A 70842-nucleotide genomic window follows, 5' to 3' on the forward strand; every position below is an offset into this window, starting at 1 on the left:
GAGTTGTGATGGTGGCTGCAATGTAAAACTATGATTTATACCTGAAATATGCACATTTTTCTAACAAAACATATGCTATACAATAAATCTGTTATAGGACTGTCATCTGATGAAGTTGTTTCTTGGTTAGTGACTATTTATATCTTTATTTGGTCGAATTTGTGATAGCTCATGATATTTAGATGCTAGTATTTACTTGTGGCGCTATGCTAGGCTATGCTAGTCAGCTTTTTTACTGATGAGGGTGCTCCCGGATCCGGGATTGTGACCAAGTAGAAGTTTTAACCAACAATGCAGTTAAGAAAAATAAGTGTTAAGAAAAATGTTTTAAATAAAATAACAAATAATTAAAGAGCAGTCATGACAAAAAAATTGTGTTTTCTATCACAAAAAGAGACACCCACAAACACACATGCGCCATGGCTGGTACAATGGCTGAACCGGTCTGTTATTTTGGGGAAGCTGCTCCATCTCTTGGTTAGAAGACTGCATAACTTTCAGTGGCAGCTCATATTTTTCTGAGTCTCTTGCCCCCTCCACTGGATATGCGGCAGTACCTGATTTACTTTTAAAGGCTCAAATCTATGAGCTGAATGCTACAGTAACTTGAGGTCTCCGTACATCAGAGGGGGCTGGTGGGAGGAGCTATAAGAGGATGTTCTCATTGTAATGGCTGGAATGGAAAGGTATCAAATACATCAACCACACATTTGACTCTGTTCCTTTTCTAACCATTCCAGCCATTACAATGAGCCGGTCCTCCTATAGGTCCTCCCACCTGCCTCCTCTGGCACACATCACTAGGACTTGGAATCAAATGATGAATCTCTTGAGTCAGATTGTGAGAAGCAGAGTGTGGGTTTACATGTGTAATACTTTTGTAAGACCATGTCTGATTGTCAGTCTCCAATGTTGTGACCTACACTGAGTGTACAAAACATTAGGAACACCGGTTCTTTCCATGACATAGACTGACCAGGTGAATCCAGGTAAAACCTATGATCCCTTATTGATGTCACTTGTTAATTCCACTTCAATTAGTGTGGATGAAGGGGAGGAGACAGGTTAAAGAAGGATTTTTAAGCCTTGAGGCAATTAAGACATGGATTGTGTATGTGTGCCATTCAGAGGGTGAATGGACAAGACAAAAGATTAAAGTGCTTTTGAACGGGGTATGGCAGTAGGTGCCAGGCGCACCAGTTTGAGTGTGTCAAGAACTGCAACGCTCCAGGGTGTCCAGTGTGTATGAAGAATGGTCCACCACCCAAAGGACATCCAGCCAACTTGACACAACTGTGGGAAGCATTGGAGTAAACATGGGCCAGCATCCCTGTGGAACGCTTTCGACACCTTGTGGAGTCCAAGCCCTGACTAATTGAGGGTGTTCTGAGAGCAAAAAGAGGTGAAATTCAATATTAGGAAGGTGTTCCTAATGTTTTGTGCACTTTGTGCATTCAGTGGTGTCCGAAATACATCCTTGATTTAGATGAACAAAAATTACTCTTTAAAATAAATAATTCAAAATGCTGAGGTATCTTGTATGCTAAAATAATTTGGAAATTATATAATTATATACTAATATAATTAATCAGAAAAATAGATTTTGTTTAAAACTTCTTATGGCTGCAGGGGCAGTATTGAGTAGCTTGGATGAAAGGTGCCCAGAGGTGCCCAGAGTAAACGGCCTGCTCCTTAGTCCCAGTTGCTAATATATGCATATTATTATTAGTATTGGATAGAAAACACTCTGAAGTTTCTAAAACTGTTTGAATTATGTCTGTGAGTATAACAGAACTCATATTGCAGGCAAAAACCTGAGAAGAAATCCAAAGTGGGAAGTGGGAAATCTGAGGTTGGTCGATTTTCAACTCATCGCCTATCGAATACACAGTGGGATATGGATCAGTTTGCACTTCCTACGCCTTCCACTAGATGTCAACAGTCTGTAGAACCTTGTCTGATGCCTCTACTGTGAAGTGGGGCCAAAGGAGACAGGAATGAGTCAGGTCTACCATGACCTGCCCATGCTCTGACCATGTGCGTTCACATGAGAGGGAGCTCTGTTCCATCGCACATCTGAAGTCAATGGAATTCTCCGGTTGGAACGTTATTAAAGATTTATGTTAAAAACATCCTAAAGATTGATTCAATACATTGTTTGACATGTTTCTACTGACTGTTACGCGACATTTCGTCTGCTTTTAGTGAACGCGCTTCCTGACTTTGGATTTGTTTATCAAACACGCTAGCAAAAATAGCTATTTGGACATAAATAATGGACATTACCGAACAAAACTAACATTTCTTGTGGAAGTGGGAGTCCTGGGAGTTTATTCCGACAAAGATCAGCAAAGGTAAGTGAAGATTTATAATGCTTTTTATGAGTTTTGTTGACTGCACAATTTGGCGGGTAACTGTATGGCTTCCTTTTGTTGCTGAACGCTGTTCTCAGATTATTAAATATTGTGCTTTTGCTGTGAAGCTTTTTGAAATCTGACACAGCGGTTGCATTAACCTGTTAGAGCGCATTGGAGCTAAAAAAAATGACGACACACATAAAGTCCCGAAGCACCTCACGTAGTGAGAACATGAACTCGTTAATCTTTCCCAAGCAATTTTCTCTCGGTGTCACACGATGCTAGGCTAACCTCAAGGCTGTCAAATATCTCCATGATGAGACGGTAGAGTCAGTCTTTACTAAGTCTTTCTTAAAAAAATTATAACAGCTCTTATAAAATAAAATCTGTATTTCCCTTAAACTCGATAGGTATGGGTTTTGTTCTATTTTTAGTCTTTTATAATTTTTCTTCAACAGTCGTAATGTCCATCCTTTTCTCAACTTCTCTCCCTCCCTTTTTTCCCCAGGCCTCCTGACAACCAGGTCAATTCCCATTGGCCACAGCTTAACAAGCGACCTTATTGGTCAAAACTTAATCTTAAAAGTAAACCAAACGATTCACTTATACATAAAATAAATGCATTAACAGCATTACAATTCGGGAGCAATTCAATCACCTTTGTTATAAATAATAGGTATTATATTTAAAACTCAATACTTGGTTCTAACAAGGGTATTACACATAGATAATAAACAGAGTAGCTGCAGCGTAAAAGAGGGGTCTGGGTAACCCTTTGATTAGCTGTTCAGGAGTCTTATGGCTTGGGGTAGAAGCCTTTTGGACCTAGACTTGGCACTCCGGTACCACTTGTCGTGCGGTAGCAGAGAGAACAGTCTATGACTAGGGTGGCTGGAGTCTGACAATTTTGACCATTGTTAGGGCCTTCCTCTGACACCGCCTGGCATAGAGGTCCTGGATAGAAGGACGCCTGGCTTCAGTGATGTACTGGGCCGTACACACTACCCTCTGTAGTGCCTTGCGTTGGAAGCTGAGCAGTTGCCATACCAGGCAGCAACGCAACCAGTCAAGTTGATCTCGATGGTGCAGCTGTAAAACCATTTGAGGATCTGAGGACACATGCCAAATCTTTTCAGTCTCCTGAGGAGAAATATGTTTTGTCGTGCCCTCTTCACAACTGTCTTGGTGTGCTTGGACCATGTTAGTTTGTTGGTGATGTGGACACCAAGGAACTTGAAGCTCTCAACCTGCTCCACTACAGCCCTGTCGATAAGAATGGGGGCATGCTCGGTCCTCCTCTTCCTGTAGTCCACAATCATCTCCTTTGTCTTGATCAGGTTGAGGGAGAGGTTGTTGTCCTGGCACCACACGGCCAGGTCTCTGACCTCCTCTCTATAGGCTGTCTCATCGTTGTCGGTGATCAGGCCTAACACTGTTGTGTCATGGGCAAACTTGATGATGGTGTTGGAGTTGTGCCTGGCCATGCTGTCATGAGTGAACAGGGTGTACAGAAGGTGACTGAGCACGCACCCCCTGAGGGGCCCCTGTGTTGAGGATCAGTATGGCGGATGTGTTGATACCTACCCTTACCCACATGGTGTGGCCCGTCAGGAAGTCCAGGATCCAGTTGCAGAGGGAGGTGTTTAGTCCCAGGGTCCTTAGCTTAGTGATGAGCTGTGAGGGCACTATGGTGTTGAACTCTGAGATGTAGTCAATGAATAGCATTCTCACATAGGTGTTCCTTTTGTCCAGGTGGGAAAGGGCAGTGTGGAATGCAATAGACTGCATCTGTGGATCTCTTGGTGCGGTATGCGAATTGGAGTGGGTCTAGGATTTCTGGGATAATGGTGTTGATGTGAGCCATTACCAGCCTTTCAAAGCACTTCATGGCTACAGATGTGAGTGCTATGGGTCAGTAGTCATTTAGGCAGGTTACCTTAGTGTTCTTGGGCACAGGGACTATGGTGGTCTGCTAGAAGCATGTTGGTATTACAGACTCAGTCAGGGACATGTTAAAAATGTCAGTAAGACACTTGCCAGTTGTTCAGCGCATGCTCGCTGTACACGTCCTCGTAATACGTTTGGCCCTGCGGCCTTGTGGATGTTAACCTGTTTAGCTCGTCTGGTAGGCTCGTATCACTGTGCAGCTCGTGGCTGTGCTTCTCTTTGTAGTTTGCAAGCCCTGCCACATCCGACCAGCGTCGTGGGCCGGTGTAGTATGATTCAATCTTAGTCCTGTACGCTTTGCCTGCTTGATGGTTCGTCTGAGGGTATAGCGGGATTTCTTATAAGCTTCCGGGTTAGAGTCCCGCTCCTTGAAAGCGGCAGCTCTACCCTCCGTTAGGTTTGTTCAAATCCGGTGCAGTAGTCATGTATGAAAACCTTTTGAAGATGTGTATAATATCATGTAGCTTATTGCAGAATCAACTGTATAGTCATGTGCTACCCTGAAGAGCAAAGCTGTGCAGCAGATCCCTCTCCCTAAGACCAGGACATCAAGGCCAAATCCTTCTGTACTGTGGCAAGGTGAATGCCACCAAAATAGGGGGCACTGCAAACCCACACCTTCTGGAGGTGAATGTCACTGTTGTAGACAGAAGTTCGTGCCAGAAATCTTAGGGGAAAACTGGCACCATAATCGCATCTATGATATGTGCCAGGTGGTACCCCTGCTGATTACAAAGGCGTTTGCAAGGTATGGTCATAGAATATCTTTAATTCTAATGACTTTCTTTGCAAATGTAGAGTAATTTAGTTGTTTAATTACCTTATTTCAACTATCATTGCAGGGAGATTCAGGAGGTCCTCTGGTGTGTAAAGAGACAGCAGTAGGAGTTGTGTCATTCAACCAGCAAGGAAACTGCAATGAGCCACAGAAGCCCAACGTCTACACCAAAATATCCAAGTATCTTTCCTGGATCATTAAGTAGGAATGAAACAACATAAATTAAAAGTTTTTTTTTTCAAAACACTTATGGGTACCTTCGTGTGTGTAAAATATTACTGTTCTCAGATTTTTAATTCATAGATTTCAGATGTGTATGACATTTTTGTTGTTGCATAATGCTATATATACATTGTTTAGTTGGAATGGAATGTTTATCCTGTATATTTGACTGTGATATGTGCTTGTTTCACCTAGCTATTTTAAGATTAATTAACTTGCTATTATCCAGAGCGACTTACAGTATCTGCTTAATGACTAAAATGTCAAATGTAAATGTTTTACATACAGATCTCATATTACTGTATTAAATTATATATATATAATACAGAAAACATGTATGTTGTCACAAATCTAATGTTTGTATATTTCTTTAATTGTTTTTATTTCTTACATTTGACTGCGTAAAACCTAGCAGTACTACTTATTTCTGAGAGTGAAGCAGATGTATAGCATTTAAATCAAAGTTTATTTGTCACGTGCGTCGAATACAACAGGTGTAGACGTTACAATGAATTGCTTACTTACAGGCTCTAACCAATAGTGCAAAAAAGGTATTAGGTAAGTAAAGAAATAAAATAACAGTAGTGAGGCCACATACAGACAGCGGTTAGTTAGGCTAATTTAAGGTAGTATGTAGATGTGACTATGCATATATGATGGACAGAGTAGCAGTAGCGTAAAAGAGGGGTTGGTGGGTGGCGGGACACAATGCAGATAGCCCGGTTAGCCAATGTGCGGGAGCACTGGTGTATGTCAGGCGGTGGGTGTAACTGGTGTATGTCAGGCGGTGGGTGTAACTGGTGTATGTCAGGCGGTGGGTGTAACTGGTGCAAGTCAGGCGGTGGGTGTAACTGGTGTATGTCAGGCGGTGGGTGTAACTGGTGCAAGTCAGGCGGTGGGTGTAACTGGTGTATGTCAGGCGGTGGGTGTAACTGGTGTATGTCAGGCGGTGGGTGTAACTGGTGTATGTCAGGCGGTGGGTGTAACTGGTGTATGTCAGGCGGTGGGTGTAACTGGTGTATGTCAGGTGGTGGGTGTAACTGGTGTATGTCAGGCGGTGGGTGTAACTGGTGTATGTCAGGCGGTGGGTGTAACTGGTGTATGTCAGGCGGTGGGTGTAACTGGTGTATGTCAGGCGGTGGGTGTAACTGGTGTATGTCAGGCGGTGGGTATAACTGGTGTATGTCAGGCGGTGGGTGTAACTGGTGTATGTCAGGCGGTGGGTGTAACTGGTGTATGTCAGGCGGTGGGTGTAACTGGTGTATGTCAGGCGGTGGGTGTAACTGGTGTATGTCAGGCGGTGGGTGTAACTGGTGTATGTCAGGTGGTGGGTGTAACTGGTGTATGTCAGGCGGTGGGTGTAACTGGTGTATGTCAGGCGGTGGGTGTAACTGGTGTATGTCAGGCGGTGGGTGTAACTGGTGTATGTCAGGCGGTGGGTATAACTGGTGTATGTCAGGCGGTGGGTGTAACTGGTGTATGTCAGGCGGTGGGTGTAACTGGTGCATGAAGTCAGGTGCAGGAGAGCAGAGATAAGTGAACAATGCACTTTATTACAGGCAATAGCACAAAGTAACAAACCCAATGTGCGAACAAAATAACGGTTGCCACTAAACACGGGTAAAACAGCCCCCGGGAATAAACCAGCCGGAAACGTACCGACCTAACAATAAACAATCACAAAGACACGGGGGAAACAGAGGGCTAAATACACAACACATAATGAGGGAAATGAAACCAGGTGTGTGGGAAAACAAGACAACACAATTGAAAAATTGATCAGCGATGGCTAGAAGACCGGCAACGTCGACCGCCCGAACAAGGAGAGGCATCTACTTTGTGACAGTAACCCCCCCCCCCCCCCCCCCCCCCCACGACGCGCGGCTCCAGCCGCGCGCCGACACCGGCCTCGGGACGACCTGGAGGGTGAGGCGCAGGGCGATCCGGACGGAGACGGTGGAACTCCCGCAGCATTGAAGGGTCCAACACGTCCTCCACCGGAACCCAGCATCTCTTCTCCGGACCATACCCCTCCCAGTCCACGAGGTATTGAAGGCCCCTCGCCAGACGTCTCGAATTCAGTAAGGAACGAACGGAGTACGCTGGGGCCCCCTCGATGGTCAGAGGGGGCGGAGGAACCTCCCGCACCTCAGACTCCTGGAGCGGGCCAGCCACCACCGCCCTGAGGAGAGACACATGAAATGAGGGGTTAACGCAGTAATCGGGGGGGAAGCTGCAACCTATAACATACCTCTTTCACTCTCCTCAGGACTTTAAATGGCCCCACAAACTGCGGACCCAGCTTCGGCAGGGCAAGCGGAGGGGCAGGTTTCGGGTTGAGAGCCAGACCCGGTCCCCCGGTGAAAACATCGGGGCCTCACTGCGGTGACGGTCTGCGCCAACTTTCTAGCGCAGCACGGCGCGCTGAAGGTGAACATGGGCGGCGTCCCATGTTTCCTCCGCACGCCTGAACCAGTCGTCCACCGCAGGAGCCTCGATCTCACTCCGATGCCAAGGAGCCAGGACCGGCTGTTACCCCAATACACCCTGGCAGGGGGAGAGGTTAGTGGCGGAGCGAGTTCTGGGCCATCTCTGCCCAGGGCACGAACGCTGCCCACTCCCCCGGCCGGTCCTGGCAATAGGACCTCAGAAACCTACCCACATCCTGGTTCACTCTCTACACCTGCCTGGTACTGTCGGGGTGAAAACCCGAGGTAAGGTTGACCGAGACCCCCAGACATTTCATGAACGCCCTCCAGACCCTCGACGTGGACTGGGGACCCCAATCAGACACTATATCCTCAGGCACCCTGTAGTGCCGGAAGACGTGTGTAAACAAGGCCTCCGCAGTCTGTAGGGCCGTAGGGAGACCAGGCAAAGGGAGGAAACGACAGGACTTAGAAAAATGACCAGGATCGTGGTGTTACCCTGTGAGGGAGGAAGATCGGTCAGGAAATCTACCGACAAGTGGATAGCCAACGGACCCCGGCTTCCCGGTATCGTCTCGGGCAGAAGGTATGGCTGTTCACCCGGGATCTGCCCCTCCGGGTGGAGTCTCGCAAACTGTCCCCCTGGTTTATTGACCCTTTCCCCATCTCCAAGATCATTAGCCTATCTGCTGTCCGCCTTCTGTTTCCCCTTACCCTTCGTATTCATCCTACATTCCATGTGTCTAGAATTAAGCCTGTGTCTCACAACCCTTTGTCTTCTATTTCCAGGCCCAGCCCTCCTCCCCGTGTTGTGGATGGCCATCCGGCATACACGGTGAGACGCCTCCTGAGTGCAGGGGTTTCTAGGACCTGGTTGACTGGGAGGGTCATGGCCCGGAGGAGAGGTGCTGGGTCCCCGCTAGAGACATCCTGTACCCAGCCCTCATCGCCGACTTCCACCTCATCGCCGACTTCAACCAGGTATGCTCCCAGGTAGGATGCCAGGCGGCGCTTCTACGGGGTGGGGGGGGGGGGGGGGGGGGGGGGTACTGTCACACCCTGATCTGTTTCACCTGTCTTTGGGATTGTCTCCACCCCTTTTCCCTATTCTTTCTTTTCTCTCTTTTCTCCTCCTAGTTTTTGATCCTTGCCTGTCCTGACCTTGTACCCACCCGCCTGACCACTCTGCCTGTCCTTGACCCTGAGCCTGCCTGCCGTCCTGTACCTTTGCCCCACCTCTGGATAACCGACCTCTGCCTGACCTGACCCAGAGCTTGCCTGCCGTCCTGTACCATTGCCCTTGTTGCTGAAATAAACATTGTTACTTCGACACTGTCTGCATCATGGGTCTTACCTTGATACATGGTATGCATGAGGAATTGCTTCGTGGCCTTGTGGAGGTCGTCCAAACGTTGGCTGAACGCCATGCCCGGGCGTTGGACAGTTGCTGGAGCAATTCCACGGGTTGTCTGGGAGTCCGCCTACCATGGTGGTAACCCCACAGCTCCTCAGCTGCTAGCAGCGCCTCTCACCTGACACTGACAGATTCTTTTGATTTAGATAGATTGGTTCCTATTTTGCCCATTTCTCTTCCCTGCCGGGAAAAGACATAGATGACGGACAATCTATTAATAGTATTAACTAAATGTCTCTCTTACCAACTGAATCCTGTTGTGAATGGAGTTCGGCCGTTTTAAATTGTGTACATTGTGAAATAAAATAAGCATATTTTTTTAGGTATCTGGAGTGGTGTGGCCACACAATGTTAACGTCTAGTTGTTCATGGTTGGCACGTAGGCACACAATGGGGTCAAAGAAAGGAGGGCATCGACCATGTAAGACAAATAGCTCTTGTCTTGAATGAGGGAGAAAGCATAGACTTTATAAATAGGTAATAACAGGGGATAAGCTGGTGGAATTCTCTGATGTTATGTAAAATACGCTCGGTTAATTTTGCACAATGCATAGTAGGAGGGGAGAATCACTGAATGTGGGACACCAGCACCATGTTGATTCTTTCCACTGGGGATGCTGCATAATCTCTTGGATGTAAGACTGGATAACTTTCAGAAATATTTCTGACTCTCTTGTCCCCTCTGCTGGATATACTACAGTAGCTGAGACACATGGCTGACAAAATGAGTCTACAAGCATTTCTTAACTAAATACAAGCATTACAGTGATATTAAACCATGAATACTATCTGGAATTACAATTACTTTAAGACATTTTTTCAAGTGAAAAAGTAGTGATTAAAACAGTCCATCTGTTTGATCAAATAAAGTTAACTAATAGTACAATTAGGTAGGAAAAGATATTATAATCCTCGGGCTGTTTTCCAGGAAATATTAAGTCACAATGTGGTAGATGATCTAGGCCTATAAGAGGTGTCAATTGATAGTACGTAAGGAAAGTTCACACTCTGATAGGTGAGATCCTGTGAAGCTAGCAGGTGGTACATCCTGTGAAGAAGTTCATAGAGACACTCAGCACTTCTAAACCCACCAGTCTGAGAAGACAAAGACCCCATCATAATCTCTCTTACACTCTCTCAAACACGTTCTCAGACACGCTCTTTGACAACATGGCTGCCACATCTCTCCTGCTCCTGTTCATCACTCTCCTGCCTGCTCCAGGGCTCACAGGTAAGACCAAACTTCACCTTTGACGTCTACACACTCTTGGGTCAGAGGGCAGCAGAGTGGGACATTTGACCTTCTATTCTCTAGAACAGCAAAAGGACTCTAGGGACATAGACACACAGAAGGTCTCCTTTCTGGTTTTACAATGTAACCTGACAATTATGGTACAATTAATAATTTAGTTGTATAGTAAACGCACAAATATGGAAAACCTTGTGCCGAAATACATTTGAAAATATTTTTATTTCCAGCGAGACAGTCTTTAAACAAATATGAATTGAACTGAAAAGGAGAAGAACCAAAGAAACTAAACGTGAGGGGGGTGAACGATGGGAAGTTCTTGACTTTTGATTCCCTTAAAATCATTCTCAATTTTTCTTTATTATGAAATGTAAATGTGATGTAATGTATGGAATTGATTTTGAATGAGAAAAAAAATTTAAGCAAGAAAAATACAAATAACAATAAAGTAATAAAAACACAATTTTTAAAAGTAAAGAGCAGAATCCAGGCTGTATCACAACAGGCCGTGATTGAGTCCCATAGGGCGGTGCACAATTGGCCCAGCATCGTCCGGGTTTGTTCCAGTGTTGGCCGTCATTGTAAATACGAATTTGTTCTTAACTGACTTGCCTAGTTAAATAAAGTTTAAGTTGAAAAAAGATATACTCTACCGTTCAAAAGTTTAGGGTCACTTAGAAATATCCTTGTTTTTGAAAGAAAAGCGATTTAAAAAAATATATATATATATTTTTTTTTTAATCATTTAAAATAACATTAAATTGATCAGAAATAGTGTAGACATTAAATGTTGTAAATGACTTTTAATTTCCTTAAAATCATTCTCAATCTCTTTATCAAATGTAAATGTGATAATCTATTGTATTGATGTTGAATGAGAAATATTTTTAAAGCAATAAAAATGAAAAAATAATAAAGTAATAAAAACACAATTTTAAAAAGTAAAGCGCAGAATCCAGGCTGTATCACAACCGGCCATGATTGGGAGTCCCATAGGGCGGCGCACAATTGGCCCAGCGTCGTCCAGGTTTGACCGTTCTAGGCCGTCATTGTAAATAAGAATTTGTTCTTAACTGACTTGCCTAGTTAAATAGAGCTTAAATTTAAAAAATATATACTCTACCGTTCAAAAGATTGGGGTCACTTAGAACTGTCCTTGTTTTTGAAAGAAAAGCGTTTTTTTTTGTCCTTTTAAAATAACATAAAATTTATCAGAAATACAGTGTAGACATTGTTAATGTTGTAAATGACTATTTTCGCTGGAAACGGCCTATCTACATAGGCGTACAGAGGCCCATTATCAGCAACCATCACTCCTGTGTTCCAAAGGCACGTTGTGTTAGCTAATCCAAGTTTATCATTTTAAAAGGCTAATTGCTCATTAGAAAACCCTTTTGCAATTATGTTAGCACAGCTGAAAACTGTTGTCCTGATTAAAGAAGCAATAAAACTGGCCTTCTTTAGACTAGTATCTAGAGTATCTAGAGCATCAGCATTTGTGGGTTCGATTACAGGCTAAAATGGCCAGAAACAAAGCACTTTCTTATGAAACTCATCAGTCTATTCTTGTTCTGCGAAAGGAAGGCTATTCCATGCAAGAAATTGCCAAGAAACTGAAGATCTCGTACAATGCTGTGTACTACTCCCTTCACAGAACAGCGCAAACTGTCTCTAACCAGAATAGAAAGAGGAGTGGGAGGCCCTGGTGCACAAATGAGCAAGAGGACAAGTACATTACTGTCCAGTTTGAGAAAGAAACGCCCCAAGTCCTCAACTGGCAGCTTCATTAAATAGTACCTGCAAAACACCAGTCTCAATGTCAACAGAGAAGAGGCGACTCCGGAGTGCTGGCTTTCTAGGCAGAGTTGCAAAGAAAAAGCCATATCTCAGACTGGCCAATAAAAAGAAAATATTAAGATGGGCAAAAGAACACAGACACTGTACAGAGGAAGATTGGGATTTTTTTTTTTATGGACATCAGTTTCCAGTTTCCTTGCTGGTTGAATGACACAACTCCTACTGCTGTCCCCTTACACACCAGAGGACCTCCTGAATCTCCCTGCAATGATAGTTGAATCTAAGTTTGAGGTGTTTGGATCACAAAGAAGAACATTCGTTAGACGCAGAAAAAATGAAAAGATGCTGGAGGAGTGCATGACTCCATCTGTCAAGCATGGTGGAGGCAATGTGATGGTCTGGGGGTGCTTTGGTGGTGGTAAAGTGTGATATTTGTACAGGGTAAAAGGGATCTTAAAGAAGGAGGGCTGTCACTCCATTTTGCAACGCTTAATTGGAGCCAATTTCCTCCTACAACAGGACAATGACCCAAAGCACAGCTCCAAACTATGCAAGAACTATTTAGGGAACAAGCAGTCAGCTGGTATTCTGTCTATAATGGAGTGGCCGGCACAGTCACCGGATCTCAACCCTATTGAGCTGTTGTGGGAGCAGCTTGACCGTATGGTACGCAAGACGTGCCTATCAAGCCAATCCAACTTGTGGGAGGTGCTTCAGGAAGCATGGGGTGAAATCTCTTCAGATTACCTCAACAAATTGACAACTAGAATGCCAAAGGTCTGCAAGGCTGTAATTGCTGCAAATGGAGGATTCTTTGACGAAAGCAAAGTTTGAAAGACACAATTATTATTTCAATTAAAAATGATTATTTATAACCTTGTCAACGTCTTGACTATATTTTCCTATTCATTTTGCAACTAATTTCATGGATGCTTAAATGGAAAACAAGGACATTTCTAAGTGACCCCAAACTTTTGAATGGTAGTGTAAATATATTTTTTAAATGTCATGAAAAATAATTAAATATCTTGTATCGAAGTGATAGCCTACCACTACCTACGTTTCATTTAGACAAATCTCTCTGTCCCAGCCTACCAGGACTCTGGGATAGTGAATGGAGCAGAAGCCAGACGCCACTCCAAACCCTACATGGTCTCTGTACAAGCAAAGAAGTCACACATCTGTGGAGGGTTCCTCGTGTCTGAGAGCTTTGTCATGACAGCCGCCCACTGCTACAAATGGTAATTGTGTTTTACTCTTATCCTATTGAACTATTTATGTAAGAATATGAAATCTTCAACTACTCACACCTAAAAGTCATAAATAATTCTGTGGTATCTGTTAAAAATTGCAGATTTGTTTTATGCTGTAGAATGTTCTGTTTGCTTAGCTGCTCAGTAAGTATACTGTGGTTTCCTCTTCGTAGGGCTGTGAATCTGACGGTTGTGGTTGGTGCTCATGACATTACAAGACAGGAAAGTTCTTCTTACAGGATTGATGTGAAATATTACCACATACATCCTGGTTACAATGCTAAGAGATTGGAGAACGACATCATGCTATTGCAGGTACATTACAGAGGAAGTATGCACAATGTGAGAATGTCTCTTAGCTTAGCACCCCATTCCCCAAATAATAAATGCCAAATGTACTGTTATAAATAACATATCTACATATATTAACATTTCATTTTTTTTCAAACGAGGTGTGATTTACATCTACATTTTAGTCATTTAGCAGATGCTCTTATGCAGACTAACTTACAATATTGAATGCAAACATCTTCATTTTTTGCACTGGTCCTCCCTGGGAATCGAACCCACAACTTTGGCAACTTACAAGCGCCATGCTCAACCAACTGAGCCACACAAGACCCATAGTCATGTATGAAAACCTTTGACCATGTGCGTACATAGTGGCCTATTGATGTTGCATAATATATCCTCTAGCTTATTAGAAAACTAACTACAGTCATGTGCTCTAACTGTAGCTTGTCAAAACGACCCCGAAGAGCAAAGCTGTGCAGCAGATCCCTCTCCCTAAGAAAGACCAGGACATCAAGGCCAAATCTTTCTGTACCGTGGCAGGTTGGGGTGCCACAGAAACAGGGGGCACTGTAAACCCACGCCTCCTGGAGGTGAATGTCACCGTTGTAGACAGAAGTTCCTGCCAGAGATCTTGGGGGAACACTGCCACCATAACCCCGTCTCTGATATGTGCCGGTGGTACCCCTGCTGATTATAAGGGTTTTTGCCAGGTATGGTCATAGAATGTAGTTAAATGTAGTTAAACCTCACCACTTTTAAACCTCATTTTCATTATCACCAGCACAATACCAGTTTGAACATGGCGCATTTCAACACTTTGTAGAAAAAAGTTTAAAAGTTCTACCCAATGACAACATCAAAAATTAAAACATTTTCAGTCACTATGTGATTTGTGGCGACATGGGGAGGAAGGAAATACCCTCCCTTGGCCTAGAAACTCGTTGCAGGTCTTGAAAATAATTTTAACCACAGATCCTACAAATGCGTTTTCACAGATGAACAGATTATTTCCAAAACGCTACATCCACAAATGTTTTCACATTTGTGTTTTTTTCCATCAGAAATGATTGCTTATGGGTACCTTCATGTGTGTGTAAAATATTTATATTCACGTTCACAGAGTCCACCTGTGGTAAATTCAATTGATTGGACATTATTTAGAAAGGCACACACACCTGTCTATATAAGGTCCCACACTTGACAGTGCATGTCAGGGCAAAAACCAAGCCATGAGGATGAGTTAATTGTCCGTAGAGCTGCGAGACAGGATTATGTCAAGGCACAGATCTGGGGAAGGGTGCCAAAAAATGTATGCATTACAGTGGCCTCTATCATTCTTAAATGGAAGAAGTTTGAAACCCCCAAGACTCTTCCTAGAGCTGGCCGCCGAGCCAAACTGAGCAATCGGGGGAGTAGGGCCTTGGTCATGGAGGAGACCAAGAACCCGATGGTCACTCTGACAGAGCTCTAGAGTTCCGCTGTTGAGATGGGAGAACCTTCCAGAAAGCCAACCATCTCTGCAGCACTTCACCAATCAGGCTTTTATGGAAGTGACCACTTCTCAGCAAAAGGCGCATGACAGCCTGCTTGGAGTTTGCCAAAAGGCACCTAAAGGACTCTCAGATTATGAGAAACAAGATTATATTGTCTGATGAAACCAAAATTGAACTCTTTGGCCTGAATGCCAAGAGTCACTTTTAGAGGAGACCTGGCACCATCCCTACGATGTAGCATGGTGTTGGCAGCATAATGCTGTGGGGATGTTTTTCAGCGACAGGGACTGGGAGACTAGTCAGGATCGAGGCAAAGATGAACGGAGCAAAGTACAGAGAGATCCTTGATGAAAACCTGCTCCAGAATGCTCAGGAACTCAGACTGGGGGCGAAGGTTCATGATCAAACATCTCTGGAGACCTGAAAATAGCTGTGCAAATCAAAAACTTTATTTGCCATATGCTCCGAATACAACAAGTGTAGACTTTAACGTGAAATGCTTACTAACAAGCCCTTAACCAACAGTGCAGTTCAAGAAGAAGAAAATATTTACCAAGTAGGCTAAAATAAAAAGTAGTAATAAAAAGTAACACAATAACGAGGTTATATACAGGGGGCACCGGTACCGAGTCAGTGTGCAGGGGTACAGGCTAGTTGAGGTAATCTGTACATGTAGGTGGGGGCGAAGTAACTACCGTAACTGCTGGACTATTAAGCGCACCTGATGTCACGTTCCTGACCTGTTTTCTTTGTTTTTGTATGTGTTTAGTTGGTCAGGGCGTGAGTTGGGGTGGGCATTCTATGTTATGTGTTTCTATGTTGGGTTAAACGTGTTGCCTGATATGGTTCTCAATTAGAGGCAGGTGTTTGACGTTTCCTCTGATTGAGAACCATATTAAGGTAGGCTGTTCTCACTGTTTGTTTGTGGGTGATTGTTGCTGTGTCTGTGTTTGTTGCACCACACGGTACTGTCTCGTCTCGTTCGTTCGTTCTTTCCTGTTCGTGCGTTCATTGTTTTTTATGTTCACAAGTTCAGGTCTTTAACGTCGTTTGTTGTTTTGTAGTATATTCAAGTGTTCTTCGTGTTTCGTCTTCATTTAATAAATCATTATGTCTCCATACCTCGCTGCGTGTTGGTCCGATCCATGCTCCTCCTCGTCTGAGGAGGAGAACGAATATGACAGCCGTGACAGAATCACCCACCAACAAAGGATCAAGCACCGGGGAAAAGGACAGCGACAGCAGCAGCAGAAATCCCAGGACTCCTGGACATGGGAGGAGATTTTGAACGGAGAAGGACCCTTTGCACAGGCTGGGGAGTATCGCCGCCCCAAAGCTGAGCTGGAGGAAGCGAAAGCTGAGCGGCGGCGATATGAGGAGGCAGCACAGCAGCGCGACAGGTACGAGAGGCAACCCCAGAATTGTTTTTGGGGGGGGGGGGGGGGGGGGGGGGGCTAGAGAGGAGTGTGGCTAAGCCAGGTAGCAGACCTGAGCGCACTCCTCGTGCTTATTATAAGCAACACGTCACTGGTCAGGCACCGTGTTATGCGATTAAGCGCACGGTGTCGCCAGTGCGTGCCCATAGCCCGGTGCGCTATAGGGCAGCCCCCCGAAAGTGTCGTGTGAGTGTGGGCATCCAGCCGGGGCGTATTGTGCCTGCTCAGCGCGTCTGGTCTCCGGTACGCAGTTTCGGTCCAGGGTATCCTGCGCCGGCTCGGCGTGCTGTGTCTCCGGGGCGCTGGGAGGGTGCAGTGCGTCCTATGCCTACGCTCCGCTCGTACCGGGCAAATGTGAGAGTGGAGCCTAAGGGAGAGGTGCGCGTAGTAGGCACTAGATCTCCAGTGCTCATCCACAGCCCGGTTCAACCTGTGCCTGCACTCTGGAGGGTACGGGCTGGAATAGTATTCCAGCCTGGGGGAGTGGTGCCAAGGCTGCGCACTAGAGCTCCAGTGCTCCCCTACAGCCCGGTCCTTCAGGTGCCTCTTTTTAACATCAAGCCTCCTGTAGGTCTCTCCAGCCTGGTGGGTCCTGTGGCAGCCCCACGCACCAGGCTGTCTCTCCGTCTCCTCCCTACAGGTGTGCCCGTCTGCCCAGAGCCGCCTGCACTGCCAGTCTGCCCAGAACCGCCCGCCTGCCCAGCGCCGTCAGAGCCGCCCGTCTGTCCCGAGCCGCCGGTGCCGCCCGTCTGTCCCGAGCCGCCGGTGCCGCCCGTCTGTCCCGAGCCGCCGGAGCCGCCCGCCAGCCAGGAGCAGCCGGAGCCGCCCGCCAGCCAGGAGCAGCCGGAGCCGCCCGCCAGCCAGGAGCAGCCGGAGCCGCCCGCCAGACAGGAGCAGCCGGAGCCGCCCGCCAGACAGGATCAGCCGGAGCCGCCAGCCAGCCAGGGTCCGCCGGAGCCGCCCGCCAGCCAGGGTCCGCCGGAGCCGCCCGCCAGCCAGGGTCCGCCGGAGCCGCCCGCCAGCCAGGGTCCGCCCCTCAGTCCGGAGCCGCCCCTCAGTCCGGAGCCGCCCCTTAATCCAGTGGGGTTAATTTGGAGGATGACCATTTGGAGGAGGCTACGGAAGCGGGGTTTGACTATGGTGGGGTGGAGACCACGTCCGGAGCCGGAGCCGCCACCGTGGACAGATGCCCACCCAGACCCTCCCCTAGACTTTAGGTGGTGCGCCCGGAGTTCGCACCTTGAGGGGGGGGTTCTGTCACATTCCTGACCTGTTTTCCTTGTTTTTGTATGTGTTTAGTTGGTCAGGGCGGGAGTTGGGGTGGGCATTCTATGTTATGTGTTTCTATGTTGGGTTAAATGTGTTGCCTGATATGGTTCTAAATTAGAGGCAGGTGTTTGACGTTTCCTCTGATTGAGAACCATATTAAGGTATGCTGTTCTCACTGTTTGTTTGTGGGTGATTGTTGCTGTGTCTGTGTTTGTTGCACCACACGGTACTGTCTCGTCTCGTTCGTTCGTTCTTTCCTGTTCGTGCGTTCATTGTTTTTTATGTTCACAAGTTCAGGTCTGTTTAACGTTGTTTGTTGTTTTGTAGTTTATTCAAGTGTTCTTCATGTTTCGTCTTCATTTAATAAATCATTATGTCTACATACCTCGCTGCGTGTTGGTCCGATCCATGCTCCTCCTCGTCTGAGGAGGAGAACGAATATGACAGCCGTGACACCTGAATATGAGCCGTACCCACTGAATTTTTTAAAAATATGTATTTTGTACATAAATAAACCGCACATGTCTATAAGCCGCAAGTGCCTACCGGTACATTGAAACAAATGAACTTTACACAGCCTTTAAACGAAACACGGCTTGTAACAAAAATAAAAAAATAGCAGTAAACAGTAGCCTACCAAGAAAGTCAAACTTCATTGCGGTGGTAATTTGAGTTGGCTTTCAGTCGGATCTGCACAGTTGAAACACCTCGGCCGTCTGCTCTCTGTGTGTTGACCCAGTCTTCAAGCACATTTTCTAGTTCAAGCCATCTGCTTTTCTTCTCTGAAAGCTTTTGTTGTCTTTTTGCACTGAGTCAGTTCCTCACGCTGCTGTTTCCAACGTCTTATCGACTCATTAAGGCCAAGCTCCCGTGCAGCAGCTCTATTTCCTTTTCCAACAGCCAGATCGATCGCCTTCAACTTGAAAGCTGCATCATATGCATTTCTCCGTGTCTTTGCCATGATGAGGGTGACAAAATGACTACCGTAATCAGAATGTGTAAGGGCTGTCTCTCTCCTCATCCTCGGACGAGGAGAGGAGAGAAGGATCATCAGACCAAAATGCAGCATTCGGGAAATAAGCCATCTTTTTATTTAACACGACGGCACACGAAAACAAAACACTTTCAAATATACAAAACAAGAAAACGACGTTGACGAAACCTGAACATAAACTTACATAACTAAACGTAAACTCACGGACAGGAAACAGACGACATCAAAATAAACGAACAGCCAAACAGTCCCGTATGGTACATACATTCGACGACACAGGAGACAATCACCCACAAACAAACAGTGAGAACACCCTACCTAAATATGACTCTTAATTAGAGGAGAACGCAAAACACCTGCCTCTAATTAAGAGCCATACCAGGCAACCACAACCAACATAGAAACAGATAACATAGACTGCCCACCCAAAACACATGCCCTGACCTAAACACATAAAAAACAACATAAAACAGGTCAGGACCGTTACAGAATGATGGGAAGTTTGAGCGCGCTCGATTTACGTCACATTATGTGACGGTGCTCAGTTTTTTGGCGGCGTGAATCTTGTAAAAAAAAAAACATAAATTAGCCGCGTCATTGTATAAACCGCGAGGTTCATAGCGTGGGAAAAAAGTAGCGGCTTATAGTCCGGAAATTACGGTATGCATAGGTAACAAACAAACAGGGAGTAGCAGCAGTGTACAAGAGAGGGGGGGGGGGGGTTCATTTGTATTAATTGTTCAGCAGTCTAATGGCTTAGGGTAGAAGCTGTTGATGAGCCTTTTGGTCCTAGACTTGCGGTAGCAGAGAAAACAGTCTATAACTTTGATGACAGGAGTCTGACAATTTTATGGGCTTTTCTCTGACACCGCCTATTATATAGGTCCTGTATGGCAGGAAGCTTGGCCCCAGTGATGTATTGGGCCGTTTGCACTACCCTCTGTAGTGCCTTGCGGTCGGAGGCCGAGCAGTTGCCATACCAGGCAGTGATGCAACCAGTCAGGATGATCTCGATGGTGCAGCTGTAGAACCCCTTGAGGATCTGAGGACCCATGCCAAATATTTTCAGTCTCCTGATGGGGAATAGGTTTTGTCGTGTCCTCTTCATGACTGTCTTGGTGTGCTTGGACCATGATAGATCGTTGGTGATGTGGACACAAAGGAACTTGAAACTCTCGACCCGCTCCACTACAGCCCCATCGATGTTAATAGGGGCCTGTACGGCCTGCCTTTCATGTAGTCCAAGATCAGCTCCTTTGTCTTGCTCACATTGAGGGAGAGGTTGTTGTCCTAGCACCACACTGTCAGTTCTCTGACCTCCTCTCTATAGGCTGTCTCATCGTTGTCGGTGATCAGGCCTACCACTGGTGTGTCGTCAGCAAACTTAATGATGGTGTTGTAGTTGTGTTTGGCCATGCAGTCCTGGGTGAACAGGGAGTACAGGAGGTGACTGAGCACGCACCCCTGAGGGGCCCCTGTGTTGAGGATCAGTATGGCGGATGTGTTGATACCTACCCTTACCCACATGGGGCGGCCCGTCAGGAATTCCAGGATCCAGTTCCAGAGGGAGGTGTTTAGTCCCAGGGTCCTTAGCTTAGTGATGAGCTTTGTGGGCACTATGGTGTTGAACGCTGAGCTGTATTCGATGAACAGCATTCTCAGATACAGTTGAAGTCGGAAGTTTACATACACCTTAGCCAAATACATTTAAACTCAGTTTTTCACAATTCCTGACGTTTAATCCTGGGTTTCTGTAATAGTTTAAGCTATGATAGCTAATTTACTCTTAAAATATTTACAGCAACGCTCCCCATCCAACCTGACAGAGCTTGAGAGGATTTGCCAAGAAGAATGAGAGAAACTCCCCAAATAGAGGTGTGCCAAGCTTGTAGTGTTATACCCAAGAAGAATCGATGCTGTAATTGCTGCCAAAGGTGCTTCAAGAAAGTACTGAGTAAAGGGTCTGAATACTTATGTAAATGTGATATTTAATTTGATATAAATTATTAAAAATGTCAAAAAAACTGTTTTTGCTTTGTCATTATGGAATATTGTATGTGGATTGATGAGGGAAAAAACTATTTTAAATCAGTTTTATAATAAGGTTGTAACGTAACAAAATGTGTAAAAAGTCAAGGGGTCTGAATACTTTTCCGAAGGCACTGTATGTCTGTCATTGAACAACCCCATGCATTGATTAGATAGTGAAACAACACAACAATCTCTTTGATAATTTCTTTAAACAATAAAAGCTAATTTACCAACATTTCTGAAATTGGATATACAGTGTTTTGGAATGAAACTCTTCATATTTAAACACTGGTTTGGTGCTGGAGATAATGAATGAGGTTGAAAAGTGTTGGAATTGCCCTTTAATTCTGATAATGCATTAATAATAAAAATGTGATTTGCTTTGCAAATGTAGAGTAAGTTTGTTTTTTCCCTCCATTGTTTCAACTATCATTGCAGGGAGATTCAGGAGGTCCTCTGGTGTGTAAGGGGACAGCAGTAGGAGTTGTGTCATTCAACCAGCAAGGAAACTGCAATGAGCCACAGAAGCCCAACGTCTACACCAAAATATCCAAGTATCTTTCCTGGATCAAGTCTATCATTAAGTATTAAGGAATGAGACATTAACTGAGTGACAAATATATATCATTGTATCAAACAATAAAGGCTGTCCGTTCTTCAATGAGCTCTGTACCGTGTCTGTGTGCTTGTGTGTGTGTGTGTGTGTGTGTATGCTCGAGTAGGATAGAGTGTATATGCATGCACGTGTGTTACGGATACAAATGTTCTGTGTGTATCCTGTGTGTATTTCTTTTCTCTCCTTCTCCCCTACTCACAGGTGACAATAATCATTCCCCAATCAGTCATCAATCAGTCGCTAATCGGAAGACACCTGCTCCTTTCCCCTACCCAATCACAGTCCCTTTCCCTTGGTTTAAAACCCCTGTCAGTTGTTTTCTCCAGAGCTCAATCTCTTTTGTAAATGCCTTCTGTCTGTAGATCGCTTGTGTGTTTTGCATCTACATGTCACCTTGTCCCCACCTGTGAGTATTGTTTTGGTTATGGTGTTTGAGTGTTTGTTTGATGGCGGGAAAGGGGATAACCAGACAAGTTGCCCTTGGGCTACACTACCCGTAGTTAAACATTGTTAAAAACACTAGTTAGAACTGGGCGGACCACCCCCTGTATTTTTGGTTAGTTAGTTAGCTGTTTGTGAAGTAGGCTAGTCTAGCTTAGGGGTGTTTTTGAATTAGTATTCTTTCATTCCTTGGGTCCCGCTCAGCCCCTTTTTCCTGCTCCCCCCATTACCGTGTGTTTTGTAAATAAACCTTGAGTGTTTGACGGTAGTAATTTAGTTGTCTGTGGTTATTTTTGTTCTCACTGTTACGTTGTCACTATAATAATTTGCATGAGTTGTGTTACGGGTCCCATTACCATCCCCCCTAGACTGTCGGGCCAGAGGGATTCGTAACATAAGTGGGGGCTCGTCCGGGATCTTTGTCTTTATTGACACCCATACCGCTTATGCAAATTGTTGTAGTGGTATAGTTCAGTGTTGAGCGCTGTAGCTGAAGTAGCATTAGTGTTTGCTATTTTTGTTGACTCTTGTGTGGTAGTTCAAGATGGCTACTTTTGATTTGAAGTCCTTTTTGGATAACCCTTCGTGGGAGGTTTTTGATAGGTGTCGTAGAGTGGATTTAGTGACCTTGGCTGACCATTATTCAGTATTGATTCCACAGAATGTAGTTAAAGCGGAGGTTAAACAATTAGTGTTGAATGTTTTGTTGGAAGAACAGGTGCTTGTATTTCCGCTACCTGAGCCTACTACCCCTGTAGGGGATGTTGCTGCTCCTCTAAGCCCAGTGGTGTCTGAGGGTGAGGCTAAAGCTCCAGCCACATTGCCCCGTTTTGATCCACTCTCCCCACAGTCAACCGGTGATACCAGGAGGGATGTCCGGTCAATACAGTTCCAACTGGAGGCGGAAGAGAGAGCCCAAATTAGGCGAGAAACTCTCCAGTTGGAGATGTGTAAAATTGAGGCAGAAAAAGAGGAAAGGCGAGAACAGCGGCAGATGGAGTTAAAAATGCGCCAGATGGAACTGGAGGCAGAGACAGCGAGGCTAGCCTTCGTGCCTGCAGTGACTGTTAGTGAGCCGTCCTCACCAACTAAAGATTCCAACACTTTTGACATTAGTAGGCAGATTGCCTTAGTACCTTTGTTCAGAGAGTCAGAGGTTGACTCCTATTTTTGTGTATTTGAACGAATAGCCGTAGCATTGAAGTGGCCTAAAGAGGTATGGTGCCTATTACTTCAGTGTAAATTAACTGGTAAAGCCCAAGAGATTTTGTCAGCGCTACCTCTTGAAGACAGTTTAAATTATGAAGTGGTCAAAGCTACTGTTCTTCGCGCATATGAGCTTGTGCCTGAGGCATACCGACAGAGATTTAGGTCTCATAAGAAGTCTTCTAGTAAGACTTATGTGGAATTTGCTAGAGAGAAGGGAAATCTGTTTGATAAATGGCATGCTGCTAGTAAGGTAACTGATTTCAACTCTCTCCGGGAGTTAATTTTGTTGGAAGAGTTTAAAAATTGCTTACCTGAACGCATTGTAGTGTACCTAAACGAACAGAAAGTATCCTCCCTGTCAGAAGCGTCTGTGTTGGCAGACGAGTTTGTGTTGACGCACAAGAGTGTGTTTTCGGCTCATACTGAGAGTAGAGTTACGAAATTGCCTACTTATAGCCCTAGTCGGCCAGCAGTATATCAAGCACGCCAGAAAAATGAGCGTCCCTGTTTCTATTGTCATAAGGTGGGACATATGATTAATGATTGCTTCCTGCTAAAACGTAAACAAGGGATGCCTCTTCGTGCCAAGCCACCAACAGGTGTTGGTCTAATTCGTACGGTTGTGAGGTCTGAAATGAAACAGGTGCCTAAGGGTAAATGTATTTTGAAAGACCCAGTTCCCGACCGTAGTTATGAACCGTTCATTTTCGAGGGGTTTGTGTCCCTAGCGAATGACGAAGCGTCTCAGCGTCCGGTTAAAATCCTTAGAGATACTGGTGCGGCGCAGTCGTTTATATTGTCTGATGTGTTGCCCTTATCCAACGATACATACTGTGGTTCCAGTGTGTTAGTTCAGGGTATAGAAATGGGTCTTGTTCCAGTGCCATTGCACTTTGTGAAAGTACACTCTGAGTTAATCAGTGGAATATTCAGAGTGGGAGTACGTCCTATGTTGCCAGTAAAAGGTGTGACCTTTATAATGGGAAACGATATTGCCGGAGGAAAGGTAGTACCCGTATTGGAAGTATTGGATAAAAGTGACCACTCTCTCTCCAAGGAGCTGGCACAGAGTTATCCACATGTGTTCCCTGCTTGTGCTGTCACTCGTGCTCAGGCACGACAAGAGAGTGACGTGATAGATTTGTCTAACACAGTTCTGTTCAAAGAGGATGATCAAGAGGATGGGTTGTGCGCTACCTCTGAGGAGCTGATCACCTCTGACAAACAGCCCAGGAAAGAAGCGAAGAATGTTGAACTTATTGCTGATGCAATACAGTTACCAGTCACTCGTGAGCAGCTGGTTGCTAACCAAAAGGTTGACACCAAGCTTGCTAAATGTTTTTCTAGTGTTGTCTCATTGGAAGAGGTAAAGAAGAAAAATGTGGCTTACTTCATTGATGGTAATCTCCTCATGCGTAAATGGACATCCCATGATGACGCGGGCGGAGATTGGAATGCTGTTTACCAAATAGTGATTCCTAAAGCCTTTCGACAAAATGTGTTATCCCTTGCTCATGATCATCAGTGGTCTGGTCATTTAGGAATCACAAAAACTTATGATCGGATTCTTCGCCATTTCTTTTGGCCAGGTTTAAAACAAGATGTGTCTCAGTACTGTCGTACATGCCACACATGTCAGATAACAGGAAAACCAAATCAGGTTATTCCTCCCGCTCCTCTTTGTCCAATACCTGTCATAGGTGAACCATTCGAACATGTGGTGGTTGATTGTGTTGGACCGTTACCGAAGACAAAATCGGGTAACCAGTTTCTGTTGACAATTATGTGTATGGCAACAAGATACCCCGAGGCCATTCCTCTGCGAAGGATTACAGCCCCGGTAGTGAGTAAAGCCTTAATTAAATTCTTCACGACATTCGGATTACCTAAGGTGGTACAAAGTGATCAAGGTACCAATTTCCTGTCCAAGCTTTTCAAGCAGGTGTTAAAATCCTTGTCAATTACGCACCGTGTGTCAAGCGCCTATCACCCAGAGTCTCAGGGTGCGCTTGAACGTTGGCATCAGACATTGAAGTCTATGCTACGTAAATATTGTTTGGAATCTGAGAAAGATTGGGATGAGGGAGTTCCTCTAGTTTTGTTTGCTGCTCGTGACACTGTACAGGAGTCCCTAGGTTTCAGCCCGGCTGAACTAGTGTTTGGTCACACAGTGAGAGGACCAATGAAAGTTCTTAAAGAACAATTTTTGTCCCAAGAGTTGTGTACAGGAGATGAAAATGTGTTGGACTACGTTAGTCGCTTTCGGGAGCGCCTACACCAAGCCTGTGCTCTTGCAAAGGAAGCTCTGTCTTCCTCCCAAAGGATCATGAAAAGACACTATGATAAAGAGGCTGTTTCTCGTCCACTACAGCCAGGTGACCAAGTACTGGTGTTATTGCCTGTTCCAGGATCTTCACTGTCAGCTCGTTTCTCTGGTCCTTACTTCATTGAGAAGAAATTAAGTGAAACTGATTATGTGCTTCAAACGCCTGATAGAAAACGCCAATCTCGTGTGTGCCACATTAACATGTTAAAAGCCTACCACATCCGACCCGTCACCCAAGTGGATAGTTCAAAAATAGAGGAAGGTACTGCTGTCTCCTCTGCTTCTACTGCTATGATAGTGGACTGTCATATTGATGATGGTGAGGGAGATGGATTAGAGTTGCGCAATACTCAGCAGCAGTGCGTTAGATTGCCCAACTCAGAAATGCTGTTGTCTATCCAGTCAGGTCTGGTTCATTTAACGGACGGACAGGCCGACGATGTTGTGAGGCTACTACACAGTTTTCCATGTCTCTTTAATGACGTTCCTACTCGCACAAATGTGTTGGAACATGACATTAATGTTGGAAATGCTACACCTATCAAGCAGCACCCCTATCGTATCAACGCTTACAAAAAGAAGATAATGAGGGATGAAGTGACATATTTGTTGGAGAATGACCTGGCTACGCCAAGTTCAAGCCCTTGGAGTTCTCCTTGCATTCTGGTTCCTAAACCTGATGGTACGTCCAGGTTATGTACGGATTATCGAAAGGTTAATTCTGTCACAATGCCAGATTCGTTCCCGTTACCCAGACTGGACGACTGTATCGACACTATTGGAGCTGCTAAGTATGTTACTAAGTTGGACCTCTTAAAAGGTTACTGGCAGGTTCCGTTAACTTCACGTGCTTCGGAGATTTCAGCTTTTGTAACCCCCGACAACTTCCTACAGTACTCAGTCATGGCTTTTGGGATGCGAAATGCACCAGCCACTTTCCAACGACTGGTTAACTCCGTATTAGCTGGAGTACCCAACTGTAGTGCTTATCTTGATGATCTGGTGATTTATTCGTCTGAGTGGTCAGATCATGTTGACTCTCTCAGGGTAGTATGTGAACGGTTGGCAGCTGCTTCGCTAACCCTGAACTTGGCAAAGTGCGAGTTTGGAAAAGCTACTGTTACTTATCTTGGCAAAGAGGTCGGCCATGGACAGGTGCGCCCTGTTGATGCCAAGGTGTTGGCTATAACTGCATTTCCCGCACCTACCACCAGACGACAGCTACGCCGCTTTTTAGGGATGGTTGGCTACTACCGTAGTTTCTGTCAAAATTTCTCTGCGGTAGTTGCGCCATTGACCGATTTACTTAGTCCGGCTAAATCATTTGTGTGGTCTCCGGATTGTAAAATAGCTTTTGAATCTGCAAAAGCCCTCTTGTGTAATACCCCTGTACTTGCTGCTCCGGATTTTGAAAAACCGTTTCAACTTGAGGTAGATGCTAGTGCCAGAGGTGCTGGTGCTGTTCTACTGCAGCAGGACAAGAGTGGAGTGGATCATCCTGTTTGTTATTTTTCTCGGAAGTTTAACAAATGTCAGACAAAATATGCCACAATAGAACAGGAAGCTCTTGCTTTGTTGTTGGCTCTGCAGTACTTTGAGGTGTACATTGGTTCCAGTGCCCTACCAGTAATTGTATATACGGACCACAACCCCTTAGTGTTTCTCCACCGCATGTACAACCAGAACCAGCGCCTAATGCGTTGGGCCCTTATTGTACAGAATTATAATTTGGAGATAAAGCATAAAAAAGGTTCTGAGAATGTGTTGGCAGATGCTTTGTCTCGTGTGTGAGAATTATGATGTTTGTATGTTTTGTAAATGTGTTCGCAATCCCTAGGGTTGCTCTTTTAAGGGTGGGAGTGTTACGGATACAAATGTTCTGTGTGTATTTCTTTTCTCTCCTTCTCCCCTACTCACAGGTGACAATAATCATTCCCCAATCAGTCATCAATCAGTCGCTAATCGGAAGACACCTGCTCCTTTCCCCTACCCAATCACAGTCCCTTTCCCTTGGTTTAAAACCCCTGTCAGTTGTTTTCTCCAGAGCTCAATCTCTTTTGTAAATGCCTTCTGTCTGTAGATCGCTTGTGTGTTTTGCATCTACATGTCACCTTGTCCCCACCTGTGAGTATTGTTTTGGTTATGGTGTTTGAGTGTTTGTTTGATGGCGGGAAAGGGGATAACCAGACAAGTTGCCCTTGGGCTACACTACCCGTAGTTAAACATTGTTAAAAACACTAGTTAGAACTGGGCGGACCACCCCCTGTATTTTTGGTTAGTTAGTTAGCTGTTTGTGAAGTAGGCTAGTCTAGCTTAGGGGTGTTTTTGAATTATTATTCTTTCATTCCTTGGGTCCCGCTCAGCCCCTTTTTCCTGCTCCCCCCATTACCGTGTGTTTGTAAATAAACCTTGAGTGTTTGACGGTAGTAATTTAGTTGTCTGTGGTTATTTTTGTTCTCACTGTTACGTTGTCACTATAATAATTTGCATGAGTTGTGTTACGGGTCCCATTACCATCCCCCCTAGACTGTCGGGCCAGAGGGATTCGTAACAACGTGTATGTTTGTATTTTAGTTCATTTCCAGTAACAGCCTCAAGTCATTTGCATTTGGATTACTGTTACAGTGCTATTTGGGGTGTTAATTGGATTAATTCCGACATTTATTGATTTGTTGTGTTTTTATTTTATTCAATTTGTGTACTTGTTTGACATTTTATTGCATTGTTAGGAGCTAGTAACATAAGCTTTTTGCTGCATGCGCTATAACATCTGCTAAACTGCGTACATAACCAATAAACATTTGATTTGAGTATACATCTTCAGACAGCTAGCTCTTCTCACATCTTCAGCGGTCATCACCAAACACCACCCCCCCCCCCCACATGGAAACTTGTGGTCAAGACAACAGAGTAGCTCGTTTCATAAAGCTGTCATAATGCTTTGAAACCACAACACAGCTTCTGTTTTCAGACCAGAGGACGTGGTGATCACTGTGGTGTCTGTCTGTCTTCAGAAAGTATTCATACCCATTGTTTTATTTCACATTTTGTTGTTGCAGCCTGAATTCAAAAGGGATTGAATATATTTGTTTTCCTCACCCATCTACACACAATATCCCATAATCCCAAAGGGAAAACATGTTTTAGAAATGTGTACAAATGTATTGAAAATGATATACAGAAATATCTAATTTACATAAGTATTCACACCCCTGAGTCAATAGAAGCACCTTTGGCAACGATTACAGCTGTGAGTTTTTCTGGGTCTCTAAGAGTTTACCACACTTGGATTGTGCAACATTTGCCCATAATATTTTTAAAAATTCTTCAAGCTCTGTCAAATTGGTTGTTGAACATTGTTAGACAACCATTTTCAGGTCTTGCTAAGATTTTAAAGTAGATTTAAGTCAAAACTGTAACTCGGCAACATTCACTGTCTTCTTGGTAACTCCAGTGTAGATTTGGCCTTGTGTTTTAGGTTATATTCCTCCTGAAGGGTGAATTAATTTCCCAGTGTCTGGTGGAAAGCTGACTGAACCAGGTTTTCGTCTAGGATTTAGTATTCAGGACAAAAAGTGAATTGCTTTGCCACATTCTTTGCAGTATTACTTTAGTGCCAAACGAAGCATTGTGTTTAGTGCCAGATCAGAGGCAGTAGGGAAGACCAGGGATGTTCTCTTGATACGTGTGTGAATTGGACCATTTTCCTGTCCTGCTAAGCATTCGAAATGTTACAAGTACTTGGGGGAGTCAGGGAAAATGTATGGAGTAAAAAGTACATTATTTTCTTTAGGAATGTAGTGAAGTAAAACTTGTCAAATATAAATAGTAAAGTACAGATACACTCAAAAAAAGGTTCAATTTCAATGAGCACAACACAACTTCCCCTTACACTAACATTACATTTTAAAATGTGATTTACTGTTGTTTCTACAGTGACTAGAAAGGTATGGCCCTTTCGTAGTTTACATGTCGTTCTGAATAGGTGCACTGTGTAGGCCTATCTCAACTAGTTTTACATTGTAAGAAGATATGCCCCCCCCCCCCCCCCCCCCCTATTCCTCTAGTGCAGGACCACTGAGAGTGGCAAGGTCTTATGACCGTCACTGTGTCTTTCAAAGCATCAAGAATGTCGTCAGCCTTTGTAAACCACCGGTTGTTCATAGTTGGCATGGTAACACAGGAGAGCATCAACCAGGAGAAGACAAGGCTCTTGCATGAGGGAGAGGGAGTTGACCTATATGAGGTAAATGCAGCACTGCATGCAACTATGAGTATTTATACACTCTAAATTACCACCAGCCAATCATATACAAACAGTATAAGGTCATCAACACGACAACAAGGAGGATTGGCAACATTAAAGTGAAACTAATAATCAGTGTGTCACATATAAGGTCCCCATTATAAACCTCCACCTATTCATATGCAGAAGGGCCGACAGAGTTATGGTAAATGCAGAAAACACGTACCTTGGCTTTACAGGAAAACCATACAAGGATCGATAGAAACATCATAGATAGTCATCATAGAAGTGAAACCACAGCTGTCCTCAGATCGACCATCTTGTGTATACAAAGGGGCCAAGGGTGAATCAGGTATTCCTGACAAGCCCTCCAAGCAAGATGCACACCACAAACAAACTACTTACTGTTCCCCTGACCTATCTGGGTAATTCTCGCTCCTGAACTTGATGGGAACACATCAATGAGATCTGAACAAATGCCTATTACCTTACCGTTTAGTTCATTGTGGCCACTTTTACTATCTCATCAATGGGAAAAAAGCACAGAAGAATACCCTGCAGTACCATCTCTGTCAGATACAATGTGGAACACAAATGCAACCAACTATGAAGATGTTGACAATGGTAATGACATCATGATTCGGAAGGTAGGCCTATAGTGACATATTTGTATCAATAGAATTTGTCTTTATATTGTTATTTACACTATTACTAAGTGTACATCCTAACAGGTCATACGCATTCATCAGTAATTGCTAATACTACAGATTCCCACGTTTTGGCCTACACATGTGTTTCAAGCTGTCTAAGAAGGCAAAATCAAGCAAAGCTGTGAAAACAGGGAAAATTCTAGGACCAAGTCATCAAACCCAACACCAAGTGCCTTGTTGATGACCTTCAAGTGGTGGACATGACTACCATTGTCCTGAATGTCTGCCAGAAGGAGTGGCGTAAACTTCCTCTCAAGGTCATCTGTACAGGTGAATACCTGACCAAGAACGGCTTTCGTTAGTTTTGTTTAACTGCTAAAAAATATAATATTGACTTAGAAAATTGTAGGGAGACAATGTGATGTTCATACATGTGTAGCCTACATCATACATGCACCTAAATGGGACAATTTTGACTGGTATGTAACCTGTAAGGTGATCATCCTCTCTCCCACAGGGGGATTCTAGTGGTCCTTTGGTGTTCAATGGAAAGGCTGTGGGTGTCATCTCCTTCAACTCGGATGGAAACTGTGACTATCTGTACATGCCCAATGTCTATAGTCAGATTTCCAAGTTCTTACTCTGGATAAAGAAGGTAATCAACAAGAAAACATGGTAGGATTTATCCTGCAAAATGAATGTGCTAATATGCTAGTTTTGATTGCAGTCCAATGATTTTTATATTAATACCTACTGGTATTCCTGATGTTTTTCTTACATTGGGTGTCTATCTTTATTGTCTATGTTTAATGCATAACAATTACCATGTATGTACTGTCGTGTAAGGGAAATAAATGCCTAACAGATCAGAGTGAAATGGCTCTTGTGATCAATATAAAGAATTACACACACATCAGATAGAATGTAATGTTTGTTATACCTAAACCGTTTTGCAGGCTATTCAAACCAGCGAATGCTGGTAAAGGTTTACATGAGAAAATCCTGGTAAACAGCACAATGTCCCAACAATGCCAACAACGGCAAGTGGTAGCTTCTCATTGCACAAGTGCCCACAGCAATACCACAGCATGGAGCCTTTGCAATTTGCTTTCTAACATAATGTTTCTGCATGTTTGAGTATCATTTCAAATATATATATATATATATATATATGTATGTGTTTCACCTTTATTTAAACAGGTAGGCCAGTTGAGAACAAGTACTCATTTACAACTGCGACCTGGCCAAGATAAAGCAAAGCAGTGGGACAAAAACAATAACACAGAGTTACACATGGGATAAACAAACGTACAGTCAATAACACAAAATAAAAACCTATGTACGGTGTGTGCAAATGTAGTAAGATTAGGGACGTAAGGCAATAAATAGGCCATAGTGGCGAAATAATTACAATTTACAATAATACAAATTTTGATGTGCAAGTAGAGATACTGGGGTGCAAAAGAGCAAAAAAAAAAAAATAACAAGATGGGGATGAGGTAGTTGGGTGTGCTATTTACAGATTGGCTGTGTACAGGTACAGTGATCGGTAAGATACTCTGACAGCTGATGCTTAAAGATAGAGAGGAAAATATAAGTCTCCAGCTTCAGTGATTTTTGCAATTCGTTCCAGTCATTGGCAGCAGAGAACTGTAAGGAAAGGCGGCCAAAGGAGGGTTTGGCTTTGGGGATGACCAGTGAAATATACCTGCTGGAAAGTGTGTTACGGGGGTGTTGCTATGGTGACCAGTGAGCTGAGATAAGGCGGAGCTTTACCTAGCAGAAACTTATAGATGACCTGGAGCCAGTGGGTTAGGCGACGAATATGTAGCGAGGGACAGCCAACGAGAGCATACAGGTCGCAGTGGTGGGTAGTATATGGGGCTTTGGTGACAAAACGGATGGCACTGTGATAGCAAATTGGTAGTCTGAGTAGAGTGTTGGAGGCTATTTTGTAAATGACATCGCCGAAGTCAAGGATCGGTAGGATAGTCAGTTTTACGACAGTATGTTTGGCAGCATGAGTGAAGGAGGCTTTGTTGAGAAATAGGAAGCCGATTCTAGATGTCATTTTGGATTCGAGATGCTTAATGTGAGTCTGGAAGGAGAGGTTACAGTCTAACCAGACACCTAGGTATTTGTTGTTGTACACATATTCTAAGTCAGAACCGTCCAGAGTAGTGATGCTAGTCGGGCGGGCGGGTGCGGGCAGCAATTGTTTGAAGAGCATGCATTTAGTTTTACTAGCATTTAAGAGCAGTTGGAGGCCACAGAAGGAGTGTAGTATGGCATTGAAGTGCGTTTGGAGATTTGTTAACACATTGTCCAAAGAAGGGCCAAATGTATACAGAATGGTGTCGTCTGCGTAGAGGTGGATCAGAGAATTACCAGCAGCAAGAGCGACATCATTGATATATACAGATAAAAGAGTCGGCCTGAGAATTGAACCCTGTGGCACCCCCATAGAGACTGCCAGAGGTCTGGACAAGAGGCCCTCTGATTTGACACACTGAACTCTATCTGAGAAGTAGTTGGTGAACAGTATGTTTTTGTGCTGGTCAAGGGCAGTCAAGTCTAGGGTGAACCAAGGGCTATATCTGTTCATAGTTCTACATTTTTTGAATGGGGAATGCTTATTTAAGATGGTGAGGAAAGCACTTTTAAAGAGCAACCAGGCATCCTCTACTGACGGGATGAGGTCAATATCCTTCCAGGATACCTGGGCCAGGTTGATTAGAAAGGCCTGCTCGCTGAAGTGTTTTAGGGAGCATTTGACAGTGATGAGGGGTGGTCGTTTGACCGCGGACCCATTATGGACGCAGGCAATGAGGCAGTGATCGCTGAGATCCTGGTTGAAGACAGCAGAGGTGTATTTAGAGGGAAAGTTGGTCAGGATGATATCTATGAGGGTGCCCATGCTTACGGATTTAGGGTTGTACCTGGTAGGTTCCTTGATAATTTGTGTGAGATTGAGGGCATCTAGCTTAGATTGTAGGGTGGCCAGGGTGTTAAGCATATGCCAGTTTAGGTCACCTAACAGTACAAACTCTTAAGATAGATGGTGGGCAATCAATTCACATATGGTGTCCAGGGCACAGCTGGGGGCTGAGGGGGGTCTATAACAAGCAGCAACGGTGAGAGACTTATTTCTGGAAAGGTGGATTTTTAAAAGTAGAAGCTTGAACTGTTTGGGTACAGACCTGGATAGTATGACAGAACTCTGCAGTAGATTGCAAATCCGCCCCCCTTAGCAGTTCTATCTTGTCGAAAAATGTTGTAGTTGGGGATGGAAATATCAGAATTTTTGGTGGCCTTCCTAAGCCAGGATACAAACACGGCTAGGACATCAGGGTTGGTGTAGTGTGCTAAAGCAGTGAACATGATGCAGCAACCACCATGCTTGAAAATATGAAGAGTGGTACTCAGTGATGTACTGGATTTGCCCAACACATAACGCTTCGTATTCAGGACATAAAGTTAATTTCATTGCTTTAGTGCATTATTGCAAACCGGATGCATGTTTTGGAATATTTTTATTCTGTACAGGCTTCATTCTTTTCACTCTGTCATTTAGGTTAGTATTGTTGAGTAACTACAATGTTGTTGATCCGTCCTCAGTTTTCTCCTATCACAGCTATTACACTTTGTAACTGTTTAAAGTCACCATTGGCCTCATGGTGAAATCCCTTAGAAGAAAACTTACCAAACTTAGAAGAAAACAAACTTAGGGAGGAGGCTTCTGATGTTAACATGCATGAAACCAAGGCTTTTACGGTTACAGAAGTCAACAAATGAGAGCGCCTGGAGAATAGGTGTAGTGCTGGGGGCTACATGGCCTGGGTTAACCTCTACATCACCAGAGGAACAGAGGAGGAGTAGGATAAGGCTACGGCTAAAGGCTATAAGAACTGGTCGTCTAGTGCGTTGGGAACAGAGAATAAAAGGAACAGATTTCTGGGCATGGTAGAATAGATTCAGGACATAATGTACAGACAAGGGTATGCTAGGATGTGAGTACAGTGGAGGTAAACCTAGGCATTGAGTGACGATGAGAGAAGTTGGGTCTCTGGAGGCACCCGTTAAGCCAGGTGAGGTCTCCGCATGTGTGTTGTGGTGGGACAAAAGAGCTAAGGTATGTTGAGCGGGGTTGGGGGCTCTACAGTGAAATAAAACAATAATAACTAACCAAAACAGCAGTAGACAAGGCATATTGACATTAGGGAGAGGCATGTGTAGCCAAGTGATCATAGGGTCCAATGAGCAGCAATAGGTGAGTCAGGAAGCCGGTCGGTAGTCCCTACTATGCTAGGCGAGCGGGAGACACGGCGATTCAGAAAGCTAGCGGACTGGGGCTAGCAGATGGGTCTTCGGCAACATCACAACTGAAAAGCCTGTTGAAACCACCTCGGACGATTACGTCGGCAGACCAGTCGTGATGGATCGACGGGGCTCCGTGTCGGAAATAAAGGGTCCAGGCCAATTGGCAAAAGGGGTATTGTAGCCCAAGATTTAGCTGGTATACCTATTTGGCTACCTGGGAGATGGGCCTAGCTCGAGGCTAGCTCAAGGCTAACTGGTGCTTGCTTCAGGACAGAGGCGTTAGCCAGCAATAGCCACTCGGTTGCAGCTAGCTAGCTGCAATGATCATATGTAATGGTCCAGAGCTTGTGGCAGGAATCCGGTGATGTGGTGGAGAAAAGCAATCCGATATTCTCTGGGTTGATATCGCGCTGTGCAGACTGGCAGGTATTGACCAAGCTGAAGCTGGCTGGTGTCCGAGCTCAAGGTGAAGACCGCTAGCAGTGGCTAACTGACTACTAGCTAGTTAGCTGGCTATCTTCTGATTGGGGTTCCAGTTCTAAAGTATAAAAATAGCAGATCCATACCACATTGGGTGAGGCGGGTTGCAGGAAAATATATTCAGTTCATAGATGAGATTAAAATATATAAGAAAAAACGAAGAAACCGACTATTTACACGGGACAAGACAAACACATGCCCAACTGCTACGCCATCTTGAAAGCATAAATAAATGACATCAACTTTAACTGACGTGATTTCATAATATCACAGCCATCTTTCCTCAGAATACACCATCAAGAAACGCTTGAAACCAGCCACAACAAAATATTGGTAAACAGTCTGTGTGTGGCAATGGGGAACAAAGACCCCGTACTGTCCGGAATTTGGAAAACAGCAATAGATTGAGAAATAACAACCCCCCACCACCACACACACATTTATATACCCGAGAGGTGCACCATGCCATTTGTCCATATGCACTATGGCAATCCGCTCAGTGGTTCTTCACATAGTGCTGATCATCGCCTTGAATGGTAAGGCATGTTTAAATTCTATAACACACTAACTTCCATTAGCACCGAACTGACTACACCATGCAGACTAATATTGAAGTATAGTACTAGTTACGAAAAGTATATTTGACAAATGTTAATGCTTCTGCATACAGCTCTAAAGGCAGTTCATATTCTATTTGGCAGTAATGAATACTGACAAACCATTTGTTGTAAGCTGTGCAGATACAGTAGCAATGCAAAGTTATAGACAAAAGCTATTCAAAAAGTATTCTCTACTTTCTGTTCAAAGGCACTGAAGGGCGCAAGGTGCCAAAGGTGAGTATTGTTGGTGGCAGAGAGGCAGCTCGCAACTCTCGTCCATACATGGCTTCCTTACAGTCCCGAGGTCAACATTCCTGTGGAGGAGTTCTGGTGAGAGAAGATTTTGTCCTCACTGCTGCTCACTGTGATGGGTGAGAAGTCTCTCAGAATCTCTCAAACTCATTTATTTCAATGTTTCTTTTTTAAAATATTTTTACTTTTTTTTGACAATAACCAAAAAGCATACATAGACAAAAACAATAGACAACTTAACAATGACATTCATTTCAACAAACGTGAATGACATCACACTTGCTCAGACCCACATTGTCCCACTGTATCCACACCCAATGTTGTTTCCAACGCTTGCAAGACTCTGCCTCATATGACTTCAGATTATGTTATGTTGTTTCTGTCTGTAGCCAGATTTTATTAATATTTAAATAAAGCATGTGATTCTTCCATTCTCTTAACGTTGGAGTATCATTTGACTTCCAGTATTTAAGTAATAGCTTATTCAATATAAGTGACAAAAATAATACTGTCCAACCCATTGGGTATCTCATCGCACCCTCAAGGATATACTATGTCTTGAAATATGCCAATAGACGGATTAAAAGTACATTTACATTGTAAAACTTCTGACAGACAGCTTTCTAACTCCGCCCATAACTTTTGGACTTTATAGCACTCCCAGAAGGCAATAATGATTGAGTCATTGTTAAGGCATGACTCTGCCATTGTGCTGTAATTTGTTAATTTTGTCTCTAATATAATAAATTCTCTACATTAGTTTATACTGGATTAAGAGTACATTTTTGTTCACTGTAATTTTCGTTCATTATGTTCCAACACTCCCTCCATCTGGTGCCAATATCAGTTATTTTTAAGTCTTGGTTCCAATAGGTAATATTTTTTCTAAGCGATTGCCAGTTAGATAGGCTCCCTGCAAGGCTTTGTACATCTTATCTATCACACAAGTATCTTTTTCTGACTCAAATAGGATTCCCTCAACATTGCTCTGATGTCCTAAAGCTTTCAAGTGGACATTTTGTGATATAAAACTTTTAAGTTGCATATATTTGAAAATGCTTTTAATTCTGTCACAGAAATAATTGTATTTCCTATTACCACATAATTTACGGTTTCTATGCCTTTAGTTTTCCATGTGGGCCAATTTAATCGGTGAATTCTGAAAAGCTATCCAAGGGTTGCTCCATTGTTTTTAGGAAGTGATATTGGTTCTTGTAGAATCCGTTTCATGTTCTTCCATGTTGTTAAAGTGTTCTTGACTAGGAAGTTGTTAATGTTCTTAGCTTTATCCTTTGAAAATAGACCCGTGAAAACATTCTGGGGATGAGCATGCACGTGTTCAATATGTACCCATTGTTACTCTTTAGTGCATTTAACTATATTTCGCCAGTCAAAACCTTGGGTGCCGAGTTGATGGAAGGTTAAAACCACCCTCAGACTCAGGAAGATGTAAGACTTTCCTTTTTAGTTTGAGTTTTATTTTCCCATGAAGTGAATTATGACGAAGTACACTTAAAAATATATATATATGTCTTTGGGGGGGTAATTCGTATTACTGAAAATAAATATAAAAACTTTGGGAACCATCCCTGTCTTGTGCCCCTTTCTAAAGCAAAATCATCAGATAATGTATAATTTCTGTATATTTTAGCTTTAGGATATTTATATAATATTTTTATGACATTTATTATTTCAAATGGAAAGTTGAAGGCTTCCAAAGTTTTTCATAGAAAAGGCCATTCAAGACAGTCGAAAGCCTTTTCGGTATCAACAGCCATTATTGATAAATCTACATCTTGTTTTTTAGCGTATTGTATACCGAAACATGTTTGTGTTTATTTTTTCAAACCTTGTTTGATTAATATGTATCAAGTCTGGTAAGACTTTTGCCATTCTGTTGCTTATGACTTTTTAAAATTATTGTCACAATTTATTAAATGTATGGGTCTGTAATCAATCTGCAAGGGATACTCCAGATTTTCCTGGTTTTAATATAACTGAGATAATTGTTAGATACATGGAACTAGAAAGCACTGAATTGAGTGACACGTGTTTAATTTGATTATATAGGGGCGCTACATTGTATCAGAGTGTTATGAACAATTCTAATAGAAAACCATCCATACCTGGTGCTTTTCTCTGAGCAAATGCTTTAACATTGTCTAATATTTAATTTGTGCCGATTTCTAATTTTTGTCTGCTGATAGTTGCTTCAGGGTTGTTGAGTCTAACAATGCTGTAGGATCAATCCAAATGTATTTCAATGTTATTACACCAGTCTGTCAAGGTAAATGCATAAGTAAATTCTTTCATGTACTGATTTCCAGGCGTTACAGGGTGGTTCTTGGGGCTCACGACTTGTCAGAGGATGAAAATTCACAACAAAAATTCGATGTGGTTAAATACATTCCACACCCCAGGTTTGGGGACAACCTGGAGTATGACATCATGCTTCTCAAGGTGAGTGATAACCAGGACATAGCCTACAATAATCTCCATAGTGATACTAACTCCATTGTAGGTTTAAAATTCATGAAAAATACATACAAAATAATGTATATAATCATAGCCTATATACACTCAGTGGCCAGTTCTTTAGGTACACCCATCAGGTTGCCTCCATAACAGCCTGAATTATTCGGGGCATGGCGTTCAATCGTTGCTCAGTTGGTATCAAGGGACCTAACGTGTACCAGGAAAACATTCCCCAAACCAGTACACCACAGCCACCAGCCTGTACTATTGACACCAAGCAGGATGGGTCCATGGACTCATGGTGCTTATGCCAAATCATGACTCTGCCATCAACATGATGCAACAGGAACCAGGACTCGTCGGACCAGTCAATGTTTTTCCACTCCTCAATCGTAAACTGTTGGTGATCGCATGCCCACTTGTTTTTATCTGATAGGAGTGAAACCTGGTGTGGTCGTCTGCTGCAATAGCAGTGACAAGGATCTACGAGTTGTGCACTCTGAGATGCCGTTCTGCACACCACTGTTGACTTGCAGGATTCTTGCCTGTCTCCTTCGACCTCTCTCATCAAGGAGCTGTTTTCGCCCACAGGACTGCTGTTGACTGGATGTTTTTTGTCACACCATTCTCTGAAAACCTTAGACACTGTTGTGTGTGAAAAGCCCAGGAGGCCGGACATTTCTGAGACACTGGATACGACATGCCTGGCACCGACGATCATACCACGCTCAGTCGCTTAGGTCGCGCGTTTGCCCATTCTAACGTTCAATTGAACAGTAACTGAATTCCTCCCCACATTTCTGCCTGCTTTATATAGCAAGCCATGGCCACGTGACTCACTGTCTGTAGGAGCGATCCATTTTCGTGAACGGTGTGGTGTACCTAATATACTGGCCTCTGAGTGAATATTTACAACATAGCTGAATACATACAGATTATGTATAGAGTGTGCTATCTCTGTGATCTTTCTTAGTTGAGAGGGAGGGCCATCCTGAACAGAGCAGTGCAGCTGATCCCGCTGATGAATGGTTCGATGGCTGAGGGAAGCCTGTGCACCACGGCTGGCTGGGGGGACATAGATGATAACAGCACCCCACCAGACAAGCTGCAGGAGGTCAACGCCACCATCATATCACCCAGAGAGTGTGGCCGCCGGTGGAGTGGCGTCAACATCTCCAGGCGCACGGTGTGCGCAACAGGCCCCAGAGCTTTCCAAGGCTTCTGCTCGGTATGACTGCACTGTTACAGGCTATAATTCTCTGCAATTAGTTTTTCCTGGTCAGGACAGGCTATTATTGGCTATAACTAGATTAGAGTTTCTCTTGGTCAAGGCACAAACTATGATACATGACTCCTCCGTTTTTCTGTATCACAAAGGAGAATGAATTAAAATGCATGTTTGCTATTGCAGGGGGATTCAGGAGGTCCGTTGGTGTGTAACGGGATGTCAGCGGGCATCGTCTCTTTCTCAGGGCAGAGGTGTGCCAACCCTAGTACCCCTGATGTGTACACACGAGTGACTTCGTACTGCCGATGGATTCAGAGGGAGTTAGCTAGAAACCCTTAAGGTTTTTGGCATGTCAGCCGCCAGTGTGTGCTTACACAAAATCTCACTATATGACTTATTAGGATTTCATTTAGAGCAGGGTTGCCCAAAGACTTTGTTGAAGTGCTAAAGATAACACCTTTCTATGATTGCGTGTTCCCTTGTTGCTATTCTTATTAAACGTCACTAATTTCAGCTTGTGTGTCTCACTTTGGAGAACTTGAGTTCCCTAAACAATTCAGTAAAAAACATTGGTCCATATACTTATCATTTCTTTCCTTGGTGTTCAAAGACTAAAAACAACCTCCACTGATTTTGTTAATTTGGTAAGTTTTGATGTAAGGTAAAAACAACACAATATGACAATAGGATACACACTCTCTACTTAATTTAGGTCCTTGGTCACTCACCTGGTCTGGCTGGTCAAGCAGTAGCCTCTGGATAAGCTGACCAATGTTACTGAAGTTTAGATACACTATTGGCTCCAGGTTCTAGCACATCTCCATTATAGTGTACCTGAGGAGAAGTCAGTGTCAGATACTGCAGGTTACCAGATTATGTAATTGATTGCTGTAATTGATTAATTCATCATTCCTGCTTAATTTCCTGTCTCAAAGCATAATTTACTTACATCTCTGGAAGGGCAAAGTCTGGTCATGAGACATGTGGCATCCCATCTTTGATAATCTTGTTTAACCGGGTATCCACCACAACATTAGGGTATGGGCTCTTACCTACAAAAGACAACATCAAGATATGCATTTCAAAATGTGTCTTTGCTCACTCACATATGTTGCTTCATCCAACAAAAGACAACATTTTGCCATATTTTGATAGTTTAACCCACCCAGAGAGATTTCCCCACAGCAGTATGTCATCGGAGCAGACTTCACTTCAGTGGAAGACGGGCCTGTGAACACAATAAATATCAGTACCCTACACACCACAGACATCAGTGCCCTACACAACACAGAGATCAGTAACCTACACACCACAGAGATCAGTACCCTACATACCACAGAGATCAGTACCCTACACACCACAGAGATCAGTACCCTACACACCACAGAGATCAGTAACCTACACACCACAGAGATCAGTACCCTACACACCACAGAGATCAGTACCCTACACACCACAGAGATCAGTACCCTACACACCACAGAGATCAGTACCCTACACACCACAGAGATCAGTAACCTACACACCACAGAGATCAGTAACCTGCACACCACAGAGATCAGTACCCTACACACCACAGAGATCAGTAACCTACACACCACAGAGATCAGTACCCTACACACCACAGAGATCAGTGCCCTACACACCACAGAGATCAGTACCCTACACACCACAGAGATCAGTACCCTACACACCACAGAGATCAGTGCCCTACACACCACAGAGATCAGTACCCTACACACCACAGAGATCAGTGCCCTACACACCACAGAGATCAGTACCCTACACACCACAGAGATCAGTACCCTACACACATAGAGATCAGTACCCTACACACCACAGAGATCAGTAACCTACACACCACAGAGATCAGTAACCTACACACCACAGAGATCAGTACCCTACACACCACAGAGATCAGTACCCTACACACCACAGAGATCAGTGCCCTACACACCACAGAGATCAGTACCCTACACACCACAGAGATCAGTACCCTACACACCACAGAGATCAGTACCCTACACACCACAGAGATCAGTACCCTACACACCACAGAGATCAGTACCCTACACACCACAGAGATCAGTAACCTACACACCACAGAGATCAGTAACCTACACACCACAGTATAAGCATTCAAGGACCTGAACCTTTCTTTTATTTATTTATTTATACAGCGTCCTACAGCATAGGTCTACCTGCAACATACTTCTACAACTTTCAGGTGTCATCTGTCACTCTTAATAATTGATGTGCAACTGTTTCACCCAGAGGTTTCACCCAAGTAGCCTACAATTTGTTAAACCACACATTTTATGTTAAACCAACAGGGTCTTACCTTTGATCAATATCGGTGGACTGTTCACTAAAACGAAACCTGAGGTCACCATCACAATGACAACAATTCCCATTGTTCATTGCTCTCACGTTCACCTCCCTCTCTACTTTCATCGCTCCTCAAGGTTCTATGGGGGCTGTAGTTTTTTCTCCCATGGAAGTATCCTCCCATTTTCCATAGGTTTCGCGAGGTTTGCATGGGCGGCAGTGTGCATTTCTCTGCAGGAAGAATTGAATATTTTTGGGATGAAATTCGTGTACAGGTAATTTTATATTTTTGATAGAGAATATAGGCCATCGGTGTATAGCTTATTTATCGGGGACATGGACCCACATTTACATTTGTGCCGAACAACAGTATTGTAGAGTTGGCATAAAGACAATGATTTTTGATAACATATTACGATCAAACAGTGCCTGTGGCGCGTATTATCCATGTATCATCAGCAGTGTATGCGATATGTTAGATCTTGAAACATTGACGATTCATTTTTGATACAATCGTTGCGACGAATTCAAATAGGCTGCAATCATTTCTGCATGTTTGTCTGATACAGTGGAGGCTGACGTATTTTCTTGAAGTTGAATAGCACATCTCTTTATCTCTCATAGCCAACTTGCAATCTATGAGTTTGTTGTTCATGAATAACGATTGTGTTAGTTCAAATAGTGAAATAATGAATAACTATAGATTTACATTTTGAGTAAAGATATATAACTGCGGCAGTTTTGTTCCTTTAAAAAATAAGTGCATTCTGCATTGATTGCAGTGACCTCCATCGATGCAATGCATACAAGGAAATGACCAGGAAGTTATTCAGACATGCTAAGCTATTGGCTGCTCTCTTTGTCTGTCTCAACCACTACTTTTACAGCTCAGTCTCTTTCCTGACTAGTATTATTTTTCTGAAAATGGCTGTTTCTCTCACAGAATTTCTGAGCATCGTTGTCTGTTTGTTCCTTCAGCAGTATTTGAATTTTCGGAGGGATGTCCAAGAAAAGGGGCAGGTATGTGTAAATATGTAGTTTTCTATAATTATGTTATCATAACATTAACACTTGGAGATTTTCCTCTTTCCAGACGGTCAGAGAAAGCTGCACATAGGTAGGCTACACTTACAAACAAATATGATTTGCTTAACTATCCCCCAGAAAGAGGAGTAGCGGGGAGCTGAGTGATTCCACAGTGATGACCCCTGACCCCAACAGTCTCCTGGGAGTAAGAATACAGCACAACTGGAGGGAGAAGGGCAACCAGAGCAAATGGAAAGGCACCGTCCTGGACCGTCTCAGTGTCAACCCCTCACTATTTATGGTCAAGTACGATGGGTTTGACTGTGTCTACGGCATCGAGCTATTCAAGGACGAAAGGGTGTCTAATCTACAGGTCCTGACAGAGAAAGTTGGTGAGTGATGTGATGGGTTCCTTTTTTAGTTCAGGCGTCACATCTTCTCAGAGTAATGCAAAAACGTGATTTGGTTTGCACAAGTTATAACATGTTTTTATTGTATATCTGATACTGCATGATCAGACAGTAGGGACACAGTGGCTATGTGATGTTGGTCTCTGCCTTGATGACATTTATCTGCTTCCACAGTCAACAACAAGATCAAGGTTCCTCACGGGGCAGAGGAGTTGGTAGGCAAAGCGGTGGAACACCTATTTGAGAAGGAGGATGGAGAGAAGAACGAGTGGCGAGGCATGGTCCTCTCCAGGGCTCCCATCATGACTAACTGGTATTACATCACCTATGAGAAGGACCCCGTGCTCTACATGTACCAGCTGTGGGATGACTACGCCGATGGAGATCTCAGGATCTTACCTGAAGCAGGTACCGACCATTTCTCAGCATCAGCATCATCTCCACCTGCAGCAGAGTGTTCAGATACTTCTCCCTAAAGAAAACAGGAGGGTGATTATAGAGTAGAAATTGTTTGGTCTTTACACACTAATTAAAAGATGATGGTGGCTTTTGGAGTGTTGCGAACAATATTTCCTGTGTTTGTTCTTACTCGTCCTACGTGACTTGTCGAAATGACAAATATCTCTATATTTGAATACATATAAGCATGTTGGTTGAGATAGCATCTTTTGATAATGCCCCAAAGTAGATTTGAAGAACAGACCCCTAGCATTGATGTTATTCATTGTTTTTCTCTCTAGAAAATAAGCACTTGCTTCCAGCCGACCGAAAGCCCGGCGAGGAGACTGAGAGCTTAGTGGGGAAGCAGGTGGAGTATGTTACTGACAAAGGTGTGAAGCGAACAGGCCTGGTGATCTATCAAGTCCCTGCCAAGCCTTCCGTATACTACATCAAATACGACGATGACTTTCACATCCATGTCTACGACCTGGTCAAGACCACCTAGAAGGACACTTGATTGCTCACTCCATTGCTTACTTTTCACGTATCCTCCTCACTCTCTCTCCATGTCTCTTAAGGCCCTGGACGGTATAACAGTTACGCTTTATTATTCAGGAAGTGCAATCTTTTAATCCACATTTAAAACTAGTTCTATGTTATGCACAGCAGAACTGTAGCAATGCTATTGTAGGCCACTAGGAGGAGAGTGGGAACGTGTACACTTGGAAGGACCTATTTAAACCTCCTCACTTCTTCAGTTACCCCATTTGGTTGTTGTGCTGCACAGTAGATTCACATCTCGGACAGTCCAGGAGTGCACCTTGCCCTACAATGACAGACTTACTGTAAAGTGCAATAACGACCGCGTTTGAATTGTCTCCCACATCCTGATGCTCAATTATCTTTATTCAAAGCTGAACTGAATTATATATTATAAAACGAATAGTAAAATCTGGCCCCGATAGCCATTCATATGTGGTCCTTGAATGACCAAACAGCAAGCATGATGTATAGGTGAATACTTGTAGAGACTAGTTTGAGCTGTAGTGTTCAGTGAAGCCTTTGAAGGAGAAATGCAATAAGCTGTGATGCCCCTGAAAGTATAATTTTTTATATTTTTAAAATACTGTCTTTATTAATAGGCAACTATGTTTAATTTATGTGTCAGTCAGTTCATAGACAATCATTCCTTGATGAACCCACAGTGCTATCATTGGATTCATAGTACTGGGTTGCACTGGCCTACTGATGGTTCAATCACTAGTTTGAATATCAAAAAATTATTCATAATGCTGAATCAAGACTTGTTAGAAACAAGGAATACAGGTCTTCATAAAGTTCGGGCAAGTTTTTCCTGACCAGACAAACCTGATTAATTTGTAGAGATTGGGAAAAGGCCTTAACAATACCTGACCAGGTTCAGAATCCCAACATCATCAGACTATGATTAGCTCGAGTGGAATAGAGACAGTACTTCTACATTCTGATCTTGAATAGAAAACAAACATAAAGTGCCTTCAGGCTGATCATGTCGCCATACTGTATATATTTGCTAACCGCTCACAATTTTATTCCATTTACTGTTAAGGCCACTATTTGGTCAATATTAGTCAAAGTAAAAAAGGCTTTAATGAAACAGTGTCAAATGCTGCGTACCAGGTTTTTGCTATTGTCTGTTTGTATAAGAGGATATGTGCAATGTTTGGCAGTTAATGCAGTATAAGACTATTTCCTCCAATCGAACATCCATGACCGTTGATTAGTCTCATTCAAATGTTGATATTGTAGGGTGCACTTTAAATTACTCACATAAATATGCTAAAGATTTGGCACATTGTCTTTTTCTGTAAAGATACTTTTTTTGTGCAAGAATAAGTGGCATATTGCAGCATCGGTATATCATAATGGTAAAAACGCATGGAGAAAAGGAAAGTTATAACATGCATACAGTATTTAATCTAACTTTTGTGTAGTGTATTGTAAATGTATGCTGTTGTGATTACTCCTGTTATATTGTAAATATCCCATTGAAATACCAGCTTTAAAGTCCATCTAGAAATCTCACCTAGAGAAATGCAGCAAAGACTGCATTCAAAAAGCCTGCACCTGGCTGGTTTCCCTTTTTAATCTTATTTTAAAGACTTGGGAGCTACAGTACATAATGTAATCCAAGGAAGTCCAAAATGCCAATGTTTTGGTTAGAAGTATTTAAATTTAGTCTCCTGTCCTTAATCTCACTCCAGGGCATACAGTGCATTCATTTACACAGTGCATTGGTCCATGGTGTACATAAGGTTCATTCTACCGATTGTCAGATTTGCATGCATCACTTGAATGCAGCCTTGAGTGCATTCAAGCATATTGGTTATTTTGACAGTTGCAGAGGTAAAAAATCTTGTGGGAATCTTTGCAGCCCGATTTTACTAAAATGTTTATGTAGAAAATGTGACTGTAAAAAAACATTGTCAGTGCTTCTTTGCTACTTGTATCACCACCAGTTGTGCTGTGGGGTTTCTATGTACAGTAAAATGAAACTCCAAAAGATTGTGCACTCTTGTTATCCTCCATCTTTGATTCCTCCCAGGTCTGGAATTGTAGCAATTACCAACCCATTTGTGTAATTATTTTCATCATGAGTAATAAAGTTAGTTTTTTTTGCACATCCCTTTCCTCTGCCATTTTTCACCTATTCAATATAGGAGGTACTGTATGATTTACAGTTCTTTAATTTAATTATTATTTATTTATTTAATTTTGCCCCGTTTTCTCCCCAATTTTCTTGGTATCCAATCGCTAGTAATTACTGTCTTGTTTCATTGCTACAACTCCCGTACGGGCTCGGGAGAGACGAAGGTCGAAAGCCATGCGTCCTCCGAAGCACAACCCAACCAAGCCGCACTGCTTCTTAACACAGCGCGCCTCCAACCCGGAAGCCAGCCGCACCAATGTGTCGGAGGAAACACCGTGCACCTGGCCCCCTTGGTTAGCGCGCACTGCGCCCGGCCCGCCACAGGAGTCGCTGGAGCGCGATGAGACAAGGATATCCCTACCGGCCAAACCCTCCCTAACCCGGACAACGCTAGGCCAATTGTGCGTCGCCCCACGGACCTCCCGGTCGCGGCCGGCTGCGACAGAGCCTGGGTTCGAAACCGCTGCGCCACCCGGGAGGCCTCTTTCATTTAAATTTGACTGAACTTTTACCAACACACCCTTTAAGTTCTAGGACTTTGTGTACAAATTGTAGCATGTAATACAGACATAACCTTACACCCAAGTACCCCCAAAAGTACATATTTTAGTTGTGGCACCAGACAAGCACACCTGATTTTACTTGTCAACTAATCACGAAGCCCTTGACAATTTGAATCAGGTGTTTTTATCCGGGGCTACAACAGAAATGTGTGCTGTTGGGGGGTACTCGAGGACCGGAGTTTGGAAATGCTGTCATACAGTATACCTAAAACAGGGTTCCCCAACCTTGTTCTTGGAGAGCTACTGTCCTGTAGGTTTTAACTCCAACTCTAATATAGAGCACCTGATTCTAATAATTAGCTGGTTGATCAGCTGCATCAGGTTAGTTACTACTGAGGTAGCGTTCCAGGAACAGGTTTGGAGAACCCTAAACTAAACATATTCAGTTCAACAGACAACGTATCACACCAAATGTCTCACAACTGACATGTTTAGGTTTATTATACACTCAGAAAATGGTTAAATATCTATACACACACACAAGACATTCTTTCTGTATAAAATAAGTGTTGGATCATGATGGGATAGGTTGGGAATTGGGTCAAAGCCAGAACAATATATAATCAGTCTTAAATAAAAATCGCAAAATGAACAATGTATACACACACAAGACATGATAGCACTAAATATGTCCATCAGGATATACTTAGATTTCTCTCTTGGGTGCAGGTCTTTCTGTGGTACCAAAGTTCTGTCATAATTTGACTCAAAAAGTAGGGTACAGAAGATTGTTATCTGCTCATGTTGACAAATTGCTGCCAACACAACAAAGTGCAAATATTGAGTCCTGGCATTATCAGCAACTAGACTAAACAAAAAAATTATAAATTGGCCTAAACCTAATTTCACAAATGTTACTGTACCACTGCATTTTTTTTGTAGTTGATGTGCTATGCATTCAAAGCAAGCAAGTGACTTTTACAGGAGGGCTGTATGCATTTGCACCAGTCGCATTACTCCAGAGGATTTGGTTGTGATTCCAAAACAGAAATGTGGTTCTTAAATGTCTGCTAGTAGCATGATGTCACTCATTTGGCGAGGTCTTTCAGGTACTGCAAGCCTTGGTTGGTGTAGTCACCCACTGCTGTAGGGCCCGATGAGAGAGCAGATATGGAGGACTGCACCCCTGGAACGCAATAAGACAAAAGCTCTTTAAAATAGCTCCATTTTAGACTTGGAAGTCCTTTATGAATTAGCGGTCAACCATTTCTTACCCGAGTTCCACGCTTCAACAGGGACGAATCCGATTTTAGGGAAAGCTGGAAGCTAAAAGAAACAGTGTACATTTTAGTTCCCTCACATATTCTCACTTACCTCATACGCCATAGCGCAATTGTTCTATCGGTCAGAACCAGCTAAATCAGTATAATAATGGCATATTTACCTCAAAGCCAAAGTACTTCCCCCACTCATCCACTGCAGAGGGAATGGCAGCTTTAGCTTTTCCTAGGACCTCGGAGCCCTGCTCACTTCCCCCTAATAGTCCAGAATCATAGGCAACATACAAAGCACCTCCTGCAATGGCCACCTTAGTCGCCAACCTGTAAGAGAAAAAGATAGGAACACTGGGATGAAACAACTTTGTGGATGGTAAGAAGTGCCTTGTTTTAGATGACAGAAATACAGTGTTAAGCTACACCTGACTACCCATATGCACATAGTCAATTCATAGCAACATCATGGAGAATAAGTTATCATGATGCATTAACGTTAGGTTTATCTGGCGGTCAATCAGGTGTAGCTTATCGAGCTAGCTAGCAAACAAGCTGCAGTTAGTGTTGTTAGTTAGGTAACATTACATCTAAACCCAGAGGCGCAACATCGCAAGACTTCTGTGAATGCTTATGAAACAGACCAAGCAGATGCACATTTTACAGTGGCCTTTATTGTCCCCAGCACAAGGTGCACCTGTATAATGATCATGCAGTTTAATCAGCTTCTTGATATGCCACCCCTGTCAGGTGGATGGACTATCTTGACAAAAGGTTAAACTGCTCACTAAGAGGGATGTAAACAAATTTGTGCACAAAATTTGAGAGAATTTCTGGGATCTTTTATTTCAGCTCATGAAACATGGGAACAACACTTTACATATTGCGTTTATATTTTTGCCCAGTGTACAGTACCAGCCAAAAGTTTGGACAGACCTACTCATTTAAGGGGATTTCTTTATTTTTACTATTTTCTACATTGTAGAATAATAGTGAAGACATCAACACATATGGAATCATGCAGTGAACAAAAAATTGTTAAACAAATCTAAATATATTTTATATTCTTCAAAGTAGCCACGCTTTGCCTTGACAGCTTTGCATTCCCTTTTTGATGACTATTTTTTCTTAGCTTTAGTTAAGTTTGTAAATATTTTCTGAACTCCATTTCTTGAACTGCATTGTTGGTTAAAGGCTTGCAAGTAAGCATTTCACGGTAAGGTCTACACCTGCTGTATTCGGCGCATGTGACAAATAACATTTGATTTGATGGCATGAACAGACGACCCATTAGACCTGATGACGTGTTCACCTTGATAGGATTAGGGTTCGTGTTCCCACACGGCCATACAGTGCATTCGGAAAGTATTCAGACCCCTTGACTTTTTCCGCATTTTGTTACATTACAGCCTTATTCTAAAATGGATTACATAATTTTTTTTCCTTATCAAATCTACACACAATACCCCATAATGACAATGCAAAAACAGGTTTTTAGAAACATAAGTATTCAGACCCTTACCTCAGTACTTTGTTGAAGCACATTTGTCAGCGATTACAGCCTCAAGTCTTATTGGGTATGACGCTACAAGCTTGGCACACCTGTATTTGGGGAGTTTCTCCCATTCTTCTCTGCAGATCCTCTCAAGCTCTGTCAGTTTGGATGGGGAGCGTCGCTGCACAGCTATTTTCAGGTCTCTCCAGAGATGTTTGAACGGATTCAAGTCCGGGCTCTGGCTGGGCCACTCAAGGACATTCAGAGACCTGTCCCGAAGCCACTCCTGTGTTGTCTTGGCTGTGTGCTTAGGGTTGTTGTCCTGTTGGAAGGTGAACCTTCACCCCGGTCTGAGGTCCTGAGTGCTCTGGAGCAGGTTTTCATCAAGGATCTCTGTACTTTGCTCCGTTCATCCTTACCTCGATCCTGACTAGTCTCCCAGTTTCTGCCGCTGAAAAACATCCCCACAGCATGATGCTGCCACCACCATGCTTTACCATAGGGATGGTGGTAGGGTTCCTCCAGACGTGACGCTTGGCATTCAGGCCAAAGAGTTCAATCTAGGTTTCATCTGACCAGAGAATCTTGTTTCACATGGTCTGAGAGTCCTTTAGGTGTCTTTTGGCAATCTCCAAGCGGGCTGTCATGTGCCTTTTACTGAGGAGTGGCTTCCGTCGGGCCACTCTGCCATAAAGCCTGATTGGTGGAGTGCTGCAGAGATGGTTGTCCTTCTGGAAGGTTCTCTAATCTCCACAGAGGAGCTCTGTCAGTGACCATCGGGTTCTTGGTCACCTCCCTGACCAAGGCCCTTCTCCCCCCATTGCTCCTTTTGGCTGGGCAGCCAGCTTTAGGAAGAGTCTTGGTGGTTCCTGACATGCAATGTCAACTGTGGTACCTTATATAGACAGGTGTGTGCCTTTCCAAATCATGTCCAATCAATTTAATTTACCACAGGTGGACCTAAATCAAGATGTAGAACCATCTCAAGGATGATCAATGGAGACAAGATGCACCGGAGCTCAATTTCGAGTCACATAGCAAAGGATCTGAATAGGGATCATTTTTGTATTTTTTAAAATAAATGTACAAACATTTCTAAAATTCCTGTTTTGTCATTATGCTGTATTTTGTGTAGATTGATTGGGGGGAAAATAATTTCATCAATTTTAAAATAAGGCTGTAACGTAACACAATATGGAAAATGGAAAGGGGTCTGAATATTTTCCGAATGCACTGTATCTCCATGTTAGGGCTTGTTTATGGAAAACAGACCGAAGACAAGAGGCGACCACCTGTGCTAATTAGCTGTCTAGCATGCTCCGAACATCTGTGTGTAACCGTAACTCTGGAAGTGTAGTTTCGTCAGATGGATGGGTTGGTTGTTTAGCAACAAAAGCAATGTGTACACAACAATGGGGCACAACAGATGGGGTTGGCTTAGATTGTTGACAACATGTAAACTATATATTTATTGAAAACAAATACATTTGCACAATGAGCACTTGTCTCAAATACATTGTTACAGTTGTTGGTTAGCTAGTTAGCAAATTTTTGCATCGACATAAAATCAGTCAACACCTCAAAACAAGACATGGTATCAAAAACAAGACGAAACTAGCTCAAAACCAGTCACTTACGATTCCCCACATGGCAGTTTCTTGTAATTGTTCCTAGCTATCTGGCCATCCAGTATCACAACACACGGACTTCTGCCCCATTGAAGCGAGCGCCTCATTCCCCCCTATGTATAGCTTTATGGATCAGTGCAAAACTAATTTTTATATTTGAAGGATTCTCGCTGATGAAAGATAAGGGTCACGTGTTGTTTTTTCTAAAGCCTTATCGCAAGCGATGATTGATGTTTCTAAACGGTAAAACACTGTCGCAGAACTAAACGCAAAACACAGAACTACAGTGTTTGTAGTTCACGAGGCATAGGCGAAGCTAATGGCTGAGAATTGTAGGGAGAAGGCATAGAAAGCTCTCCCTCGCCCTCCATTTGGCAAATCTGACCATAACTTTATCCTCTTTATTACTGCTTACAAGCAAATACTCAAAAAGGAAGTACCAGTGACGCGCTCAATACGGAAGTGATCCAATGAAGTGGACGCTAAACTACAGGATTGTTTCGCTAGCAGACTGGAATATGTTCCAGTATTTATCCGATGGCATTGAGGAGTTTACCACATCAGTAACCGGCTTCATTAATAAGTACATCAACAACATTGTACGTACGGTCACTGTTGGAACATATCCCAACCAGAAGCCATGGATTACAGGCAACATTCGTACTAAACTAAAGGCTTGAACTGCCGCTTTCAATGAGCGGGACACTAATCCAGTCGCTTTTAAGAAATCTCGCTACGCCCTCTGACAAACAAGTAAAGTGTCACTACAGGACCAAGATAGAATCCTACTACACTGGCTCTGATGCTCGTCAGATGTGACAGGTCTTGCAAACTATCACAGATTACAAAGGGAAACTCAGCCACGAGCTGTCCAGCTAAATACATTCTATGCACACTTTGAGGCTAGCAACACTCAACTATGCATGAGAGCACTAGCTGTTCCAGACGACTGTGTGATCACGCTAGCCATAGCAGATGTGAGCAAGACTTTTAAACAGGTTAATGGCCAGACGGATTACCAAGATGCATACTCAGAGCATGCGCTGACCAGTTGGCATGTGTCTTCACTGACATTTTCAAGTAGTTATCAGAAATATCTGCATTGACCCTTTTTGTACTAATCTCTTTTGACTCATCACATATGCTGCTGTTACTGTTTATTATCGATCCCCTATCCCTACCTAATGGTAACTAACTCACTTTTGTAGATCATGCTGGTCTGTACAATTTACCTTATTTTAGCTTCCCAAAAAGTAAAACTTCCAGATCAACTGTAATATCAATACCATTGTAAAGCACTATTTCTCCCCTTTCCAACAAAAATCAACGAGGAGGCCTTTATGAGGCCCATCTCTGCATGATTCAAGAAGGCAATGCGCTCCGTCTGGTCTTTTTAAAAATGGCGGGTGGGGAAGCAAAACCTATTGCATGAAAGTGAAAGGGAGATATGTCGTGTGTGGAAACAGCTTTTTTCACCTGATCTGTACAATTTATCATCTCTAAAATGTAAATAAAACACTATAAAGAGTTCATATAATGTGTCATTCCATACCTATTGAAGGTTTGTGTCGAATTTGAATCGGTTATTAGGGCAGCGCTAAAATTATCTTCAGAAGTAAACAGCAGCTTTTGATAGTCATGCAGTGATGACGCAAAAACTGACTAGGTAACTTTATCCCCCTTACCCTGTCCCTTTCTTATTTTTAAACGGTGAGAGAAGCGCTACACCTGGTGGAGAGAGGCTGTACAGACAGAGAATTAGATGCTTTGCGCGTGCTGTACGTTACGTTATGACACGTCACAATTTAACGTACAGCGTCGTAGGGGTCAGTTTTTCAACTATTCTCCAATACTATTGATCCATTACCATGTCAATCAACGCTTGACAAGAAACGGAGTTCACACCCCAGATTTTGATGTCAACACAGTCCCATTAGTTTTCATTGCAGCCTCGTTTGCGCAAATTTGTACGGAATGGGGTTAGTCGCCGTTAGTAGGTTGTGTGTTGTTTCGCTAGCTAGTTCACGACAACAGTGTGACTATAACTAGCTAGCCAAGTTCAAGGCAAATCTCTAACTAGCTACTACTGTAGCTAGCTAAATTTCAACCAGCTTCAAATTTGCCAGATTACTTGCTATCTAACGTTAGCTATACTAATGTTTCTCGTGAGTATGAAATGGAAAACTTACTTTAGAACAGGTAAAATCTTGCCAGCCATAGTGTCACGGGTAAATCAAGGTATTTTTTTAAATTAACGTTTATTTAGTTGTAACAGCAAGCATGAAATGAATGAGCTCGACCACGAATAGCAACCGGCTACATTGAAGGGCAAACGCTGTGACACAGATGTGTGTCAATAAAGTTTAACAACAAAAAAATTACATTCCGAGAGTAGCTGATTCGTAAAGATATGAAAGACATCAAAATAAATATATTTAGAGACCGTCATTTTCCAAGCGATTTATATTTACCCTAAAAATAAAATATTTTTTTCTGGATTTTGAATGGATACAATAAACGAATAATGGATTGAATAGGTTCGTGCTATTTGATGCTGCTGCGGACCGGCTTCTGCTGATCATGAGGAGGGGAGGGAAGGGGGATGAGGAATTTTTTGTTTGTTTTGTTTTGTCCATTTCAGAACACAAGAAAACAAATGCATAGTGCATGCATAAAAATAATCCAGGCACAATAAAATCAGAAATAATGAAAGTGATAACGAAAGTGATAATGAAAGTGATAACAATAGGCCCATCTGCATAGCTTGCTGTTTGGGTTTTTAGGCTGGGTTTCTGCATAGGACTTTGTGACATCTGCTGATGTAAAAAAGGGCTTTATAAATACATTTTATTGATTGATAGTAAATAACAATAATAATCATAATGTTATAATTTTATTGCACTTTATGATGGAAATGACAGATTGTGTCGTTGGTGAAACCTACATGATTTATCTTATCATTTAGCTGGCTGCATGAATCCAAATCCAATAATATCTCGCCCTAAAAAAAAGGATACAGTATGAGGATCGGTTTTATGATACTTGGATTTGGGGCACAATGGTAGGCTGTCTCAAGTACAAAAGACTCCGCCTGCTTCAAGTTGAATGAGATAAGCCTCTTATAAAGGACGTTTTTTCACTAACGAAAATGTGTCTGAATTGTTATTGCTTTTCCCGTGAAGTTCCTGAAGTGCAGAGAAGCCTGCGAGTATAAATCTAAATATCTAACGAGGGGATTTAAAAAAATATATTGTTAAGTTGTTTGGCTCACAACAAATAGTAGTTGCATGAAACCATTGAGTTGGTTATAGCAGTCGCAAGATGAAGGCTTTTACTAAACTCTTAATAGCTGGTGTTATAGGTGCAGCTTTTGTTGCTTTCCAATGGAGTGGACCCACTTTTGATCCAGGTAAGATTTATATATTTAGCTTCACAATCCTTGACTGATCTGTGCAACCTTTTGTTGGCTACAGGCTATTTTATGATCACATAATTCGTAGGTAGGCTGTCATTGTAAAATAAGAATTTGTTCTTAACTGACTTGTCTAGTTAAATAAAGGTTAAATTAAAATGACAGCCCCTGAACCAGTATAACCTCAGAGGGTAGTTGTCAGCACTTCAGACAGTTGTGACACATGATATGCTATTGATTTATAAAACCTCAAATCTTCGTAATAATTCAGTTTCACAGAAATTGCACATAAAGGCAGTATACTGTTTTATTAATTTGTCACATGAGTACAGATGGAACCAGGCTTGTGTCTTTGAGACAAAAAAATACCAGCACATTAATTATAGAAAACAAATCCCAAAACATTATGGTAGATGAAGGCTACTAGAGAAGTGTTAATTGGCAACAAAACTAAACAATCAAACTGATATAGTTGGGTTCGGGGCTAAACCTCGAACAGAGAAAGGTTCAAATTGTAATAACATCTAACGTGTGTAAGCCACACATCACCACAAGTACAGTATTGTATTTGTCAAAACTGAATGAAATCACACTTTGGTTTGTAAAAAAGTTACTGCGATAGCCCTTGATTGTGTGTCTAATTGTTTATCAATTGCCTGATGGTGAGTCTCTTGTGATAGTGACCTTATAAGAGGACCTTCTGTTTTTAGATCATATGATATCCTCGCATGATCAAATTCGATTGAATGATGATCCAGTTCATGAAGTACTACTGTTTCAAAGTGAATCTAATACATTTTAGGTAATATGATTTGTTTTGAAATGCCTTGCTGCAAAGTTTTGGTTAAATTGTATATCATCTGCGAGAAGCTTTTTTCTAAGTACATTGGAAATTCCCCTCATTACCAGTGGTGTGTATTCATGTGTGCCAAGGGAAGCCCCCCCCCCCCCCCCCCCTTTCATGATTGTCCTTCAATTCACAAGAGGGTGAATGTATCGCACAGGGGAAATCATCAGAGCGAGCGAAACAGCGCCCTCTGTCTCTCTACGTGTCTGTCATCTATCTGATGCTGTCTGGTCCAAACGAGTATGACATTGTTGCCGCCCTTCGCATTGAAAGCAAGGGAAGTCAGCAAGCATTTGGTATCCCTTGACAAAAAAAATATAAAAAAGATGTACCAATCTGCGTTGATCTAATCTGAGCGAGCTCAACTGTGAATGGTCCTGGCACCAAAAAAAGGTGGATTTGGCATCATTCCTATCAAATCCCTTTGAGAGCATAGGTCATTGACAGAAAAACTTGAATTGCTGCATCTCCTTGTGTTGTTGTCCTCAGGTAGCTAAAATTGTCCCTTTCCTAAATTAGCCATGGATGGAGATAGGGATTTGGACTTTTTTAAAGTCTGGTTTTGTTTAATTCTCCGTACTAGCCAATGATTATAACTTATTCTAATCCATCCATTAATTCCTACATTGTTGTGCCCCTGGCCTGAGAGGATGGAAGTTCAATATGTAGCTAGATGTAGAAGGCTGATGTTAAACTAGCTAACGTTGCCCATGAATGGAAGTTAGGTTAGCGAGCAAGCATTTTAGCCAGGTAGCCTAGGACAACAACAAATAAAAGAGTGTACTGCATGACAAAGTGATAGACCATTTCGTCAACATGAAAGAGAGCAGCATGGCATTGGCTAGTAGGGTGAGTCAACATGTTTTTCTACTTGCACGCACGCACACAAAAACACACACACACACAGAAATCAGAACCATGGACAGCCACGTCGTATTTAGCTTACATTGATTGGACTAAATCGTTTTTGGTATATTTTAGTTGTCACTGTACTATACTAAGCAGAGGGGATTTGATGATGTTGACATGGTGCTGGAATAGTGGAGGCAGCGCCTGTTTTCTTTGCGTGACTTGCGGTAACTCTCTGTGGTTCTAAATCAATAGAGTGGTCTGAAAATGTCGCAAACATGAACTTGCTTGACCATGCTGTAGGTCATGTAACTGTCTGTTACTGTACATGCAAATTGCTTTCTGGACTGGACAGAGGTTGTTATCCGGTTTTGTGAAAAAACAAATGTGGGGTTGAATTTATTCTGCCACTGTCTTCTTACTGTCTCTGTCTTAAGACCTATATATCACGGTAAAAAGGCGTATAAATTAAGCTTTTAGAGCAAACAACTGTCACGATCGTCTTGTGAAGAGAGTGAGGACCAACATGCAGCGCGTGGAAAATACATCTTTTTATTTTGAAGAAGGAAAACGAAACAAAACACTTACAAACTAACAAAACAACAAACGACCGTGAAGCTACAAAACGAAAGTGCACACACAAGCTACTAACGTTTAGACATAGACAATTACCCACCACAAACTAAAGCCTATGGCTACCTTAAATATGGCTCCCAATCAGAGACAACAGAAACCAGCTGTCTCTAATTGGGAACCCATTCAGGCAACCATAGACTTACCTAGACAACTACACACAACATAGACAACTATACTAAACATAAACCCAACTACTCTAAATAAACCCCCTAACCTTACAACCACCCTAGACACTACAAAAACCCACATAAATTACCCATGTCACACCCTGACCTAACTAAAATAATAAAGAAAACAAAGAATACTAAGGCCAGGGCGTGACAACAACACAATTATCACAACACATACAGTGCATTCGAAAAGTATTCATATCCCTAAACTTTTTCCACATTTTGTTACGTTGCTGCCTTATTCTAAAATTGATTAAATTGTTTTCCCTCATCAATCGACACACAATACCCCATAATGACAAAGCAAAAACAGGGTTTTAGAAGTTTGCAAATGTATAAAATAAAATATACAGAAATATGACATTTACATAAGTATTCAGACCCTTTATTCAGTACTTTGTTGAATCACCTTTGGCAACGATTACATCCTTGAGTCTTCTTGGGTATGACGCTACAAACTTGGCACACCTGTATTTGGGGAGTTTCTTCCATTCTTCTGTGCAGATCCTCTCAAGTTCATTCAGGTTGAATGGGGAGCGTCGCTGCACATTATTTAATCTATTTTAGAATAAGGCTGTAACGTAACAAAATGTGGTAAAAGTCAAGGGGTGTGAAAACTTTCTGAATGCTCTGTAGGTTGTAATTGGCTTGGCTTCCGCAGTGATTTTACCCGCACCGCTACTGCTCATTACTTACATGTTTAAATCCAAACCAATACTGGTGTAATGTAAAGAATGTGAAACCAGGTTGAACAGTTTTGGTTATCTTCCCTGTCAAGACAGGTTATAAGTGATGAGTAATACATGCAGTCATTGATAACCAACCTTATGTGAATGAATTCCCAAACACTTTTCCAATGCAACTTTCAGGGTTATTGAGTGCAATAGAGTACAATAAAATACACATACAGTAATATGGTGGCCACATGCCTGAATATGATTTAGAAGAGGCAACTGTGTGAAATTGGAATGATACAGAACTACAGCCTACTACGTAGTTCCACTCATAACTGGGTTAGGGTGGATCCCGTAGTAGTGATCATCAGGCTAGATAGAGTAAGCTATCACTATAGTCAAATATTATGGATATAGTGACAAGATACTTGTCACTTCGTCCTAACAATGGGAGTTGTCCACAAAGCAGCACGGTGGGCTCTCTAGCTCCCGCCACTCCTTTCTTTGGATTGATGGAGACATCTTATTATTTGAATATTTTTCTGAATATTCGATGAGGGTTGTTTGACATCAACCGCCTGTATTCAATGGAGAGATGCTATGCCACTAGCGTCATGCCGTGAATATGTATAGCCATCTTGAGACAACTCCAACATAAAGGGTTTTTTCTCAAAGTTGCGGGGATGTCACGTGTCCTACTTATATCAGTCGTTACAACCTATGCATTATGACACTTCTATTCAATTAAATAAACCTCACGTAGCAAATAAGCAATACAATTTTTGTTGTTGACCAAATTCGACACTCTCATTGAACCTCCATACAAAAACTCATTTTTTGGTGGGCGGAACAACGCCATCTGCTGGAAGGAGACAGATTTTCCGTTGAGTTGGACCTCTCTTCTTCCTCTCTGGTGGTGTGACGCGAATCAGCGCCAAGCAAGCAGCGTGACGTTCTTTTCATGTGCAGTAAAATTGTTTCACACCACAAATTAGCCTTGGGCTTGTTTCATAACTAGAAAGCAGCAAAATCTGACACAATCTAACAATGAACTTGATTCATACATTTTTAAAGTACTAATTCTCTGTGGCCCATAATGAATGTTCCCACTGTTTCTACTCATGTAGATCCAGGGTCGTGCACATACCTTTCAGGGGGAAAGTGCTCAAACTGAAAAAAGGTAATAAAAAATTACTTTATAATATGAATTATCTTCTAACTCAATATACAGTGCATTCAGAACGTATTCAGACCCCTTGACTTTTTCAACATTTTGTTACTTTACAGCCTAATTCTAAAATGTATTAAACTTGTTTTTTCCCTCATCATTCTACACACAGTACCCTATAATGACAAAGCAACAACAGGTTTTTCCCATTCTTCTCTGCAGATCCTCTCAACCTCTGTCAGGTTGGATGGGGAGCGTTGATGCACAGCTATTTTCAGGTCTCTCCAGAGATGTTCGATCGGGTTCAAGTCCAGGCTCTGGCTGGGCCATTCAAGGACATTCAGAGACTTGTCCCGAAGCCCCTCCTGCGTTGTCTTGGCTGTGTGCTTAGGGTCGTTGTCCTGTTGGAAGTTGAACCTTTGCCCCAGTCTGAGGTCATGAGTGCTCTGGAGCAGGTTTTCATCAAGGATCTCTCTGTACTTTTCTCCGTTCATCTGTCCCTTGATCCTGACTGGTCTCCCAGTCCCTGCCGCTGCAAAACATCCCTACAGCATGATGTTACCATCTTCATTCATGCTTCACCGTAGGGTTGGTGCCAGGTTTCCTCCAGACGTGACGCTTGGCATTCAGGCCAAAGAGTTCCATCTTGGTTTCATCTAACCAGAGAATCTTCTTTCTCATGGTCTGGGAGTTCTTTAGGTGCCTTTTGGCAAACTCCAAGTGGGCTGTCATGTGCCTTTGACTGAGGAGTAGCTTCCACCTGGCCACTCTAAGAATAAAGGCCTGATTGGTGGAGTGCTGCAAAGATGGTTGTCCAGAGGAACTCTGGAGCTCTGTCAGAGTGACTTGGTCACCTCCCTGACCAAGGCCCTTCTCCCCCGATTGCTCAGTTTGGCCAGGCGGACAGCTCTAGAAAGGGTCTTGGTGGTTCCAAATTTCTTCCATTTAAGAATGATGGAGGCCACTGTGTTCTTGGGGACCTTCAATGATGCAGACATTTTTTGGTACCCTTCCCCAGATCTGTGCCTCGACACAATCCTGTCTCGAGCTCTACGGACAATTTCTTCCACCTCATGGCTTGGTTTTTGCTCTGACATGCACCATCAACTGTGGGACCTTATATAGACAGGTGTGTGCCTTTCCAAATAATGTCCAATCAATTGAATTTACCACAGGTGGACTCCAATCAAGTTGTAGAAACATCTCAAGGATGATCAATGAAAACTGGATGCACCTGAGCTCAATTTCAAGTCTCATAGCAAAAGGTCTGAGTACTTATGTAAATAAGGTGTTTATGCTTTTTATTCTTATTACATTTGCAAAAATGTCTAAAAACCTGTTTTGGCTTTGTCATTATGGGGTATTGTGTGTACATTGATGAGGGGAAAATGCATTTAATCCATTTTAGAATAAGGCTGTAATGCAACAAAATAGTGGGGGAAAATCTAATTAGCAGGATATGTTACATTTGCTGTACATAAGACAGGTTACTTAAGGCAAAAAATAGACTCTTATGGGACTCCCAATCACAGACGGATGTGATGCCGCCTTGGTCCAGAACTCTTTAAGCACTAAGCATGAATAGACATGTTTTCTACCCAATCAAAGAATCAGAGAATGAATCTAGTACTGAAAGCATAAGCTACAGCTAGCTATAACTGCAGTGCATACAATGTGGAGAGTAGTTGACTGAAAGAGACAGAAAGACAATAGTTGAAGAGTTTTGAACAAATAATTTATTCAAAAATGAAGGAGACACAAGAGAGAGAGAGCTAATTATATTTCATTTTATTTTTTTCCCCTTTCACCCTCACTTACACTATCGTTCAAAAGTTTGGGGTCACTTAGAAGTGTCATTCTGTTTGGAAAAAAAGCTATTTTTCTGTCCATTAAAATAACATCAAATTGATCAGAAATACAGCAGAGACATTGTTAATTTTTATGGAATATCTACATAGGTGTCCAGAGGCCTATTATCAGCAACCATCACTCCTATGTTCCAATGGCACGTTGTGTTAGCTAATCCAAGTTTATTATTTTAAAAGGCTAATTGATCATTAGAAAACCCTTTTGCAATTATGTTAGCACAGCTGAAAACTGTTGTACTGAATAAAGAAGCAATAAAACTGGCCTTCTTTAGACTAGTTGAGTATCTGGAGCATCAGCATTTGTGGGTTCGATTACAGGCTCAAAATGGACAGAAACAAAGACCTTTCTTCTGAAATTCGTCAGTCTATTCTTGTTCTGAGAAATGAAAGCTATTTCATGCAAGAAATTGCCAAGAAACTCACATTTCTAAGTGACCCCAAACTTTTGAACAGTAGTGTACATAGCTAGCAAATGCAGCTAGCTAGATTAGTCTACTCAAACACCCGACTCAAACAGAGAGGGATGATATGTTAGCTCGCTAACTATGGCTATCCAACACTGAAACTCTTCCAAGTCAAGGTAAGCTTTTGGTTTATTCATTTATTACCACTGGGGCCCGCCTGTGTAACTGCTAAACTGCTTGCTGTACTGCATGATTGTAGTGGATTTACTAATGAGTTAGTTCTACTAACTATGTTGATTATGACAGCTGACTTGCATAGTTAAATAAATAATTAATTATGATGTTAGCTAATATGGTGACAACGATGTACTGTAGGCTGTGTATAGCGGTTAGAGGTTATGATATGAAGGTTTGGCTTGGAAAGTTTTTTTTTACCTGGTCACAGACAGCTGATTAATCAATCAATCAAATGTATTTATGAAGCTCTTTTTACATCAGCCAATGTCACAAAGTGATATACAGAAACCCAGCCTATAACCCCAAATAGCAAGCAATGCAGATGTAGAAGCAGTACATGGCCAAGATGTTCAAACATTCATAGATAACCAGCAGAGTCAAATAATAATAATCACAGAGGTTGTAGAGGGTGCAACAGGTCAGCACCTCAGGAGTAAATGTCAGTTGGCTTTTCATAGCCGATCATTCAGAGTTAGAGACAGTAGGTGCGGTAGAGAGAGAGAGTTGAAAACAGCAGGTCCGGGAAAAGGTAGTGCATCCGGTGAACAGGTCAGGGTTCCATAGCCGCAGGCAGAACAATTGAAACTGAAGCAGCAGCATGACCAGGTGGACTGGGGACAGCAAGGAGTCATCAGGCCAGGTAGTCCTGAGGCATGGTCCTAGGGCTCAGGTCCTCCGAGAGAAAGAGAGAATTAGAGGGAGCATACTTAAATTCACACAGGACACTGGATAAGACAGGATAAATACTCCCGGTATAACAGACTGACCCTAGCCCTCCGACACATAAACTATTGCAGCATAAATACTGGTGGCTGAGACAGGAGGGGTCGGCAGAATATAACCCCACCCACTTTGCCAAAGCACAGCCCCCACACCACTAGAGGGATATCTTCAATCCACCAACTACCCTGAGACAAGGCCGAGTATAGCCCACAAAGATCTCCCCCACGGCACGAACCCGAGTGGGGCGAAACCCGGACAAAGATCACGTAAGTGACTCAACCCACTCAAGTAATGCACCCCTCCTAGGGACAGCATGGAAGAGCACCAGTAAGCCAGTGACTCAGCCCCCGAAATAGGGTTAGAGGCAGAGAATGCCAGTGGAGAGAGGGGAACTGGCCAGGCAGAGACAGCAAGGGCGGTTCGTTGCTCCAGTGCCTTTCCGTTCACCTTCGCACCCCTGGGCCAGACTACACTCAATCATAGGACCTACTGAAGAGATGAGTCTTAATAAAGACTTAAAGGTTGAGACCGAGTCTGCGTCTCTCACTTGGATAGGCAGACCATTCCATAAAAATGGAGCTCTATAGGAGAAAGCCCTGCTTCCAGCTGTTTGCTTAGAAATTCTATGGACAATAAGGAGGCCTGCGTCTTGTGACCGTAGCGTACGTGTAGGTATGTACGGCAGGACCAAATCGGAAAGATAGGGAGGAGCAAGTCCATATAATACTTTGTAGGTTAGCTGTAAAACCTTGAAATCAGCCCTAGCCTTAACAAGAAGCCAGTGTAGAGAAGCTAGTACTGGAGTATTATGATCACATTTTTTGGTTCTAGTCAAGATTCTAGCAGCTGTGTTTAGCACTAACTGAAGTTTATTTAGTGCTTTATCCTGGTAGCCGGAAAGTAGAGCATTGCAATAGTCTAATCTAGAAGTGACAAATGCATGGATTAATTTTTCCGCATCATTTTTCGACAGAGAGTTTCAGATTTTTGCAATGTTACGTAGATGGAAAAAAGCTGTCCTTCAAACAGTCTTTATATGTTCGTCAAAAGAGAGATCAGGGTCCAGAGTAATGCTGAGGTCCTTCACAGTTTTATTTGAGACGACTGTAGATCAAGATTATTTGTCAGATCCAACAGAAGATCTCTTTGTTTCTTGGGACCTAGAACTAGCATCTCTGTTTTGTCTGAGTTTAAAAGTAAAACATTTGCCGCCATCCACTTCCTTATGTCTGAAATACAGGTATCCAGGTAGGGCAATTTTGGGGCTTCACCATGTTTCATCAAAATGTAAAGCTGTGTATCGTCCGCATAGCAGTGAAAGTTAGCATTATGTTTCCGAATGACATCACCAAGAGGTAAAATATATAGTGAAAACAATAGTGGTCCTGAAATGGAACCTTGAGGAACACCGACATTTACAGTTGATTTCTCCGAGGACAAAACATCCACAGAGATAAACTGATATCTTTCCGACAGATAAGACCTAAACCAGGCCAGAACTTGTCCGTGTAGACTCTCCAAAAGAATGTGGTGATTGATGGTATCAAAAGCATCACCAAGGTCTAGGAGCACAAGGACAGATGCAGAGCCTTGATCTGACGCCATTTAAAAGGTAATTTACCACCTTCATGAGTGCAGTCTCAGTGCTATGATGAGGTATAAAACCAGACTGAAGCGTTTCGAATAGGATAGGATGATCGAGCAATGAGAGCTCTTCGATACCGCACGGTACTGTCTTTCCAAGCTAATCGGAAGACTTCCAGTTTGGTGTAGCGCCATTTACATTCCAATTTTGTGGAAGCTTGCTTCAGGGTTCAGGTATCTGTATACCAGGGAGCTAATTTCTTATGACAAATGTTTTTTGTTTTTAGGGTTGTGAATGCATCTAGAGTATTACGTAAGGTTAAATTTAGTTCCTCAGTTAGATCCACAATATTTATTCCATGGGACAAAACTAGGTCCAGAGTATGACTGTGGCAGTGAGTAGGTCCGGAGACATGTTGGACAAAACCCACTGAGTCGATGAAAGCCTTTTGGAGTGGGTCTGTGGACTTTTCCATTTGAATATTAAAGTCACCAAAAATTTGAATATTATCGCCCATAACTACAAGGTCCAATAAGAATTCAGGGAACTCAGTGAGCAACGCTGTATACGTCCCAGGAGGCCTGTAAACAGTAGCTCTAAAAAGTGATTGAGTAGACTGCATAGATTTCATGACTAGAAGCTCAAAAGACAAAAACGCAGTCATTTTTGGGGGGGTAAATGGAAATTTGGTATCGTAAATGTTAACAACACCTTCACCTTTGCGGGATGTGCGGGGGATATGGTCACTAGTGTAACCAGGAGGAGAGGCCTCGTTTAACACAGTAAATTCATCAGGCTTAAGCCATGTTTCAGTGAGGCCAATCACATCAAGATTATGATCAGTGATTAGTTAATTGACTATAACTACCTTGGAAGTGAGGGATCTAACGTTAAGTAGACCTATTTTGAGACGTGAGATATCACAATCTCTTTGGATAATCACAGAAATGGAGGAGGTCTTTATTCCAGTGAGATTGCTAAAGCGAGCACCGCCATGTTTAGTTTTGCCAAACCTAGATCGAGGCACAGACACGGTCTCAATAGGGTTAGCTGAGCTGACTACGCTGACTGTGCTAATGGCAGACCCCACTATTCTGGCAGGCTTGCTAACAGCCTGCTGCCTGGCCCACACCCTATTTCATTGTGGAGCTAGAGGAGTTAGAGCCCTGTCTATACTCATAGATAAGATGAGAGCACCCCTCCAGCCAGGATGGAGTCCGTCACTCCTCAGCAGGCCAGGCTTGGTCCTATTTGTGGGTGAGTCCCAGAAAGAGGGCCAATTATCTACAAATTCTATCTTTTGGGAGGGGCAGAAAACAGTTTTCAACCAGTGATTGAGTTGTGAGACTGCTGTAGAGCTCATCATTCCTCCTAACTGGGAGGGTGCCAGAGACAATTACTCGATGCCGACACATCTTTCTAGCTGATTTACATGCTGAAGCTATGTTGCGCTTGGTGACCTCTGACTGTTTCATCCTAACATCGCTGGTGCCGACGTGGATAACAATATTCCTATACTCTCTACACTCGCCAGTTTTAGCCTTAGCCAGCACCATCTTCAGATTAGCCTTAACGTCAGTAGCCCTGCCCCCTGGTAAACAGCGTATGATCGCTGGATGATTCGCCAATGACTAGGGTTTTCAATTTGTCAGAGCCAATGGTGGGAGGCTTCTGCATCTCAGACCCCGTAACGGGTGGAGGAGAGACCAGAGAAGGTTTGGCCTCTGACTCCGACTCGTTGCTTAATGTTGGTTTCTGTTGGCTGAATGAGCGACACCGGTTGAGTATTCCTACAGCATTTCCTTCCAGAAGTGTGAGGAGATTTATACTACTATCTGTACTTGTTGGTGGCAAAGACGCTGTTTCATCCTTTCCTACACTTAAATTACCCTTGCCTAACGATTGCGTCTGAAGCTGGGCTATCCTCACCATGCGATCGTTCTCCTGTATATTATGAGTGCAGCGACTGCAATTAGAAGGCACAATGTTAATGTTACTACTTGGCTTCGGCTGGTGGAGGTCCTGTAGAGCCATGTCCAGATAAAGCGTCCAAGTAATTAAAAAATGAAAACTGTAAAGTTGGCAGGTAGCAAAGTAACGTTGGCAACACATTAACAAGTCCACAAGTTGTGACAGGAAATGACAATGCTGTTGTGCACTGAAGTCCACAAGCGAAGGGGAGCACAGACTAGCACTGACTGGAATATGCTCCGGGATTCCTCCGATAGAATTAAGGAGTAAACCACATCAGTCATTGGCTTCATCAATAACTGCATCGATGACATCATCCCCACGGTGATCGTACGTACATACCCCTAACAGAAGCCATGGATCACAGGCAACATCCGCACTGAGCTAAAGGCTAGAGCTGACGATTTCAAGTAGCAGAATTGTAACCCGGAAGCTTATAAGACATCCCGCTATGCCCTCCGACGAACCATCAAACAGGCAAAGCGTCAATAAAGGACTAAGATCGAATCATACTCAACCGGTTCTGATGCTCGTCGGATGTGGCAGGGCTTGCAAACCATTACAGACTACAAAGTGAAGCACAGCCGAGAGCTGCCCATTGACACGAGCCTACCAGATGAGCTAAACTAATTCTATGCTCACTTCGATGCAAATAACACTGAAACATGCATGAGAGCACCAGCTGTTCTGGAAGACCGCGTGATCACGCTCTCCGCAGCCGATGTGAGTAAGACCTGAAAACAGGTCAACATTCACAAGGACGCAAGGCCAGACAGATTACCAGGACATGTACTGCGAGCACGCGCTGACAACTGGCAATTGTCTTCACTGACATTTTCAACCTCTCCCTGTCCGAGTAAACATGTTTTAAGCACCATAGTGCCTGTGCCCAAGAACACTAAGGTAACCTGCCTAAACGACTACCGACCCGTGACACTCACGTCTGTAGCCTTGTGCTTCGAAAGGCTGGTCATGGCTTACATCAATACCCTTATCCCAGAAGCCCTGAAACCCACCCCAACAGATCCACAGATGATGCAATCTCTATTGCACTCCACACTGCCCTTTCCCACCTGGACAAAAGGAACACCTATGTGAGAATGCTGTTCATTGATTACAGCTCAGTGTTCAACACCATAGTGCCCTCAAAGCTCATCAATAAGCTAAGGATCCTGGGACTAAACACCTCCCTCTGCAACTGGATCCTGGACTTCCTGACGGGCCACCCCCAGGTGGTAAGGGTACGTAACAACACATCCGCCACGCTGATCCTCAACACAGGGGCCCCTCAGGGGTGCGTGCTCAGTCCCCTCCTGTACTCCCTGTTCACTCATGACTGCATGGCCAGGCACGACTCCAACACCATCATTAAGTTTGCCGATGACACAACAGTGGTAGGCCTAGTCACCGACAACGACGAGACAGCCTATAGGGAGGTCAGAGACCTGGCCGTGTGGTGCCAAGACAACAACCTTTCCCTCAACATGATCAAGACAAAGGAGATGATTATGGACTACAGGAAAAGGACCGAGCATGCCACTATTCTCATCGACGGGGCTGCTGTGGAGCAGGTTGAGAGCTTTAAGTTCCTTACTGTTCACATCACCAACAAACTAACATTGTCCAAGCACATCAAGACAGTCGTGAAGAGGGCATGACAAAACCTATTCCCCCTCAGGAGACTGAAAAGATTTGGCATGGGTCCTCAGATCCTCAAAAGGTTCTACAGCTGCACCATCGAGAGCATCCTGACTGGTTGCATTGCTGCCTGGTATGGCAACTGCTCGGCCTCCGACCGCAAGGCACTTACAGAGGGTAGTGCAAACGGCCCAGTACATCACTGGGGCCAAGCTTCCTGCCATCCAGGACCTCTATACGCGGCGGTGTCAGAGGAAGGACCTAAAAATTGTCAAAGACTCCATCCACCCTAGTCATAGACTGTTCTCTCTGCTACCGCACGGCAAGTGGCACCGGAGCACCAAGTCTAGGTCCAAGAGGCTTCTAAAAAGCTTCTACCCCCAAGCCATAAGACTCCTGCACACCTAATCAAAGGGCTACACAGACTACTTGCATTGCCCCCCCCCCCGTCTTTTACACCGCTGCTACTCTCTGTTGTTATCATCTATGCATAGCACTTTAAAAACTCTACCTACATGTACATATTACCTCAACTAACCAGTGCCCCCTCACATTGACTCTGTACTGGTAACCCCCGTATATAGTCTCGCTATTGTTATTTTACTGCTGCTCTTTAATTACTTGTTACTTTTATTTCTTAATCTTTTTTTAACTGCATTGTTGGTTAGGGGCTCGTAAGTAAGCATTTCACTGTTGTATTTGGAGCATTTTGACTAATACCATTTGTTTTCATTTTGACTTGATTTGCTCAATCTACACACAATACCCCATAATACCAAATCGAAAACAGGGTTTTAGACATTTTTGCAAAGTTCTAAAATAAAAAAAAACAGGAATACCTTATTTACATACGTTTTCAGACCCTTTGCTATGAGACTCGAAATTGAGCTCAGGTGCTTCCTGTTTTCATTGATCATCCTGGAGATGTTTCTACAACTTGATTGGAGTCCACATGTGGTGAATTCAATTGATTGGACATGATTTGGAAAGGCACACACCTGTCTATATAAGGTCCCACAGTTGACATTGCATGTCAGAGCAAAAACCAAGCCCTGAGGCTCCGAGACAGGATTGTGTCGAGGCACAGATCAGGGGAAGGGTACCAAGAAATGTCTGCAGCATTGAAGGTTGCCAAGAACACAGTGGCTTCCATCATTCTTAAATGGAAGATGTTTGGAACCATCTAGACTCTTCCTAGAGCTGGCCGCCCGGCAAAACTGAGCAATCTGGGGGGAAGGGCCTTGGTCTGGGAGGTGACCAAGAAACCGATGGTCACTCTGGCAGAGCTCCAGAGTTCCTCTGTGGAGATGGGAGAACCTTCCAGAAGGACAACCATCTCTGCAGCACTCCACCAATCAGGCCTTTATGGTAGAGTAGCCAGACGGAAGCCACTCCTCTGTAAAAGGCACATGACAGCCAGCTTGGAGTTTGCCAAAAGGCACCTAAAAGACTCTCAGACCATGAGAAACAAGATTCTCTGGTCTGATGAAACCAAGAAACTCTTTGACCTGAATGCCAAGCGTCACGTCTGGAGGAAACCTGTCACCATCACTACGGTGTTGCATGGTGGCAGTGTCATGCTGTGGGGATGTTTTTCAGTGACAGGGACTGGGAGACTAGTCAGGATCGAGGAAAATATGAACGGAGCAAAGTACAGAGATCCTTGAATAAAATCTTCTCCAGAGTGCTCAGGACCTCAGACTGGCGAAGGTTCACCTTCCAGCAGGAAAATTACCATAGGCACATAGCCAAGACAACGCAGGAGTGACTTCGGGACAAGTTTCTGAATGTCCTTGAGCGGCCTAGCCAGAGCCCGGACTTGAACCCGATGGAAAATCTCTGGAGAAACTTGAAAATGCTACCAAAGTTCTAAAACAATCGACCACTGCTACTCCAACTTCCGGGATGCCTTCAAGGCCCTCCTCCATCCTCCCTTTGGCAAACCTGATAATGACTCCATTTTGCTCCTCCCTTCCTATAGGCAGAAACTCAAACAGGAGGTACCCGTGCTAAGGACTATTCATCGCTGGTCTGACCAATTGGAATCCACGCTTCAAGATTGTTTTGATCACGCGGACCATTTAACCACTGTAAGGTGACTGGGAATATGGCCGAATGCAAATAGTGTAGTTATTCCCTCCATAAGGCAATCAAACATTCAAAACTGGAGTCACAATTCAGCTGCTCAGACATGAGACGTATTGTATGTGGCAGGGTCTACAGACAATCACGGACTACAAAGGGAAAAGCAGCCACGTCGTAGACACCGACTTCTTAATTCCAGACAATGTAAACACCTTCTTTACCCGTTTGAGGATAACACAGTGCCACCAACGTGGGACTGTGGACTCTCCTTCTCCATGGCAGACGTGAGTAAGACATTTAAGCATGTTAACCCTCGCATGGCTGCCGGCCCAGACGGCATCCCTAGCCGCGTCGTCAGAGCATGCGCAGACCAGCTGGCTGAAGTGTTTACGGACATATTCAATCTCTCCCTATCCCAGTCTGCTGACCCACATGCTTCAAGATGGCCACCATTGTTCCTGTTCCCAAGAAAGCAAAGTAACTGTACTAAATGACTATTGCCCCGTAGCACTCACTGTCATCATGAGGTGCTTTGAGAGACTAGTCAAGGATAATATCACTTCCACCTTATCTGACACCCTAGACCCACTTCAATTTGCTTACCGGCCCAATAGATCAACAGACGATGCAATCGCCATCGCACTGCACACTGCCCTATCCCATCTGGGCAAGAGAAATACCTATGCAAGAATGCTCTTCATTGACCGGTAGCTGAGCATTCAACACCATAGTACCCTCCAATCTCATCATTAACCTTGAGGCCCTGTGCAACTGGGTCCTGGACTTCCTGAGGGGCCGCCCCCCTGTTGGTGAAGGTAGGAAACAACACCTCCACAAAGTTGCGTGCTCAGACCCCTCCTGTGCTCCCTGTTCACCCATGACTGCGTGGCCACACACGCCTCCAGATCAATCATCACGTTTGCAGACGACACAACAGTAGTAGACTTGATTACCAACAATGACGAGACTCTGGGAGTGT

The 70842-nt window shown here is 43.3% G+C and overlaps 5 protein-coding genes and 1 long non-coding RNA gene across 9 annotated transcripts in view; 4 read left to right on the top strand and 2 right to left on the bottom strand.

Annotated features, from left to right (window-relative positions):
- Positions 1 to 10215: 10215 nt before the first annotated feature.
- On the top strand, positions 10216 to 22183 carry LOC129810891 (mast cell protease 1A-like). Its single transcript, XM_055861861.1, has 5 exons — positions 10216 to 10378; positions 13284 to 13434; positions 13620 to 13761; positions 14184 to 14450; positions 21402 to 22183. The coding sequence occupies exons 1-5, from the start codon at positions 10318 to 10320 to the stop codon at positions 21552 to 21554; spliced, it is 774 nt and encodes a 257-aa protein (XP_055717836.1). The 5' UTR covers positions 10216 to 10317; the 3' UTR covers positions 21555 to 22183.
- A 13522-nt stretch (positions 22184 to 35705) lies between these two features.
- On the top strand, positions 35706 to 40318 carry LOC129810893 (complement factor D-like). The gene is made up of 5 exons (XM_055861865.1): positions 35706 to 35787; positions 36059 to 36221; positions 38430 to 38562; positions 39551 to 39805; positions 39989 to 40318. The coding sequence occupies exons 1-5, from the start codon at positions 35736 to 35738 to the stop codon at positions 40142 to 40144; spliced, it is 759 nt and encodes a 252-aa protein (XP_055717840.1). The 5' UTR covers positions 35706 to 35735; the 3' UTR covers positions 40145 to 40318.
- LOC129810897 (uncharacterized) lies at positions 40299 to 42231 on the bottom strand. The gene is made up of 4 exons (XR_008752812.1): positions 42147 to 42231; positions 40971 to 41033; positions 40755 to 40857; positions 40299 to 40639 (listed from the first exon to the last, which is right to left on the bottom strand). It is a non-coding gene; the product is annotated as an uncharacterized LOC129810897 (long non-coding RNA).
- A 78-nt stretch (positions 42232 to 42309) lies between these two features.
- LOC129810894 (spindlin-Z-like) lies at positions 42310 to 46670 on the top strand. 2 transcript variants are annotated; one of them, XM_055861866.1, is made up of 5 exons: positions 42310 to 42408; positions 43112 to 43153; positions 43298 to 43551; positions 43744 to 43977; positions 44310 to 46670. In XM_055861866.1, exons 2-5 carry the CDS (start codon positions 43134 to 43136, stop codon positions 44513 to 44515), a joined length of 714 nt encoding a protein of 237 aa, XP_055717841.1. In that variant the 5' UTR covers positions 42310 to 42408; positions 43112 to 43133; the 3' UTR covers positions 44516 to 46670. The 2 variants fall into 2 exon arrangements, with proteins under 2 accessions (XP_055717841.1, XP_055717842.1); XM_055861867.1 differs by having other exon boundaries at positions 42321 to 42408; positions 43115 to 43153.
- Positions 46671 to 47676: 1006 nt separating this feature from the next.
- On the bottom strand, positions 47677 to 53876 carry LOC129810895 (MICOS complex subunit MIC13-like). The gene is made up of 4 exons (XM_055861868.1): positions 53786 to 53876; positions 48647 to 48803; positions 48477 to 48528; positions 47677 to 48388 (listed from the first exon to the last, which is right to left on the bottom strand). Exons 1-4 carry the CDS (start codon positions 53812 to 53814, stop codon positions 48291 to 48293), a joined length of 336 nt encoding a protein of 111 aa, XP_055717843.1. The 5' UTR covers positions 53815 to 53876; the 3' UTR covers positions 47677 to 48290.
- Positions 53877 to 54011: 135 nt separating this feature from the next.
- LOC129810892 (hydroxysteroid 11-beta-dehydrogenase 1-like protein) overlaps positions 54012 to 70842 on the top strand; it is a 21441-nt gene continuing 4610 nt past the window's right edge. Inside the window, exon 1 of one of the 3 annotated variants that reach the window (XM_055861862.1) lies at positions 54012 to 55005. In XM_055861862.1, the coding sequence (XP_055717837.1) occupies positions 54918 to 55005 (88 nt within the window). In that variant the 5' untranslated portion in view covers positions 54012 to 54917. Of the gene's footprint in view, positions 55006 to 55963; positions 62851 to 70842 lie in introns of those variants that run through there. The other 2 variants (XM_055861863.1, XM_055861864.1) reach the window with 2 other exon arrangements.

This window comes from Salvelinus fontinalis, chromosome 14 (assembly GCF_029448725.1).
Source record: "Salvelinus fontinalis isolate EN_2023a chromosome 14, ASM2944872v1, whole genome shotgun sequence".
NCBI lineage: Eukaryota > Metazoa > Chordata > Actinopteri > Salmoniformes > Salmonidae > Salvelinus > Salvelinus fontinalis.

What these genes read in the sequence shown, in the direction of transcription:
- LOC129810894 (XM_055861866.1), top strand. Translation starts at nt 43,134, where the DNA reads ATGTCCAAGAAAAGGGGCAG. An exon ending in ATGTCCAAGAAAAGGGGCAG is followed by an intron (nt 43,154 to 43,297) that starts GTATGTGTAAAT and finishes ACTATCCCCCAG; the next exon opens with AAAGAGGAGTAGCGGGGAGC. An exon ending in CAGGATCTTACCTGAAGCAG is followed by an intron (nt 43,978 to 44,309) that starts GTACCGACCATT and finishes TTTTCTCTCTAG; the next exon opens with AAAATAAGCACTTGCTTCCA.
- LOC129810891 (XM_055861861.1), top strand. Translation starts at nt 10,318, where the DNA reads ATGGCTGCCACATCTCTCCTGCTCCTGTTCATCACTCTCCTGCCTGCT. An exon ending in GCCGCCCACTGCTACAAATG is followed by an intron (nt 13,435 to 13,619) that starts GTAATTGTGTTT and finishes TCCTCTTCGTAG; the next exon opens with GGCTGTGAATCTGACGGTTG. An exon ending in ACGACATCATGCTATTGCAG is followed by an intron (nt 13,762 to 14,183) that starts GTACATTACAGA and finishes CTCTAACTGTAG; the next exon opens with CTTGTCAAAACGACCCCGAA.
- LOC129810895 (XM_055861868.1), bottom strand. Translation starts at nt 53,814, where the DNA reads ATGGCTGGCAAGATTTTACCTGTTCTAAA. An exon ending in AAGATTTTACCTGTTCTAAA is followed by an intron (nt 48,804 to 53,785) that starts GTAAGTTTTCCA and finishes TTTCTCTTACAG; the next exon opens with GTTGGCGACTAAGGTGGCCA. An exon ending in TGTTGAAGCGTGGAACTCGG is followed by an intron (nt 48,389 to 48,476) that starts GTAAGAAATGGT and finishes ATTGCGTTCCAG; the next exon opens with GGGTGCAGTCCTCCATATCT.
- LOC129810893 (XM_055861865.1), top strand. Translation starts at nt 35,736, where the DNA reads ATGGCAATCCGCTCAGTGGTTCTTCACATAGTGCTGATCATCGCCTTG. An exon ending in ACTGCTGCTCACTGTGATGG is followed by an intron (nt 36,222 to 38,429) that starts GTGAGAAGTCTC and finishes ACTGATTTCCAG; the next exon opens with GCGTTACAGGGTGGTTCTTG. An exon ending in ATGACATCATGCTTCTCAAG is followed by an intron (nt 38,563 to 39,550) that starts GTGAGTGATAAC and finishes GATCTTTCTTAG; the next exon opens with TTGAGAGGGAGGGCCATCCT.